This window comes from Acipenser ruthenus, chromosome 42, assembly GCF_902713425.1.
Source record: "Acipenser ruthenus chromosome 42, fAciRut3.2 maternal haplotype, whole genome shotgun sequence".
In the NCBI taxonomy this organism is placed as follows: domain Eukaryota; kingdom Metazoa; phylum Chordata; class Actinopteri; order Acipenseriformes; family Acipenseridae; genus Acipenser; species Acipenser ruthenus.
In genome coordinates this window covers 4,477,688-4,549,186 of record NC_081230.1, presented here as the reverse complement: position 1 = coordinate 4,549,186, position 71,499 = coordinate 4,477,688, and positions in this window count along the sequence as shown.

The window sequence follows — 71,499 nt, the reverse complement described above, 5'->3', positions numbered from 1 at the left end:
GCGACCCCGCGCAGGTTCCCAGCGTGTTGCCAAATGGTCCCTGGCACATCCCCCGGCAGGTGCATGGGCCCCAGCGACTTTGCGTTAGGTCCCAGTGGCTCGTTAAACAGTCACTGACACCTCCCCAGCACATGCATGGCCTCAGCGACTCTGTGCAGGGTCCCAGCGGCTCACCGGATGGTCCCTGGCACCTATCCAGCGCGAGCACGGACCCCAGTGACATCACGCGGGGTCCAAGCAGCTCGCCAAACTGTCCCTGGCACCTCCCCAGCACGCACACAGGGCTCAGAGACCCCGTGCAGGGTCCCTGGGGCTCGCCAAATGGTCCCTGGTACCTCCCCAGCGCGCGCCCAGTCCCTAGCGACCCCGTGTGGGGTCCCAGCGGCTCGCCAAAATGTCCCTGGCACCTTCCCAGCACGCGCAGTGTCCCCAGCGACATCGCGTGGAATCCCAGCGGCTCGCCAAATGGTCCCTGACTCCTACCCAGCACGCACACAGAGCCCAGCAACCACAGGCGGGGTCATAGCAGCTCGCAAATGGTCCCTGGCACCTCCCCAGCACGTGCACGGGCCCCAGCGACTTCTAGCGGTGTTCTAGCAGCTCGCAAATGGTCCCTGACACATCCCCAGCGCTCACACGGGCCCCTGTGACTTTGCGCGTGGTCCCAGCGGCATCCCAAATGGTCCATGGCACATCCCCAGCGCACGCACAGGGCCCAGCAACCACGCGTGGGGTCCCAGCGGATCACAAATGGTCCCTGTCACATCCCCAGCGCGCGCACGGACCCCAGTGACATCACGCGGGTTCCAAGCAAATCGCCAAACTGTCCCTGGCACCTCCCCAGCACACGGACAGGGCTCAGCGACCCCATGCAGGGTCCCTGGGGATTGCTAAATGGTCCCTGGCACATCCCCAGCGCGTGCACGGGCCATAGAGACCCCGCAAGGGATCCCAGGGGTTAGCCAAAGGGTCCCTGGCACCTCCCCAGCACATGCACAGGCCCCAGTGACCCCGTGTGGTGTCCCAGCGGCTCACCAAATGGTGACTAGCACCTCCCCAGCAAGCGCACTGGACCCTGCGACCTTGCGCAGGGTCCCAGAGGCTTGCCAAACTATCCCTGGTTGCTCCCCAACGCGCGCACGGGCCGCAGCAACCCCGCACGGCGTCCCAGCTGCTCGACAAATGGTCCCTGGCACCTCCCCAACACGCACACTGGTCCCTGCGACCCAATGCGGTGACCAAGAGGCTCGCCAAATGGTCCCTAGCACTTCCACAGCGTGCTCAAGGGGCCCAGCGACCCCGTGCGGGGTCCCAGCGCCTCGCAAAATGGTTCCTGGCACCTCAACAGCGCGCACACGTGTACCAGCGACCCCACACAGGGTTCCAAAGCTCGCTAAACAGTCTCTGGCACTTCACCGACACATGTACGCGCCCCAGCGACCCCGCGCAGGGCCCCAGCGGTACGCCAAACGGTCCCTGGCACCTCCCCAGCAAGCACACGGTCACCAGCGACTTCGCGCGGGGTCCCAGCATCTCGCCAAATGGTCCCTGGCACCTCCCCAGCGCGAGCACAGGCCCCAGAGACCCCGCAAGGGATCCCAGCGGCTCGCCAAATGGTCCATGGCACCTCCCCAGCACGTGCACTGGGCCCAGTGACCCCGCACCAGGTACAAGCTGCACTCCAAACTGTCCCTGGCACCTCCCCAGCAGCGTACGAGCACCAGCGACCACGCACTGGGTCCCAGCGGCTAGCCAAATGGTCCCTGGCACCTCACCAGCACACGCACAGGCCGCAGCGACACTGCGCGGGGTCCCAGCGGGTAGCAAAACGATCCCTGGTACCTCCCCAGCACAGGCACTGGGACCAGGGTCCCAGCGGCTCGCCAAAATGTCCCTGGCACCTTCCCAGCACGCGCAGTGTCCCCAGCGACATCGCGTGGAATCCCAGCGGCTCGCCAAATGGTCCCTGACTCCTACCCAGCACGCACACAGAGCCCAGGAACCACAGGCGGGGTCATAGCAGCTCGCAAATGGTCCCTGGCACCTCCCCAGCACATGCACGGGCCCCAGCAACTTCAAGCGGTGTTCTAGCAGCTTGCAAATGGTCCCTGACACATCCCCAGCGCTCACACGGGCCCCAGCGACTTTGCGCGGGGTCCCAGCGGCTTCCCATATGGTCCCAGGCCCCTCCCAAACGCATGAAAGGGGCCCAGCGACTTTGCCCGGGGTCCCAGCGGCTCGCCAAATGTTCCCTGGCACCTCCCCAGCACGCACACCGGCCCCAGAGACATCGCGCGGGATCCCAGCGGCTACCCAAATGGTCACTGGCCCCTCCCCAGCACGCGCACGGGCCCCAGCGACTTCGCGTGGAGTCCCATTGGCTCGCCAAAAGGTCCCTGGCAACTCCACAGCATGCGTACGGGGCCCAGCGACCAAGCGCGAGGTCCAAGCGTCACACCAAATGGTCCCTGGCACCTACCCAGGGCGTGCACAAACCCCAGCAACTTCGCCCGTGGTCCAAGCGGCTTGCCAAACTGTCCCTGGCACCTCAGCAGCACGCGCAAGCGCCCCAGCGACATCGCCTGGTGCCCCAGGAATATCGCCTGGTGCCCCAGCAGCTCGCCAAATGGTCACTGGCACCTCCCCAGGGCGCACACGTCTCACAGCTACCCCGCGCGTGGTCCCAGCGGCATCCCAAATGGTCCATGGCACATCCCCAGCGCACGCACAGGGCCCAGCAACCACGCGTGGGGTCCCAGCGGATCACAAATGGTCCCTGTCACATCCCCAGCGCGCGCACGGACCCCAGTGACATCACGCGGGGACCCTGGGGCTCACCAAATGGTCCCTGGTACCTCCCCAGCACGCGGACAGGGCTCAGCGACCCCATGCAGGGTCCCTGGGGCTCACCAAATAGTCCCTGGTACCTCCCCAGCACACACAGGCTCCAGCAACCCCGCTCGGGGTCACAGCGGCTTGCCAAATGGTCCCTGGCACATCCCCAACGCGCGCACGGGCCATAGAGACCCCGCAAGGGATCCCAGGGGTTAGCCAAAGGGTCCCTGGCACCTCCCCAGCACATGCACAGGCCCCAGTGACCCCGTGTGGTGTCCCAGTGGCTCGCCAAATGGTGACTAGCACCTCCCCAGCAAGCGCACTGAACCCTGCGACCTTGCGCAGGGTCCCAGAGGCTTGCCAAACTATCCCTGGTTGCTCCCCAACGCGCGCACGGGCCGCAGCAACCCCGCACGGCGTCCCAGCTGCTCGACAAATGGTCCCTGGCACCTCCCCAACACGCACACTGGTCCCTGCGACCCAATGCGGTGACCAAGAGGCTCGCCAAATGGTCCCTAGCACTTCCACAGCGTGCTCAAGGGGCCCAGCGACCCCGTGCGGGGTCCCAGCGCCTCGCAAAATGGTTCCTGGCACCTCAACAGCGCGCACACGTGTACCAGCGACCCCACACAGGGTTCCAAAGCTCGCTAAACAGTCTCTGGCACTTCACCGACACATGTACGCGCCCCAGCGACCCCGCGCAGGGCCCCAGCGGTACGCCAAACGGTCCCTGGCACCTCCCCAGCAAGCACACGGTCACCAGCGACTTCGCGCGGGGTCCCAGCATCTCGCCAAATGGTCCCTGGCACCTCCCCAGCGCGAGCACAGGCCCCAGAGACCCCGCAAGGGATCCCAGCGGCTCGCCAAATGGTCCATGGCACCTCCCCAGCACGTGCACTGGGCCCAGTGACCCCGCACCAGGTACAAGCTGCACTCCAAACTGTCCCTGGCACCTCCCCAGCAGCGTACGAGCACCAGCGACCACGCACTGGGTCCCAGCGGCTAGCCAAATGGTCCCTGGCACCTCACCAGCACACGCACAGGCCACAGCGACACCGCGCGGGGTCCCAGCGGGTAGCAAAACGATCCCTGGTACCTCCCCAGCACAGGCACTGGGACCAGGGTCCCAGCGGCTCGCCAAAATGTCCCTGGCACCTTCCCAGCACGCGCAGTGTCCCCAGCGACATCGCGTGGAATCCCAGCGGCTCGCCAAATGGTCCCTGACTCCTACCCAGCACGCACACAGAGCCCAGGAACCACAGGCGGGGTCATAGCAGCTCGCAAATGGTCCCTGGCACCTCCCCAGCACATGCACGGGCCCCAGCAACTTCAAGCGGTGTTCTAGCAGCTTGCAAATGGTCCCTGACACATCCCCAGCGCTCACACGGGCCCCAGCGACTTTGCGCGGGGTCCCAGCGGCTCGCCAAATGGTGACTAGCACCTCCCCAGCAAGCGCACTGAACCCTGCGACCTTGCGCAGGGTCCCAAAGGCTTGCCAAACTATCCCTGGTGGCTCCCCAACGCGTGCACGGGCCGCAGCAACCCCGCACGGCGTCCCAGCTGCTCGACAAATGGTCCCTGGCACCTCACCAGCACGCGCACTGGCCTCAGCGAACCCGTGTGGGGTCCCAGTGGCTCGACAGATTATCCCTGGCACCTCCCCACCACGTGCCCAGTCCCCAGCGACCCCACGTGGGGTCCCAGCCGCCAGGCAAATGGTCCCTGGCAGCAACCCAGCACGCACACAAGCCTTAGTGAGCCTGCGCTGGGCCCCAGCGGTCGCCAAACGGTCCCTGGCACCTCCCCAGCACGCGAAAGAGCCCCAGAAACTTGCGCGGGGGTCCGAGCGGATAGACAAATGGTCCCTGGCACCTCCAAATCACACGCACTGGGCCCAGCTAACCCGTGTGGGGTCCCAGCGGCACGCCAACGGTCCCTGGCACCGCCCCAGCAAGCGCACGGGCACCAGCGACTTCGCGCAGAGTCCGAGCGTCTCGCCAAATGGTCCCTGGCACCTCCCCAGCAGAGACCCCGCAATGGATCCCAGCGGCTCGCCAAATGGTCCCTGGCACTTTCCCAGTGTGCGCACAGGCCCGAGCAACCCCGCGTGGGGTCACAGTGGCTCGCCAAATGATTTCTGGCACCTCACAAGCGTGCACATGGGTCCCAGCGACTTCACCTGGGGTCCCAGTGGATCGCCAAATGGTCCCTGGCCCCTCCCCAGCGTGCGCGGTGGGCCCAGCGACCCCAGTCGGGGTCCTAGCGGCTCGCCAAATGGTCCCTGGAACCTCCCCAGCGCTTGCACAAACGCCAGCGACTCCGCGTGGGGTCCCAGCGGCTCGCCATATGGTCCATGGCCTTTTCCCCAGCACGCACACTGGGCCCAGCGACCCCAGGCGGTGTCCCAGAGGCTCGCCTAATTGTCCCTGGCACCTCCCCAGTGCAAGCACGTGCCCCAGAGACTGGCGCGGTGTCCGAGTGGCTAGACAAATGGTCCCTGGCACCTCCAAAGCACACACACTGGGCCCAGCTAACCCGTGTTGGGTCCCAGCGGAACGCCAAACGGTCCCTGGCACATCCCCAGCAAACACACGGGTAGCAGCGACTTCGCGCGGGGTCACAGCGTCTCGCCAAATGGTACCTGGCACCTCCCGAGCACAAGCACGGGCCCCAGAGACTACGCGTGGGGTCCCAGCTGCTCGCCAAAGTGTCCCTGGCACCTCACAAGCGCGCGCATGGGTCCCAGCGACTTCGCCCAGGGTCGCAGCGGCTCGCCAAATGGTCCCTGGGTCCTCCCCAGCGCGCGAAGGGGGCCCATCGACCTCAGGCGGGGTCCCAGTGGCTCGCCAAATGGTCCCGGGCACATCCCCAGCGCGAGCACGGGGCCCAAACACCCCGCGCGGTGTCCGAGCGGCTCGCGAAACGGTCCCTGGTGCCTCTGCAGCACGCGCACGGGCCGCAGCATACGCACGGGCCGCAGCGACTTCGCGTGGGGTCCCAGCGGCTCGCCAAATGGTTTCTAACACATCACAAGCGCACGCATGGGTCCCAGCGACTTCGCCCAGGGTCCGAGCGGCTCGCCAAATGGTCCCTGGCACCTCGCCAGTGCGAACACGGGCCCCTGAGACCCCGCGCGGGGTTCCAGCGGCTCGCTAAATGGTCAGTGGCCCCTCCCCAGCGCGCGCACGGGCCCCAGCGACTTCGCATGGAGTCCCAGTGGCTCGCCAAAAGGTCCCTGGCAACTCCACAGCATGCGTACGGGGCCCAGCGACCAAGCGCGAGGTCCAAGCGTCACACCAAATGGTCCCTGGCACCTACCCAGGGCGTGCACAAACCCCAGCAACTTCGCCCGTGGTCCAAGCAGCTTGCCAAACTGTCCCTGGCACCTCAGCAGCACGCGCAAGCGCCCCAGCGACATCGCCTGGTGCCCCAGGAATATCGCCTGGTGCCCCAGCAGCTCGCCAAATGGTCACTGGCACCTCCCCAGGGCGCACACGTCTCACAGCTACCCCGCGCGTGGTCCTAGCGGCATCCCAAATGGTCCATGGCACATCCCCAGCGCACGCACAGGGCCCAGCAACCACGCGTGGGGTCCCAGCGGATCACAAATGGTCCCTGTCACATCCCCAGCGCGCGCACGGACCCCAGTGACATCACGCGGGGACCCTGGGGCTCACCAAATGGTCCCTGGTACCTCCCCAGCACGCGGACAGGGCTCAGCGACCCCATGCAGGGTCCCTGGGGCTCACCAAATGGTCCCTGGTACCTCCCCAGCGCACACGGGCTCCAGCAACGCCGCTCGGGGTCACAGCGGCTTGCCAAATGGTCCCTGGCACATCCCCAGCGCGCGCACGGGCCATAGAGACCCCGCAAGGGATCCCAGGGGTTAGCCAAAGGGTCCCTGGCACGTCCCCAGCACATGCACAGGCCCCAGTGACCCCGTGTGGTGTCCCAGCGGCTCGCCAAATGGTGACTAGCACCTTGCGCAGGGTCCCAGAGGCTTGCCAAACTATCCCTGGTGGCTCCCCAACGCGCACACGTGTACCAGCGACCCCACACGGGGTTCCAAAGCTCGCTAAACAATCCCTGGCACTTCACAGACACGTGTACGTGCACCAGCGACTTCACGCGGGGTCCCAGCGGCTCGCCAAATGGTCCCTGGTCCCTCCCCAGCATGTGCACGGGGCACAGCGACAACATGTGGGGTCCCAGCCGCTCGGCAAACAGTCCCTGGCACCTCCCCAGCACGCGCACTGGGCCAAGCGACCCTGCTAGGGGTCCCATCAGGATGCCAAACGGTCCCTGGCACATCCCCAGAACGCGCATGGGGCGCAGCAACCCCACTCGGGGTCCCAGCGGCTCAACAAATGGTCCCTGGCCCCTCCCCAGCGCACGCACGGGGCCCAGCGACCCCGCACAGGGTCCCAGCGGCTCGCCAAATGATCCCTGGCACGTCCCCAGGGCGCAAAAAAGCATCAGCGAACCTCAACAGCGTGCACACGTGTACCAGCGACCCCACACGGGGTTCCAAAGCTCGCTAAACCATCCCTGGCACTTCACAGACACGTGTACGTGCACCAGCGACTTCACGCGGGGTCCCAGCGGCTCGCCAAATGGTCCCTGGTCCCTCCCCAGCATGTGCACGGGGCACAGCGACAACATGTGGTATCCCAGCAGCTCACCAAAATGTCCCAGGCACCTCCCCAGCACTCGCACTGGGCCCAGTGACCGCATGCGGGGTACGAGCGGCTCACCAAATACTCCCTGGCACCTCACCAGCGCGCGCATGTGCCCCAGAGAACCCGCACGGGGTCAGAGCGGCTAGCCAAATGGTCACTGGCCCCTCCACAGCGCGCACAGGGCCAGCTACCCGAGCGGGGTCCCAGCGGCTCGGTAAACGGTCCCTGGCACCTCCCAATCACACACACAGGCATCAGGAAGCCTGTGCGGGGCCCCAGCGGCTCGTCAAACCGTCCCTTGTGCCTCCCCAGCGCACGCACGTGCACCAGAGACCCAGCGTGGGGTCAGAGCAGCTCGCCAACTGATCCCTGGCACAACCCCAGTGCGAGCACAAGCCCCAGCGACACCACGTGGGATCCCAGCGGCTCGCCAAATGGTCCCTGGCACCTCGCCAGCGTGAGCACGGGCCCCTGAGACCCCGCGCGGGGTCCCAGCGGCTCGCCAAACGGTCCCTGGTGCCTCCACAGCACGCGAACGGGCCGCAGCGTCTTTGCCGGGGTCCCAACGTCTCGCCAAGTGGTCCCTGGCACCTCCCCAGCGCGCACATTCCCCAGCGACCCCGTGTGGGGTCCCAGCGGCTCGCCAAACGGTCCCTGGCACCTCCGCAGCACGCGAAAGAGCCGCAGCGACTACGCCTGTGGTCCCAGTGGCTCGCCAAAATGTCCCTGGCACCTCCCCTGCGCGTGCATGGGACCAGCGGCTTTGCCTGGGGTCCAAGCGGCTCGCCAAACGGTCTCTGGCCCCTCCCAAGCGGGCGCAGGGGGCCAAGCGACCCAAGGCGGGTTCCCAGTGGCTCACCAAGTTGTCCCTGGCACCTCCCCAGCACGTGCATGGGTCCCAGTGACCCCGTGCAGGGGCCAGGCGGCTCACCAAATGGTCCCTGGCACTTCCACAGCGTGCTCAAGGGGCCCAGCGACCCCGTGCAGGGGACAAGCGGCTCACCAAACGGTCCCTGGCACCTCCCCAGTGCGTGCACTGACACTAGCGACCCCACGTGGTGTCCCAGCGGCTCTCCAATCCGTCCCTGGCGCCTCCCCAGTGCGCACGGGCCCCAGCGACCCTGCGCGGGGTCACAGCGGCTCGCCAAATTGTCTCTGGCACCTCCCCAACACGCACACTGGTCCCTGTGACCCAATGCGGTGACCAAGAGGCTCGCCAAATGGTCCCTAGCACTTCCACAGCGTGCTCAAGGGGCCCAGCGACCCCGTGCGGGGTCCCAGCATCTCGCCAAATGGTCCCTGGCACCTCCCCAGCGCGCACACGTGTACCAGCGACCCCGCAAGGGATCCCAGCGGCTCGCCAAATGGTCCATGGCACCTCCCCAGCACGTGCACTGGGCCCAGTGACCCCGCACCGGGTACAAGCGGCACTCCAAACTGTCCCTGGCACCTCCCCAGTAGCGTACGAGCACCAGCAACCACGCACTTGGTCCCAGCGGCTAGCCAAATGGTCCCTGGCACCTCACCAGCACACACACGGGCCGCAGCGACACCGCGCGGGGTCCCAGCGGGTAGCAAAACGATCCCTGGTACCTCCCCAGCACAGGCACTGGGACCAGCTAACCAGCGCGGGGTCCCAGTGGCACGCCAAACGGTACCTGGCACCTCCCTAGCGCGAGCACGGGCCCCAGAGATCCCGCACGGGGTCCCAGCAGCTCGCCAAATGGTCCCTGGCACCTCCCCAGCATGCGTACAGGCTCCAGCAACTTCATGCGGGGACCAAGCGGCTCGCAAATGGTCCTTGGCAAATCAGCAGCGCACGCACGGGGCCCAGCAACTTCGCGCGGGGTCCCAGTGGCACGCCAAACGGTACCTGGCACCTCCCTAGCGCGAGCACGGGCCCCAGAGACCCCGCACGGGGTCCCAGCAGCTCGCCAAATGGTCCCTGGCACCTTCCCAGTGCGCGCACAGGACCCAGAGATCCCGCGTGGGGTCCCAGCGGCTCACCAAAGTGTCCCTGGCACCTCCCCAGCACGCGCATGGGTCCCAGCGACTTCGCCCGGGATCCCAGTGTCTCGCACAAATGGTCCCTGGCACCTCCACAGCACGGGCACTGGACCCAGCTAACGTGCGCGGGGTCCCAGCGGCACGCCAAATGGTCCCTGTCACCTCCCCAGCACGTGCACAAGACCCAGCGACCCCACGTGGGATCCCAGCTGCTCGCCAAAGTGTCCCTGGCACCCCACAAGCTCATGCATGGGTCCCAGCGACTTCGCCCAGGGTCCCAGCGGCTCGCCAAATGGTCCCTGGCCCCTACCCAGCGAGCGAAGGGGGCCCATCGACCCTGTGCGGGGTCCCTGGGGTTCGCCAAATGGTCCCTGGAACCTCCCAAGCGCACGCACAAACGCCAGCGACTCCGCGTGGTGTAACAGCGGCTCGCCAAAATGTCCTTGGCACCTCCCCAGCATGTGCACTGGGCCCAGCGACCACACGCGGGGTTCGAACGGCTCGCCAAATAGTCCCTGGCACATCCGCAGCGCGCACGGGCCCCAGCAACTTCGCACAGGGTCCCAGCGGCTCGCCATATCGTCAATGGCCACTCCCCAGCGTGCGCACTGGGCCCAGCGACCCCAGGCGGGGTCCAGCGGTTCGCCTAATGGTAACTGGCACCTCCCCAGCGCAAGAAAGAGCCCCAGAAACTTGCGCGGGGTCCGAGCGGCTGGACAAATGGTCCCTGGCACCTCCAAAGCACACGCACTGGGCCCAGCTAACCCGCGTGGGGTCCCAGCAGCACGCCAAACGGTCCCTGGCACCGCCCCAGCAAGCGCACGGGCACCAGCGACTTCGCGCAGAGTCCGAGCGTCTCGCCAAATGGTCCCTGGCACCTCCCCAGCACGAGCACGGGCCCCAGAGACCCCGTGTGGTGTCCCAGCGGCTCGCCAAATGGTGACTAGCCCCTCCCCAGCAAGTGCACTGAACCCTGCGACCTTGCGCAGGGACCCAGAGGCTTGCCAAACTATCCCTGGTGGCTCCCCAACGCGCGCACGGGCCGCAGCAACCTCGCACGGCGTCCCAGCTGCTCGACAAATGGTCCCTGGCACCTCACCAGCACGCGCACTGGCCACAGTGACCCCGTGTGGGGTCCCAGTGGCTCGACAAATTATCCCTGGCGCCTGACCAGCGTGCGCTCGGGCCCCAGCGACCCCACACGGGGTCCCATCTGCTCTCCAAATGGTCCCTGGCACCTCCCCACCACGTGCCCAGTCCCCAGCGACCCCACGTGGGGTCCCAGCCGCCAGGCAAATGGTCCCTGGCAGCAACCCAGCACGCGCACAAGCCTTAGTGAGCCTGCGCTGGGCCCCAGCGGATCGCCAAACGGTCCCTGGCACCTCCCCAGCACGCGCTCTGGGCCCAGCGACCCCACTCGAGATCCCAGCGGCATACCAAACAGTCCCTGGCATCTCCCCAGCTAGCGCACTGGGCCCAGCGACCCCGCGCGGGGTCCCAGCAGCTCGCAAATGGTCTCTGGCACATCCCCAGCGTGAGCCCGGGCCCCAGCAACTCCGCGCGGGGTCCAAGCGGCTCGCCAAATGGTCCCTGGCCCCTCCCCAGCGCGTGCACTGGGCCCAGAGACCCCGCACAGGGTCAGAGCGGCTCGGTAAACGGTCCCTGGCACCTCCCAATCACGCGCACAGGCATCAGCAAGCCTGCGTGGGGCCCCAGCGGCTCGTCAAACCCTCGTCCCTTGTGCCTCCCCAGCACTCGCATTTGGCCCAGTGACCCCGCTAAGTGTCCCAGTGGCTCGCCAAATGGTCCCTGGGACCTCCCCAGCGCACGCACATTCCCCAGAGACCCCGTGTGGGGTCCCAGCCGCTTGACAAAATGTCCCTGGCACCTCCCCAGCGCGCGCATGGGTCCCAGCGACTTTGCCCGGGGTCCAAGCGGCTCACAAAATGGTCCCTGGCACCTCACCAGCGCGAGCACGGGCCCCAGAGACCCCGCGTGTTGTCCGAGCAGCTCACGAAACGGTCCCCTGGCCCCTCCCCAGCACGCGCAGGGGGCCCAGCAACCCCAGGCGGGGTCCTAGTGGCTCGCCAAATGGTCCCTGGAAGCACTCCAGCGCACGCACAAATGCCAGCGACTTTGCGTGGGGTCCCAGCGGCTCGCCATATGGTCCATGGGCCCTCCCCAACGAGTGCAAGGGGCCCAGCGACCCCAGGCGGGGTACAAGCGTGTGGAAGCAACGTCGTATGAGAAGTACGAGTGGACAAGTACAACGCAGTTAGAAGCAGAAAGGAGGAATTACATCTTTAAATTTGGAGTTGCTTTAATCAGAAAACATTGCAGCTTAAAGCCTTGCAGCTGCGTGTATTTTTCTGATAAGCTGAAACTCGGAGCAGCTGATTCAAATCCTGCGGCGTTCTGGGACACAGGGGAGGAGCGGAGCACGCAGCACAAACACAAACAAAGGCAGACAGGCTTCCCAGCGACAGCGTGTGGAAGCGACATCGTGGGAGAAGTACAGTCGTGGACAAGTACAACGCAGTTAGAAGCAGTTTGAAAGCAGGTTGACAGCTTCTGCTAAAAGAAGCTACAATAAACTTAAAAAAAAATGGTCTTCAAGCCAGTAATCTGTGACAACTGCATGATGTGGGAAACCTGAGAAAACCCAACAGCGCTCAACCAAGTTTGTGTAAAGTGCCGCACGATCCAGGACTTGCTTCAGCAATTAAGCCTGCTAAAAAAGAAGCTGTAGGAAATGAGACAGGAACAGGAGCTTGAGGAGCTGACACACCCACAATTCATGGAAGTCTGCACACCTAGCAGACTGAAAGCCACCAGGGAGATGGAAGAGAGTCGAAACAGCTGGGTTCAAATAGGCAGAAGGAGGGAAAAAAAGAAACTTCATCAAACACAACCACCAGAATTCCAGACAGCCAACAAATTTGAGCCACTTCAACATTTAGATGACCAAAACCAACATCAAGAGAATGAAAGAAACAACACCCAGGACCCTATAAACAGTGCTGGCCAGGCAGCAAAAAGAAGGGAGGTCATGATTGTTGGGGACTCCATACTGAGAAACACAGCAAGTTCAGTTCACAGTTTGGACCCCCTTACTACAACAGTGTGCTGCCTTCCAGGTGCCTCAGTCAAGCACATCACTGAGAATGTGGACAGGCTCCTCGAACGAACAGGAGACGACCCGGTAGTAGTCGTCCACATCGGTACAAACAACATTGGAAGAGACAGCTCAAGATCCCTGCAAAACAAATTCAGAGAGCTAGGAAGGAAATTAACAAGACCAAAACGGTGGTATTTTCTGGGATACTGTCGGCGCCTTGCAAAGGACCATATGGACAGCTGGAAATACAAAATCCAAATGCATGGCTGAAATCGTGGTGCACAAAGGAAGGCTTCACCTTTCTTGAACATTGGAGCACTTTCTACAACAAGGACGATCTATACAGGTGGGACGGACTGCACTTAAACAGAAAGGGAACCGATCTACTCGAAGAAAGGATCCTTCAGGCAGTCCAGAAGCATTTAAACTAGAAAGGAAGGGGAGAAAACAAAAAAACAGAAGAGAGACCACATCAAAACAAGGGCAACAACTCAGGTAAGACCACTATTAAATGTACTTAATGCTAGAAGTCTCAGAAACAAAATGTTAGAACTTGAAGCTACTGCACTAACAAGTAACTACGATGTGATAGGTGTTACAGAAACTTGGTTGTCTGAGAGTGATGGAGACGAATATAGTATTAGTGGGTACACACTATATAGGAAAGACAGGCAAGACAGAAGAGGTGGAGGGGTAGCTCTATAATTAAGAAATAGTCTTGAAGCCCAGGTGTTAAATCAGGACAAAGAAAGCAATGCAGAATCAGTATGGGTCAGAATAATGGACACAAATTCAAAGGGCATAATAATAGGAGCATGCTATAGACCGCCAAATTCAGACGCTGAGCAAAATAATCTGTTGTACAATGACATTCGAAATGCATGTAGAAAAGGAGAAGCCATACTCCTACAGGGATTTCAACTTCCCCTGTATAAAATGGGAAAACCCAATGGGGGCACGACGGACGAAATTGAAATAGTGGAAATGACAAATGACTGCTTCCTAACGCAATTTGTCAAGGCACTGACTAGAGTGGAGGCATGCCTTGATTTAGTCTTTCAAATAATGAAGACAGAAATGTCTTTCTCTAGACAATGTGGGGAAGCTATAAAAAAGGCCAACAAGATGCTCGGATATATTGTGAGTAGTGTTGAATTTAAATCAAGGGAAGTAATGTTAAAACTTTACAATGCATTAGTAAGACCTCACCTAGAATATTGTGTTCAGTTCTGGTCACCTCGTTACAAAAAGGATATTGCACTCTAGAAAGAGTGCAAAGAAGAGCAACCAGAATTATCCCGGGTTTAAAAGGTATGTCGTATGCATACAGGCTAAACTAATTGAATCTATTCAGTCTTGAACAAAGAAGACTACGCGGCGATCTGATTCAAACATTCAAAATTCTAAAAGGTATAGACAATGTCGAGCCAGGGGACTTCTTTGACCTGAAAAAAGAAACAAGGACCAGGGGTCATAAATGGAGATTAGATAAAGGGGCATTCAGAACAGAAAATAGGAGGCACTTTTTTACACAGAGAATTGTGAGGGTCTGGAACCAACTCCCCAGTAATGTTATTGAGGCTGACACCCTGGGATCCTTCAAGAAGCTGATTGATGAGATTCTGGGATCAATAAGCTACTAACAACCAAACGAGCAAGATGGGCTGAATGGCCTCCTCTCGTTTGTAAACTTTCTTATGTTCTTATGTTCTTATGTTCTTATGTGTATGTGCACCAGTGACCCCACGCTGGGTCCCAATGGCTCGCCAAACTATCCCTGGCACCGCCAAAGCGCATGCACAGGCCCCAGCGACCTCGCGCAGGGTCCCCGCGGCTCGTTAAATGGTTCCTGGCATCTCCCCAGCTCGCGCACTGGGCCCAGCGACCACGCAGGTTCCAAGCGGTTCGTCAAATAATCCCTGGCAAATCCCCATCGCGCAAACAGGCCACAGCGACTCGCCAAAATGTCCCTGGCACCTCCCCAGTGACCACACGCGGGGTACAAGTGACTAGGCAAATCGTCCCTGGCACCTCTCCATCACGCGCACGGGGCCCAGCCACCCCCGCGGGGTCCCAGTGGCTCGCCAACTGGTCCCTGGCACCTCCCCAGCGTGAGCATAGGCCCCAGCCACCCCCGCGGGGTCCCAGCGGCTCGCCAATTGGTCCCTGGCACCTCACCAGCGAGCACAGGGCCCCGCGACCTCACACAAGGTCTCAGCGGCTCGCAAAAACGGTCCCTGGCAGCTCCTCAGTGCGTGCACGGACACTATCGACCCCACGCGGGGTCCAAGCAGCTTGTCAAATGTTCCCTGGCACCTCCCCAGCGAGCGCACGGGGCCCAGCGACCAAGTGCGGGGTTCGAGCGAGTCGCCAAATGGCACCAGGCACCTCCCAGGCGTGGTGCGAACGGCTCGCCAAATGGTCCCTGGCACCTCACCAGCGTGCGCAAGCCCCCAGCGACCCCGCTTCGTGTCCCAACGGCTCGCCAAATGGTACCTGGCTCCTCCCCAGCACGCGCACAGGGAACAGCGACCACACACGGGCTCCCAGCGACTCGCGAAATGGTCCCTGGCACATCCCCAGTGTGCGTATGGGCCCCAGCGACCTCACGCAGGTTCCCAGAGGCTCACCAAATGGTCCCAGGAATGTCCCCAGCACACGCACGGGCCCCAGCGAATTCGCGCAGGGTCCCAGCGGCTTGCCAAATGGTCCCTGGCACCTCCCCAGCGCGCACATGGGCCCCGGCGACTTCGCACGACGTCCCAGCAGCTAGCAAATAGTCCCTGGCACATCCCCAGTGCGCACACGTGTCCCAGCGACTTCACGCGGGGTCCCAACGGCTCGCATAATGGTCCCAGACACCCTCCCTAGCAGGCGCACAGGGCCTAGTGACTTCGCGTGCAGTCCCAGCGGCTCGCCAAATGGTCCCTGGCACATCCCCAGTGTGCGTACGGGCCCCAGCGACCTCACGCAGGTTCCCAGAGGCTCACCAAATGGTCCCAGGAATGTCCCCAGCACACGCACGGGCCCCAGCGAATTCGCGCAGGGTCCCAGCGGCTTGCCAAATGGTCCCTGGCACCTCCCCAGCGCGCACATGGGCCCCGGCGACTTCGCACGGCGTCCCAGCAGCTAGCAAATAGTCCCTGGCACATCCCCAGTGCGCACACGTGTCCCAGCGACTTCACACGGGGTCCCAACGGCTCGCATAATGGTCCCAGACACCCTCCCTAGCAGGCGCACAGGGCCTAGTGACTTCGCGTGCAGTCCCAGCGGCTCGCCAAATGGTCCCTGGCTCCTACCCAGTGCGCGCACAGGGCCCAGCAACTTCGCACGGGGCCCCAGCGGCTCACCAAATAGTCCCTGGCACCTCCCCAGCGCACGTACGGCCCCCAGCGACTTCGAGCGTGGTCCCAGTGTCTCGCCAAATGATCCCTGGCACATCCCCAGCGCGTGCACGGGCCCTAGCGACTTTGCACGGGGTCCCAGCAGCTCGTAAAATGTTACCTGGCTCCTCCCCAGCGCACGCAAGGGGCCCAATGACCCCGCGCCGGGTCCCAGCGGCTCGCCGAATGCTACCTGGCACCCCTGCAGCGCGCGCACAAGGCCCAACGACCCCGCGCGGGGTCCCAGCGGCTCGCCAAATGATCCCTGGCACCTCCCCAGCATGCGCAACGGGCCCAGCGACCTCACACAGGGTTCCAGAGGCTCGCCAAATCGTCCCTGGCACATTCTGAGCGCGAAAGCGGGCCCCAGCGACTTCGCGCGTGTGTCCCAGAGGCTCGCCAAATGGTAAATGGCTCCTCCCCAGTGTGCGCACAGGGCTTAGCAACCATACGGGGGGTCCCAGCGGGTCGCAAATGGTCCCTGGCCACTCCCCAGAGCGCGCATGGGGCACGGAGATCCCGTGCGGGTTCCCAGCGGCTTGCCAGATTGTCCCAGGCCCCTCTCTAGCGCGCCCACGGAGCCCAGCGGCTCGCAAATAATCCCTGGCCCATCCCCACAGCGTGCAGGGGCCCCAGTTGCTTCGCATGGGGTCACTGCGGCTTACCAAATGGTCCCTGGCCCATCCCCAGTGCGAGCAGGGGTCCCAGAGGCTTCACGCGGGGTCCCAGTAGATAGCAAATATTCCCTGGCACATCCCCAGTGCGCACAGGGGCCCCAGTGACTTCGCACGGGGACCCATCAGCTTGCCAAATGGTCCCTGGCCCCTCCCCAGTGTGCACACGGGGCCCAACGACCCCGCGCGGTGTCCCAGCGGCTCGCCAAATGGTACCTGGCTCCTCCCCAGCGGGTGCACGTGGCCCAGCGACCCCATGCGGGGTTCCAGCGGTCGCCGAATGCTCCCTGGCACCTCCCCAGCACGCGAATGGAGCCCATCGACCCACCTCGGGGTCTCAGCGGCTCACCAAATGGTCCCTGGCACTTCCCCAGCGTGCGCACGGGCCCCAGCGACTTTAAGCGGGGTCCCAGCGGCTCAGCAAATGCTCCCTGGCCCCTTCCCAGAGTGCGCAACAGGCCCAGTGACTTTGCGCGGGGTCCCAGCGGCTCACGAAATGGTCCCTGGCACCTCCCCAGGGCGTGCACAGGGCCCAGCGAACCCACGCGGGGTCCCAACAGCCCCCAAAATGGTCCCTGGTACCTCCGCAGCATGAACTATGGGCAGCGACTTCGTGCTGGGTCTCAGCGGCTCCCCAAATCATCCCTACTACCTCCCCAGCGCACGCACTGGGCCCAGCGACCCCACGTGGGGTCCCAGCAGCTCGGGAAATGGTCCCTGGCACCTCCCCAGTGCGTGCACGGGGCCCAACAACCTTGTGCAGGATCCCAGCGGCTCGCCAAATGGTCCCTGGTGCCTCCCCAGAGCGCGAACATAGCCCAGCGACCCCACATGGGGTCACAGCAGCTCACTAAATGGTCCCTGGGACCTCCCCAGCACGAGCATGGGCCACAGCTACCCCATGCAGGATCCCTGAGGCTCGCCAAGCATTCCCTGGCACCACCCCAGCACGCGCACGGGCACCAGCTACAGCACACGGGGTCCCAACGGCTCGCCAAATGGTCCCTGGCACCTCCCCAACACACACACTGGGCCCAGCGACCCCGCGCGGGGTTCCAGCGGCTCGCCAAATGATACCTGGCAACTTCCCAGCACGCGCACGGAGCTCAGTGACCCCGTACAGGGTCCCAGCGGCACTTCAAACGGTCCCTAGCACCTCCCCAGCACGAACACGGGTCCCAGCGACTTCGCGCGGGGTCCCAGCGGCACGCCAAACGATCCCTGGCACTTCCCCAGCACGCGCACGGGACCCAGCGACTTTGCGCGGGGTCCAAGCGTCTCGGAAAATGGTCCCTGGCACCTTCCCAGTGCGCCCAAAAGGCCCAGTGACTTCGTGCGGGGTCCCAGCGACTCACAAAATGGTCCCTGGCACCTCCACAACATGCTCACGGGCCCCAGCGACCCCATACGGGATCCCTGAGGCTGGCCAAGCATTCCCTGGCACCTCCCAAGCACACGCAAGGGCCCCAGCTACATCACACTGGGTCCTAACGGCTTGCCAAATGATCCCTGGCACATACCTAGCGCGCATACGGGCCCCAGCGACTTTGCACGTGGTCCCAGCTGCTTGTCAAATGGTCCCTGGCACCTCACCAGCATGCGCACTGGGCCTAGCGACCCCGTACGGCGTCCCAGCTGCTCGCCAAATGATCCCTGGCGCCTCTCGAGTACGCGTGGTTGCTGGGGCCCATGCACGTGCTTGGGAGGTGCCAGGGATCATTTGGCGAACAGCTGGGATGCCGTACGGGGTCGCTGGGTCCAGTACGGGGTCGCTCGGTCCCGTGAGCGTGCTGCGGAGGTGCCAGGGACCATTTGGCGAGCCACTGGGACCCCGCACAGGGTTGCTGGAATCCCTGCGCGCGCTGGGGAGGGGCCAGGTATCATTTGGCGAGACGCTGGGACCCCGTACGAAGTCGCTGGGGCCCGTCACGTGCACGGGACCCAGCAACCCCATACGGAGTCCCAGCTGTTCACCAAATGATCCCTGGTACCTCCCGAGTACGCGCATGGGCCCCCACGACCTTGTGCGGGGTCCAAGCGGCTCGCCAAATGGTCCCTGGCACCTACACAGCGCGCTCTCATGGCCCAGCAACCCTGTGCTGGGTCCCAGCAGCTCGCCAAATGGTCCCTGGCATCTCCCCAGAGCGCACACGTGCACCAGAGACCCCACGCGGAGCCCCAATGGCTCGCAAGACCATCCCTGGCACTTCCCCAGCGTACGGACGGGACCCCGTGACCCGGCACGGGGTCCCAGCAGCACGCCAAGCGGTCCCTGGCACCTCACCAGCACGGGCACCGTCCCCAACGACCCCGTGCAGGGTCCCAGAGGAACGCCAAGCGGTCTCTGGCACCACTACCAGCACGAACACTGGGCCCAGCGAACACGCGCTGGGTCCCAGCGGCATGCCAAACGGTCCCTTGCAAGTCCCCAGCACGCACACGGGCCATAGCGACCACGCATGGGGTCACAGCGGCTTACCAAATGGTCCCTGGCCCCTCCCCAGTTCGCGCAGGGGTCCGAGAGACTTCGCGCGGGGTCCCAGTGGATAGCAAATATTCCCTGGCACATCCCCAGCACGTGCAGGGGTCCCAGTGACTTCGCACGGGGACCCAGCGGCTTGCCAAATGGTCCTTGGCCCCTCCCCAGCATGCACACGGGGCCCAACGACCCCGCGCGGTGTCCCAGCGGCTCGCCAAATGGTACCTGGCTCCTCCCCAGCGCGCACGATGCCCAGCAACCTCGCGCCTGGTCCCAGAGACTCGCCAAATGGTCCCTGGTACCTCCCCAGCGCACGCACTGGGCCCAGTGACCCCACACGGAGTCCCAGCGGCTTGCAAAACGGTTCCTAGCACCTCCCCAGCGATCGCACGGACCCCAGTGACCTCGCGCAGGGTCCCAGAGGCTCGCCAAATGGTCCCTGGCACTTCTTCAGCGCGCACGGGCCCCAGCGACTTTAAGTGGGGTCCCCAAATGGTCCCTGGTACCCCCTGCAGCTTGCACACAGGCCCCAGCTACCAGACGTGGAGTCCCAGCGGCTCCCCAAAAGGTCCCTGGCATCTCCTCAGCGCGCGCTCTGGGCAGCGACTTCGCGCTGGGTCTCAGCGGCTCGCCAAATCATCCCTAGTACCTCCCCAGTGCACACACTGGGCCCAGCAACCCCACGTGGGGTCCAGCGGCTCAGGAAATGGTCCCTGGCATCTCCCCAGTGCGCACACGGGGCCCAACGACCTTGTGCGGGGTCCCAGCGGCTCGCCAAATGGTCCCTATCACCTCCCCAGCACGCACACTGGGCCCAGCGTACCCGCTCTGGGGCCACAGCAGCTCACTAGGTCCCTTGGACCTCCCCAGTACGAGCATGGGCCACAGCCACCCCACGCGGGGTCCCAATGGTTCGCCAAATGGTCCCTGGCACCTCCCCAGCACACGCACGGGACCCAGCGACCCCGCGCGGGATCCCAGAGGCTGGCCAAGCATTCCCTGGCACCTCCCAAGCATGCGCAAGGGCCCCAGCTACAGCACAAGGGGTCCTAACGGCTCGCTAAATGGTCCCTGGCACCTCCCCAGCACGCGCACAGGGCCCAGCGACCCTGCGGGGGTCCCAGCGTCTCGCCAAATGGTCCCTGGCACCTTCCCAGCACACGCACAGGGCCCAGGGACCCCTGGGCGGGGTCCCAGCGGCTCTCCAAATGGTCCCTGACACCTCCCAAGCAAGCGCAGGGGCACCAGCGACCTCGCGCAGGGTCCCATTGGCTCGCCAAATGGTCCCTGGCACCTCCTCAAGCAAACGCATGGTCTACAGAGACCTCACGCAATGTCCAATCAGCTCGCCAAATGTACCTTGGCACCTCCACAATGTGCGCACATGCCCCAGCGACCCCGCTTGGTGTCCCAGCAGCTCGCCAAAATATCAAAGGCACCTCTCCAGCACACGCATGTGCCTCAACGACTTCGTTGAGGCACTGGCACCTCCCCATCCCTGGCACCTCCCCAGCGCGCGCACGGGTCCCAGCGACTTTGCGTGTGGTCCAGCGGCTCGCTAAATGGTCTGTGGCCCCTCCCCAGCGTACCCACTGGCCCCAGAGATCCTGCGCGGGATTTGTGCGGTTCGCCAAACGGTCCCTGGCACCTTCTCAGCACATGCATGGGCCCCAGCGACTTCGTGTGGGGGTCCCAGCGAGCTCGCCAAATGATACCTGGCCCCTCCCCAGCGCGCACGGATTCCAGCGACCCCGTGCGGTGTCCCAGCAGTACGCCAAACGGTCCCTGGCACCCCCACAGCACGCACACGGGCCCAGCGACCCCGCGCAGGATCCCAGCGGCTCGCCAAATGGTCCCTGGCACCTCACCAGCATGCGCACTGGGCCTAGCGACCCCGCACGGGTTCCCAGCGGCACACCAAACGGTCCCTGGCAACTCCCCAGCACGCGGACGGGACCCAGCGACCCCGTACGGCGTCCCAGCTGCTCGCCAAATGATCCCTGGCGCCTCTCGAGTAGGCGTGGTCACTGGGGCCCGTGAGCGTGCTGCGGAGGATCCAGGGACCGTTTGGCGAGCCACAGGGACCCTGCACAGGGTTGCTTGAATCCCTGCGTGCGCTGGGGAGGGGCCAGGTATCATTTGACGAGACGTTGGGATCCCGTACGAAGTTGCTGGGGCCCGTCACGTGCACAGGACCCAGCGACCCCATACGGAGTCCCAGCTGTTCGCCAAATGATCCCTGGCACCTCCCGAGTACGCGCATGGGCCCCAGCGACCCCGTGCGGGGTCCAAGCAGCTCGCCAAATGGTCCCTAGCACCTCCCCAGCACGCACACTGGGCCCAGCGTACCCGCGCTGGGTCCCAGCGGCATGCCAAACGGTCCCTTGCAAGTCCCCAGCACGCGCACGGGCCACAGCGACCACGCATGGGGTCACGACGGCTTACCAAATGGTCCCTGGCCCATCCCCAGTGCGCGCAGGGGTCCCAGAGACTTTGCGCGGGGTCCCAGTGGATAGCAAATATTCCCTGGCACATCCCCAGCGCGCGCAGGGGCCCCAGTGAATTTGCACGGGGACCCAGCGGCTTGCCAAATGGTCCCTGGCCCCTCCCCAGCGTGCACACGGGGCCCAACGACCCCGCGCGGTGTCCCAATGGCTCGCCAAATGGTACCTGGCTCCTCCCTAGCGGGTGCACGTGGCCCAGCGACCCCATGCAGGGTTCCAGCGGTCGCCGAATGCTCCCTGGCACCTCCCCACCATGCGAATGGAGCCCATCGACCCACCTCGGGGTCTCAGCGGCTCACCAAATGGTCCCTGGCACCTCCCCAGCGCACACGATGCCCAGTGACCTCGCGCCTGGTCCCAGAGACTCGCCAAATGGTCCCTGGTACCTCCCCAGCGCACGCATTGGGCCCAGTGACCCCACACGGAGTCCCAGCGGCTTGCAAAACAGTTCCTGGCACCTCCCCAGCGATCGCACGGACCCCAGTGACCTCGCGCAGGGTCCCAGAGGCTCGCCAAATGGTCCCTGGCACTTCTTCAGCGTGCACGGGCCCCAGCGACTTTAAGCGGGGTCCCAGCGGCTCGGCAAATACTCCCTGGCCCCTTCCCAGAGCGCGCAAAAGTCCCAGCGACTTTGCGCGGGGTGCAAGCGTCTCGGCAAATGGTCCCTGGCACCTTCCCAGAGTGCGCAAAAGGCCCAGTGACTTCGTGCAGGGTCCCAGCGACTCGCGAAATGGTCCCTGGCACCTCCACAGCACGCTCACGGGCCCAGCGACCCCATGCGGGATCCCTGAGGCTCGCCAAGCATTCCCTGCAACTCCCAAGCACGCGCAAGGGCCCCAGCTACAGCACACTGGGTCCCAACGGCTTGCCAAATGGTCCCTGGCACCTTCCCAGCACGCGCACAGGGCAAAGGCAATCCGGGCGGGGTCCCAGCCGCTCACCAAACGGTCCCTGGCACCTCCCCAGCACGCGCACAGGTCCCAGCGAGATCGCGCAGGGTCCCAGCGGCTAGCCAAATGGTCCGTGGCCTCTGCCCAGCGCACGCACGGGCCCCAGATTCCCAAGGCGGGGTCCCAGCGACTTGCCAAACGGTCCCTGGCACCTCCCCAGAACGCGCACGGGACCCAGCGACCACTTGCGGCGTCCCAGCTGCTCGCCAAATCATCCCTGGCACCTCCCCAGCAGGCGCACGTACACCAGCTACCCCACGCGGGATACCAGCTGCACGCCAAATGGTCCATGGCACCTCCCCAGCACACGCACGGGTCCTAGCGACTTCGTGTTGGGTCCCAGCGGCTCACCAAATGTTCCCTGGTACCTCCCCAGTGCAAGCACGGGGCCCAGCGACCCCGCACGGGGTACCAGCTGCACTCCAAACGGTCCCTGGCACCTCCCCAGCACGCGAACGGGACCCAGCGACATCGCACGCGATCCCAATGGTTCGCCAAATGGTCCCTGGCACCTCCCCAACACACGCACGGGGCCCAGCGACCCCGCGCGGGTTACCAGCTGCACTCCAAACGGTCCCTGGCACCTCCCCAGCACGCAAACGGGACCCAGCGACATCGCACGGGATCCCAATGGTTCGCCAAATGGTCCCTGGCACCTCCCCAACACACGCACTGGGCTCAGCGACCCCACGCGGGGTCCCGGCGGCTCGCGAAACGGACCATGGCACCTCCCCAGCGATCGCACGGATTCCAGCGACCTCGCGCAGGGTCCCAGAGGCTCGCCAAATGATCCCTGGCACGTCACCAGCGCGCGCACGGGACCCAGCGACTTTGCGCGGGGTGCAAGCGTCTCGGCAAATGGTCCCTGGCACCTTCCCAGAGCGCGCAAAAGGCCCAGTGACTTCGTGCAGGGTCCCAGCGACTCGCGAAATGGTCCCTGGCACCTCCACAGCACGCTCACGGGCCCAGCGACCCCATGCGGGATCCCTGAGGCTCGCCAAGCATTCCCTGCAACTCCCAAGCACGCGCAAGGGCCCCAGCTACAGCACACGGGGTCCCAGCCGCTCACCAAACGGTCCCTGGCACCTCCCCAGCATGCGCACAGGTCCCAGCGAGATCGCGCAGGGTCCCAGCGGCTAGCCATATGGTCAGTGGCCTCTGCCCAGCGCACGCACCGGCCCCAGATTCCCAAGGCGGGGTCCCAGCGACTTGCCAAACGGTCCCTGGCACCTCCCCAGAACGCGCACGGGACCCAGCGACCACGTGCGGCGTCCCAGCTGCTCGCCAAATCATCCCTGGCACCTCCCCAGCAGGCGCACGTACACCAGCTACCCCACGCGGGGTACCAGCTGCACACCAAATGGTCCATGGCACCTCCCCCGCACACGCACGGGTCCTAGCGACTTCGTGTTGGGTCCCAGCGGCTCACCAAATGTTCCCTGGTATCTCACGAGTGCAAGCACTTCGCCCAGCGACCGCACGTAGGGTCCCAGCAGCTCGCCAAATGGTCCCTGGCGCATCCCCAGTGCGCGCTTGGGCCCCAGCGACCTTGCACGGTGTCCCAGCTGCTCGTCAAATGGAACCTTGCACCTCACCAGCATGCGCTCGGGCAGCAGTGACCCTGTGCTGCATCCCAGCAGCTGTCCAAATGGTCCCTGGCTCCTACCCAGCGCGCGCACAGGGCCCAGCAACCACGCGCGGGGTCCCAACGCAGTAGGGATTCAAGGAAATGCATGCACATGGATTAGGGAGTGGTTAACAGGTAGAAAACAGAAAGTGCTGATTAGAGGAGAAACCTCAAAATGGAGTGAGGTAACCAGTGGAGTACCACAGGGATCAGTATTAGGTCCTCTGCTATTCCTAATCTACATTAATGATTTAGATTCTGGTATAGTAAGCAAACTCGTTAAATCTGCAGACGACACAAAAATAGGAGGAGTGGCAAACACTGTTGAAGCAGCAAAGACTGATCTAGACAGCATTCAGAATTGGGCAGACACATGGCAAATTAAATTTAATAGAGAAAAGTGTAAAGTATTGCATGCGGGCAATAAAAATGTGCATTATAAATATCATATGGGAGATAGTGAAATTGAAGAAGGGAACTATGAAAAAGACCTAGGAGTTTATGTTGACTCAGAAATGTCTTCATCTAGACAATGTGGGGAAGCTATAAAAAAGGCTAACAAGATGCTCGGATATATTGTGAGAAGTGTTGAATTTAAATCAAGGGAAGTCATGTTAAAACTCTACAATGCATTAGTAAGACCTCACCTAGAATACTGTGTTCAGTTCTGGTCACCTTGTTACAAAAAGGATATTGCTGCTCTAGAAAGAGTGCAAAGAAGAGCAACCAGAATTATCCCAGGTTTAAAAGGCATGTTGTATGCAGACAGGCTAAAAGAATTGAATCTATTCAGTCTTGAACAAAGAAGACTACGCAGCGACCTGATTCAAACATTCAAAATCCTAAAAGGTATAGACAATGTCAACCCGGGGGACTTCTTTGACTTGAAAAAAGAAAAAAGGACCGGAGGTCATAAATGGAGATTAGATAAAGGGGCATTCAGAACAGAAAATAGGAGACACTTTTTCACAGAGAATTGTGAGGGTCTGGAACCAACTCCCCAGTAATGTTGTTGAAGCTGACACCCTGGGATACTTCAAGAAGCTGCTTGATGAGATTCTGGGATCAATAAGCTACTAACAACCAAACGAGCAAGATGGGCTGAATGGGCCTCTCGTTTGTAAACTTTCTTATGTTCTTATGTTCTTATGTTCAAATGGTCCCTGGCACATCCCCATCGCACGCACATGCACCAGCTACTTTGTGCGGGGTCCCAGCGGCTCGCCAAATGGTACCTGGCTCCTCCCCAGCGTGCGCAAGGGGTCCAACGACCCCGTGCTGGGTACCAGCGGCTCGCCGAATGCTCCCTTGCACCTCTGCAGCACGCGCACAGGGCCCTGCGACCTCACGCAGGGTCCCAGAGACTCGCCAAATCGTCCCTGGCACATCCCCAGCACGAAAACGGGACCCAGCAACTTTGCACGTGTGTCCCAGTGGCTCCCCAAATGGTACCTGGCTCCTCCCCAGCGCACGCACAGGGCCCAGCGACCACACACGGGCTCCCAGCGACTCGCGAAACGGACCATGGCACCTCCCCAGCGATCGCACGGATTCCAGCGACCTCGCGCAGGGTCCCAGAGGCTCGCCAAATGATCCCTGGCACTTCACCAGCGCGCGCACGGGACCCAGCGACTTTGCGCGGGGTGCAAGCGACTCGGCAAATGGTCCCTGGCACCTTCCCAGAGCGCGCAAAAGGCCCAGTGACTTCGTGCAGGGTCCCAGCGACTCGCGAAATGGTCCCTGGCACCTCCACAGCACGCTCACGGGCCCAGCGACCCCATGCGGGATCCCTGAGGCTCGCCAAGCATTCCCTGCAACTCCCAAGCACGCGCAAGGGCCCCAGCTACAGCACACGGGGTCCCAGCCGCTCACCAAACGGTCCCTGGCACCTCCCCAGCACGCGCGCAGGTCCCAGCGAGATCGCGCAGGGTCCCAGCGGCTAGCCATATGGTCAGTGGCCTCTGCCCAGCGCACGCACGGGCCCCAGATTCCCAAGGCGGGGTCCCAGCGACTTGCCAAACGGTCCCTGGCACCTCCCCAGAACGCGCACGGGACCCAGCGACCACGTGCGGCGTCCCAGCTGCTCGCCAAATCATCCCTGGCACCTCCCCAGCAGGCGCACGTACACCAGCTACCCCACGCGGGGTACCAGCTGCACGCCAAATGGTCCATGGCACCTCCCCCGCACACGCACGGGTCCTAGCGACTTCGTGTTGGGTCCCAGCGGCTCACCAAATGTTCCCTGGTACCTCCCGAGTGCAAGCACTTCGCCCAGCGACCGCACGTAGGGTCCCAGCAGCTCGCCAAATGGTCCCTGGCGCATCCCCAGTGCGCGCTTGGGCCCCAGCGACCTTCCACGGTGTCCCAGCTGCTCGTCAAATGGAACCTTGCACCTCACCAGCATGCGCTCGGGCAGCTGTCCAAATGGTCCCTGGCTCCTACTCAGAGCGCGCACAGGGCCCAGCAACCACGCGCGGGGTCCCAACGCAGTAGGGATTCAAGGAAATGCATGCACATGGATTAGGGAGTGGTTAACAGGTAGAAAACAGAAAGTGCTAATTAGAGGAGAAACCTCAAAATGGAGTGAGGTAACCAGTGGAGTACCACAGGGATCAGTATTAGGTCCTCTGCTATTCCTAATCTACATTAATGATTTAGATTCTGGTATAGTAAGCAAACTCATTAAATCTGCAGACGACACAAAAATAGGAGGAGTGGCAAACACTGTTGAAGCAGCAAAGACTGATCTAGACAGCATTCAGAATTGGGCAGACACATGGCAAATTAAATTTAATAGAGAAAAGTGTAAAGTATTGCATGCGGGCAATAAAAATGTGCATTATAAATATCATATGGGAGATGGTGAAATTGAAGAAGGGAACTATGAAAAAGACCTAGGAGTTTATGTTGACTCAGAAATGTCTTCATCTAGACAATGTGGGGAAGCTATAAAAAAGGCTAACAAGATGCTCGGATATATTGTGAGAAGTGTTGAATTTAAATCAAGGGAAGTCATGTTAAAACTCTACAATGCATTAGTAAGACCTCACCTAGAATACTGTGTTCAGTTCTGGTCACCTTGTTACAAAAAGGATATTGCTGCTCTAGAAAGAGTGCAAAGAAGAGCAACCAGAATTATCCCAGGTTTAAAAGGCATGTTGTATGCAGACAGGCTAAAAGAATTGAATCTATTCAGTCTTGAACAAAGAAGACTACGCAGCGATCTGATTCAAACATTCAAAATCCTAAAAGGTATAGACAATGTCAACCCGGGGGACTTCTTTGACTTGAAAAAAGAAAAAAGGACCAGGGGTCATAAATGGAGATTAGATAAAGGGGCATTCAGAACAGAAAATAGGAGGCACTTTTTTACACAGATAATTGTGAGGGTCTGGAACCAACTCCCCAGTAATGTTGTTGAAGCTGACACCCTGGGATACTTCAAGAAGCTGCTTGATGAGATTCTGGGATCAATAAGCTACTAACAACCAAACGAGCAAGATGGGCTGAATGGGCCTCTCGTTTGTAAACTTTCTTATGTTCTTATGTTCTTATGAATTAACGACCGCCCAGTTAATCAACTTCCCAGTAATCAACTTCCCTGGCTCCTCCCCAGCGCACGCAAGGGGCCCAACGACCCCGCGCCGGGTCCCAGCGGCTCTCCGAATGCTACCTGGCACCCCTGCAGCGCACTCACAAGGCCCAACGACCCCGCGCGGGGTCCCAGCAGCTCGCCAAATGATCCCTGGCACCTCCCCAGCGTGCGCAAGGGGCACAGCGACCTCACACAGGGTCCCAGAGGCTCGCAAAATGGTCCCTGGCACCTCCCCAGGGCGCGCACAGGCACCAGCTACCAGACGTGGATTCCCAGTTGCTCCCCAAAAGGTCCCTGGCATCTCCTCACAGCGCGCTCTGGGCAGCGACTTCGCGCTGGGCAGCGACTTCGCGCTGGGTCTCAGCAGCTCGCCAAATCATCCCTGGCACCTCCCCAGCACGCGCACGTACACCAGCTACCCCACGTGGGGTCCCAACAGCTCGTCAAATGGTCCCTGGCACCTCCCCAGCACAGGCACGGGCCCCAGCGACCCCGCGCCAGGTCCCAGCAGCTCGCCAAATGGTCCCTGGCACCTCCCCAGCACTCGCACTGGGACCAGCGACCCAGCGCGGGGTCCCAGCTGCACGCCAAACTGTCCTTAGCTCCTCCCCAGCACGCGCACGGACCCCAGCGACCCCATGCAGGGTCCCAGCGGCTCGCCAAATGATCCCTGGCACCTCCCCAGCATGCGTACAGGCCCCAGCAACTTCATGCGGGGACCAAGCGTCTCGCAAATGGTCCCTGGCACCTCCCCAGCGCGCACATGGGCCCCGGCGACATCGCATGGCGTCCCAGCAGCTAGCAAATGGTCCCTGGCACATCCCCAGTGCGCGCACGTGTCCCAGCGACTTCACGCGGGGTCCCAACGGCTCGCCAAATGGTCCCTGGCTCCTACCCAGTGCGCGCACAGGGCCCAGCAACCACGCGCGGGGTCCCAGCGGCTCACCAAATAGTCCCTGGCACCTCCCCAGCGCGCGTACGGCCCCCAGCGACTTCGAGCGTGGTCCCAGAGTCTCGCCAAATGATCCCTGGCACATCCCCAGCGCGTGCACGGGCCCAGCAACCACGCGCGGGGTCCCAGCGGCTCACCAAATAGTCCCTGGCACCTCCCCAGCGCGCGTACGGCCCCCAGCGACTTCGAGCGTGGTCCCAGAGTCTCGCCAAATGATCCCTGGCACATCCCCAGCGCGTGCACGGGCCCTAGCGACTTTGCACGGGGTCCCAGCATCTCGTAAAATGTTACCTGGCTCCTCCCCAGTGTGTGCACTGGGCTCAGCAACCATACGGGGGGTCCCAGCGGGTCGCAAATGGTCCCTGGCCACTCCCCAGAGCGCGCATGGGGCACGGAGATCCCGTGCGGGTTCCCAGCGGCTTGCCAGATTGTCCCTGGCCCCTCCCTAGCGCGCCCACGGAGCCCAGCGGCTCGCAAATAATCCCTGGCCCATCCCCACAGCGTGCAGGGGCCCCAGTGGCTTCGCATGGGGTCACGGCGGCTTACCAAATGGTCCCTGGCCCATCCCCAGTGCGAGTAGGGGTCCCAGAGGCTTCACGCGGGGTCCCAGTAGATAGCAAATATTCCCTGGCACATCCCCAGTGTTCGCAGGGGCCCCAGTGACTTCGCACGGGGACCCAGCGGCTTGCCAAATGGTCCCTGGCCCCTCCCCAGTGTGCACACGGGGCCCAAGGACCCCGCGCGGTGTCCCAGCGGCTCGACAAATGGTACCTGGCTCCTCCCCAGCGGGTGCACGTGGCCCAGCGACCCCATGCGGGGTTCCAGCGGTCGCCAAATGCTCCCTGGCACCTCCCCAGCACGCGAATGGAGCCCATCGACCGACCTCGGGGTCTCAGCGGCTCACCAAATGGTCCCTGGCACTTCCCCAGCGCGCGCACGGGCCCCAGCGACTTTAAGCGGGGTCCCAGCGGCTCGGCAAATGCTCCCTGGCCCCTTCCCAGAGTGCGCAACAGGCCCAGTGACTTTGCGCGGGGTCCCAGCGGCTCGCGAAATGGTCCCTGGCACCTCCCCAGGGCGCGCACAGGGCCCAGCGAACCCACACGGGGTCCCAACAGCCCCCGAAATGGTCCTTGGCACCTTCCCAGCACGCGCACAGGGCCCAGGGACCCCTGGGCAGGGTCCCAGCCGCTCACCAAACAGTCCCTGGCACCTCCCCAGCGCGTGCACGGGCCCTAGCGACTTTGCGCGGGGTCCCAGCGGCTCGCCAAATGGTACCTGGCACCTCCCCAGTGCGCGCTCAAGCCCCAGCGACCTCGCACGGGGTCCCAGCAGCTCGCAAAATGTTACCTGGCTCCTCCCCAGCGCACGCAAGGGGCCCAACGACCCCACGCCGGGTCCCAGCGGCTCGCCGAATGTTACCTGGCACCCCTGCAGCGCACTCACAAGGCCCAACGACCCAATGACATAACAGAGGCAGAAGTGTTAAAGGGACTAGGAGCTCTTAAAATAAACAAATCCCCTGGGCCGGATGAGATCCTCCCAATAGTACTCAAAGAAATGAAAGAAGTTATTTACAAACCGCTAACCAAGATCAAGGCAACAGTCTCTTGACACAGGGGTTGTACCGACAGACTGGAAAATAGCAAATATAATACCGATCCACAAAAAGGGAGACAAAGCCAAACCAGGTAACTACAGACCAATAAGCCTGACTTCTTTTATATGTAAAATTATGGAAACTATAATAAGATCCAAAATGGAAAATTACCTATATGGTAACAATATCCTGGGAGAGTGTCAGCATGGTTTTAGGAAAGGGAGATCGTGTCTAACTAACCTACTTGACTTTTTTGAGGATGCAACATTGAAAATGGATAATTGCAAAGCATACAACATGGTTTATTTAGATTTCCAGAAAGCTTTTGACAAAGTCCCGCATAAAAGATTAATTCACAAACTGAACGCAGTAGGGATTCAAGGAAATACATACACATGGATTAGAGAGTAGTTAACAGGTAAAAAACAGAAAGTACTGATTAGAGGAGAAACCTCAAAATGGAGTGAGGTAACCAGTGGTGTACCACAGGGATCAGTATTAGGTCCTCTGCTATTCCTAATCTACATTAATGAATTAGATTCTGGTATAGTAAGCAAACTTGTTAAATTTGCAGGCAACACAAAAATAGCAGGAGTGGCAAACCCTGATGTAGCAGCAAAGGTCATTCAAAATGATCTAGACAGCATTCAGAACTGGGCAGACACATGGCAAATGACATTTAATAGAGAAAAGTCTAAGGTACTGCATGCAGGAAATAAAAATGTGCATTACAAATACAATATGGGAGATACTGAAATTGAAGAAGGAATCAATGAAAAAAGACCTAGGAGTTCATGTTGACTCAGAAATGTCTTCATCTAGACAATGTGGGGAAGCTATAAAAAAAGGCTAACAAGATGCTCGGATATATTGTGAGAAGTGTTGAATTTAAATCAAGGGAAGTAATGTTAAAACTCTACAATGCATTAGTAAGACCTCACCTAGAATACTGTGTTCAGTTCTGGTCACCTCGTTACAAAAAGGATATTGCTGCTCTAGAAAGAGTGCAAAGAAGAGCAACCAGAATTATCCCAGGTTTAAAAGGCATGTCGTATGCAGACAGGCTAAAAGAATTGAATCTATTCAGTCTTGAACAAAGAAGACTACGCGGCGACCTGATTCAAACATTCAAAATCCTAAAAGGTATAGACAATGTCAACCCGGGGGACTTCTTTGACTTGAAAAAAGAAAAAAGGACCAGAGGTCATAAATGGAGATTAGATAAAGGGGCATTCAGAACAGAAAATAGGAGACACTTTTTCACAGAGAATTGTGAGGGTCTGGAACCAACTCCCCAGTAATGTTGTTGAAGCTGACACCCTGGGATACTTCAAGAAGCTGCTTGATGAGATTCTGGGATCAATAAGCTACTAACAACCAAACGAGCAAGATGGGCTGAATGGGCCTCTCGTTTGTAAACTTTCTTATGTTCTTATGTTCTTATGTTCAAATGGTCCCTGGCACATCCCCATCGCACGCACGTGCACCAGCTACTTTGTGCGGGGTCCCAGCGGCTCGCCAAATGGTACCTGGCTCCTCCCCAGCGTGCGCAAGGGGTCCAACGACCCAGTGGTGGGTACCAGCGGCTCGCCGAATGCTCCCTTGCACCTCTGCAGCACGCGCACAGGGCCCTGCGACCTCACGCAGGGTCCCAGAGACTCGCCAAATCGTCCCTGGCACATCCCCAGCACGAAAACGGGACCCAGCAACTTTGCGCGTGTGTCCCAGCGGCTCGCCAAATGGTACCTGGCTCCTCCCCAGCGCACGCACAGGGCCCAGCGACCACAGACGGGCTCCCAGCGACTCGCGAAATGGTCTCTGGCACATCCCCAGCGTACGTACGGGCCCCAGCAACCTCGCGCAGGTTCCCAGAGGCTCGCCAAATGGTCCCAGGAACGTCCCCAGCACGCGCACGGGCCCCTGCGAATTCGCGCGGGGTCCCAGCGGCTCGCCAAATGGTCCCTGGCACCTCATCAGCACGCGCACGGGCCCCAGCAACCCCATGCGGGGTCCCAGTGGCTCGCCAAATGATCCCTGGCACATCCCCAGCGTGTACACGGGGTACGGCGACCCTGCGCAGGGTCCCAGTGGCTCACCAAATGGTCCCTGGCACATCCCCACAGCGTGCAGTTGCCCCAGTGGCTTCGCATGGGGTCACGGCGGCTTACCAAATGGTCCCTGGCTCCTCCCCAGCGTGCACATGGGGCCCAACGACCCCACGCGGTGTCCCAGCGGCACGCCAAATGGTACCTGGCTCCTCCCCAGCGGGTGCACGTGGCCCAGCGACACCATGCAGGGTTCCAGCGGTCGCCGAATGCTCCCTGGCACCTCCCCAGCATTCGAATGGAGCCCATCGACCCACCTCGGGGTCTCAGCGGCTCACCAAATGGTCCCTGGCACCTCCCCAGCGCGCACGGGGCCCAGCGACCTCGCGCCTGGTCCCAGAGACTCGCCAAATGGTCCCTGGTACCTCCCCAAAGCACGCACTGGGCCCATTGACCCCACACGGGGTCCCAGAGGCTCGCAAAACGGTTCCTGGCACCTCCCCAGCGTGCTCACAGGGCCCAGCTAATCCGCGCGGGATCCCAGCGTCTCACCAAATGATCCCTGGCACCTCCCCAGCACGCACACAGCCCCCAGAGACGCCGCACAAGGTCCGATTGGCTGGCCAGATGGTCCCTGGCACGTGTGCAGGCCCCAGCGACTTCACGCGGGGTCCTAGCGGCTCGCAAATGGACCCTGGAAAATCCCCAGCATGCACACGTGCCCCAGCGACTTCGAGCGGGGTCCCAGCAGCATCCCAAATGGTCCCTGACACCTCCCCAGCGCACGCACGGGCCCCAGCAACTTAGCGCAGGGTCCCAGCGGCTCGCCAAATGGTCCCTGGCACCTCCCCAGCGCGCGAAGGGGGCCCATCAACATCAGACGGGGTCCCAGCGGCTCGCCAAATGGTGCCTGGCACCTCCCCACCGATGGCACGGACCCCAGCGATATCGCGTGGGGTCCCAGTGGCTTGCCAATTGATCCCTGGCACATCACCAGCTCGCACACGGGCCCCAGAGACCCAACGCTGGGTCCGAGCGGCTCGCCAAATGGTCCCTGGCACATCCCCAGCACGCGCATGGGTCCCAGCGACTTCGCCCGGGATCCCAGTGGCTCGCCAAACGGTCCCTGTCACCTCCCCAGCACGCGCACAGGCCCCAGCGACCCCATGCGGGGTCCCTGCGGCTCGCCAAAGTGCCCCTGGCACCTCACAAGCTCATGCATGGGTCCCAGCGACTTCGCCCAGGTCCCAGCGACTTGCCAAATGGTCCCTGGCCCCTACCCAGCAAGCGAAGGGGGCCCATCGACCCCGTGCGGGGTCCCAGCGCCTCGCCAAAATGTCCTTGGCACCTCCCCAGCATGCGCATTGGGCCCAGCGACCACACGCGGGGTAAAAGCAGCTCGCCAAATACTCCCTGGCACATCCGCAGCGCGCACGGGCCACAGCAACTTCGCACTGGGTCCCAGCGGCTCGCCATATGGTCAATGGCCACTCCCCAGCATGCGCACGGGGCCCAGCGACCCCAGGCGGGGTCCCAGCGGCTCGCCTAATGGTCCCTGGCACCTCCCCAGCGCATAGCACGGGCCCCAGAAACTTGCGCCGTGTCAGAGCGGCTAGACAAATGGTCCCTGGCACCTCCAAAGCACACGCACTGGGCCCAGCAAACCCACGTGGGGCCCCAGCGTCTCGCCAAATGGTCCCTGGCACCTCCCGAGCACAAGCATGGGCCCCAGAGACTCTGCGTGGGGTCCCAGCTGCTCGCCAAAGTGTCCCTGGCACCTCCCCAGTGCGCGCTCAAGCCCCAGCGACCTCGCACGGGGTCCCAGCAGCTCGCAAAATGTTACCTGGCTCCTCCCCAGCGCACGCAAGGGGCCCAACGACCCCACGCCGGGTCCCAGCGGCTCGCCGAATGTTACCTGGCACCCCTGCAGCGCACTCACAAGGCCCAACGACCCAATGACATAACAGAGGCAGAAGTGTTAAAGGGACTAGGAGCTCTTAAAATAAACAAATCCCCTGGGCCGGATGAGATCCTCCCAATAGTACTCAAAGAAATGAAAGAAGTTATTTACAAACCGCTAACCAAGATCAAGGCAACAGTCTCTTGACACAGGGGTTGTACCGACAGACTGGAAAATAGCAAATATAATACCGATCCACAAAAAGGGAGACAAAGCCAAACCAGGTAACTACAGACCAATAAGCCTGACTTCTTTTATATGTAAAATTATGGAAACTATAATAAGATCCAAAATGGAAAATTACCTATATGGTAACAATATCCTGGGAGAGTGTCAGCATGGTTTTAGGAAAGGGAGATCGTGTCTAACTAACCTACTTGACTTTTTTGAGGATGCAACATTGAAAATGGATAATTGCAAAGCATACAACATGGTTTATTTAGATTTCCAGAAAGCTTTTGACAAAGTCCCGCATAAAAGATTAATTCACAAACTGAACGCAGTAGGGATTCAAGGAAATACATACACATGGATTAGAGAGTAGTTAACAGGTAAAAAACAGAAAGTACTGATTAGAGGAGAAACCTCAAAATGGAGTGAGGTAACCAGTGGTGTACCACAGGGATCAGTATTAGGTCCTCTGCTATTCCTAATCTACATTAATGAATTAGATTCTGGTATAGTAAGCAAACTTGTTAAATTTGCAGGCAACACAAAAATAGCAGGAGTGGCAAACCCTGATGTAGCAGCAAAGGTCATTCAAAATGATCTAGACAGCATTCAGAACTGGGCAGACACATGGCAAATGACATTTAATAGAGAAAAGTCTAAGGTACTGCATGCAGGAAATAAAAATGTGCATTACAAATACAATATGGGAGATACTGAAATTGAAGAAGGAATCAATGAAAAAAGACCTAGGAGTTCATGTTGACTCAGAAATGTCTTCATCTAGACAATGTGGGGAAGCTATAAAAAAAGGCTAACAAGATGCTCGGATATATTGTGAGAAGTGTTGAATTTAAATCAAGGGAAGTAATGTTAAAACTCTACAATGCATTAGTAAGACCTCACCTAGAATACTGTGTTCAGTTCTGGTCACCTCGTTACAAAAAGGATATTGCTGCTCTAGAAAGAGTGCAAAGAAGAGCAACCAGAATTATCCCAGGTTTAAAAGGCATGTCGTATGCAGACAGGCTAAAAGAATTGAATCTATTCAGTCTTGAACAAAGAAGACTACGCGGCGACCTGATTCAAACATTCAAAATCCTAAAAGGTATAGACAATGTCAACCCGGGGGACTTCTTTGACTTGAAAAAAGAAAAAAGGACCAGAGGTCATAAATGGAGATTAGATAAAGGGGCATTCAGAACAGAAAATAGGAGACACTTTTTCACAGAGAATTGTGAGGGTCTGGAACCAACTCCCCAGTAATGTTGTTGAAGCTGACACCCTGGGATACTTCAAGAAGCTGCTTGATGAGATTCTGGGATCAATAAGCTACTAACAACCAAACGAGCAAGATGGGCTGAATGGGCCTCTCGTTTGTAAACTTTCTTATGTTCTTATGTTCTTATGTTCAAATGGTCCCTGGCACATCCCCATCGCACGCACGTGCACCAGCTACTTTGTGCGGGGTCCCAGCGGCTCGCCAAATGGTACCTGGCTCCTCCCCAGCGTGCGCAAGGGGTCCAACGACCCAGTGGTGGGTACCAGCGGCTCGCCGAATGCTCCCTTGCACCTCTGCAGCACGCGCACAGCGCCCTGCGACCTCACGCAGGGTCCCAGAGACTCGCCAAATCGTCCCTGGCACATCCCCAGCACGAAAACGGGACCCAGCAACTTTGCGCGTGTGTCCCAGCGGCTCGCCAAATGGTACCTGGCTCCTCCCCAGCGCACGCACAGGGCCCAGCGACCACAGACGGGCTCCCAGCGACTCGCGAAATGGTCTCTGGCACATCCCCAGCGTACGTACGGGCCCCAGCAACCTCGCGCAGGTTCCCAGAGGCTCGCCAAATGGTCCCAGGAACGTCCCCAGCACGCGCACGGGCCCCTGCGAATTCGCGCGGGGTCCCAGCGGCTCGCCAAATGGTCTCTGGCACCTCATCAGCACGCGCACGGGCCCCAGCAACCCCATGCGGGGTCCCAGTGGCTCGCCAAATGATCCCTGGCACATCCCCAGCGTGTACACGGGGTACGGCGACCCTGCGCAGGGTCCCAGTGGCTCACCAAATGGTCCCTGGCACATCCCCACAGCGTGCAGTTGCCCCAGTGGCTTCGCATGGGGTCACGGCGGCTTACCAAATGGTCCCTGGCTCCTCCCCAGCGTGCACATGGGGCCCAACGACCCCACGCGGTGTCCCAGCGGCACGCCAAATGGTACCTGGCTCCTCCCCAGCGGGTGCACGTGGCCCAGCGACCCCATGCAGGGTTCCAGCGGTCGCCGAATGCTCCCTGGCACCTCCCCAGCATTCGAATGGAGCCCATCGACCCACCTCGGGGTCTCAGCGGCTCACCAAATGGTCCCTGGCACCTCCCCAGCGCGCACGGGGCCCAGCGACCTCGCGCCTGGTCCCAGAGACTCGCCAAATGGTCCCTGGTACCTCCCCAGCGTGCTCACAGGGCCCAGCTAATCCGCGCGGGATCCCAGCGTCTCACCAAATGATCCCTGGCACCTCCCCAGCACGCACACAGCCCCCAGAGACGCCGCACAAGGTCCGATTGGCTGGCCAGATGGTCCCTGGCACGTGTGCAGGCCCCAGCGACTTCACGCGGGGTCCTAGCGGCTCGCAAATGGACCCTGGAAAATCCCCAGCATGCACACGTGCCCCAGCGACTTCGAGCGGGGTCCCAGCAGCATCCCAAATGGTCCCTGACACCTCCCCAGCGCACGCACGGGCCCCAGCAACTTAGCGCAGGGTCCCAGCGGCTCGCCAAATGGTCCCTGGCACCTCCCCAGCGCGCGAAGGGGGCCCATCAACATCAGACGGGGTCCCAGCGGCTCGCCAAATGGTGCCTGGCACCTCCCCACCGATGGCACGGACCCCAGCGATATCGCGTGGGGTCCCAGTGGCTTGCCAATTGATCCCTGGCACATCCCCAGCTCGCACACGGGCCCCAGAGACCCAACGCTGGGTCCGAGCGGCTCGCCAAATGGTCCCTGGCACATCCCCAGCACGCGCATGGGTCCCAGCGACTTCGCCCGGGATCCCAGTGGCTCGCCAAACGGTCCCTGTCACCTCCCCAGCACGCGCACAGGCCCCAGCGACCCCATGCGGGGTCCCTGCGGCTCGCCAAAGTGCCCCTGGCACCTCACAAGCTCATGCATGGGTCCCAGCGACTTCGCCCAGGTCCCAACGACTTGCCAAATGGTCCCTGGCCCCTACCCAGCAAGCGAAGGGGGCCCATCGACCCCGTGCGGGGTCCCAGCGCCTCGCCAAAATGTCCTTGGCACCTCCCCAGCATGCGCATTGGGCCCAGCGACCACACGCGGGGTAAAAGCAGCTCGCCAAATACTCCCTGGCACATCCGCAGCGCGCACGGGCCACAGCAACTTCGCACTGGGTCCCAGCGGCTCGCCATATGGTCAATGGCCACTCCCCAGCATGCGCACGGGGCCCAGCGACCCCAGGCGGGGTCCCAGCGGCTCGCCTAATGGTCCCTGGCACCTCCCCAGCGCATAGCACGGGCCCCAGAAACTTGCGCCGTGTCAGAGCGGCTAGACAAATGGTCCCTGGCACCTCCAAAGCACACGCACTGGGCCCAGCAAACCCACGTGGGGCCCCAGCGTCTCGCCAAATGGTCCCTGGCACCTCCCGAGCACAAGCATGGGCCCCAGAGACTCTGCGTGGGGTCCCAGCTGCTCGCCAAAGTGTCCCTGGCACCTCACAAGAGCGCGCATGGGTCCCGGCGACTTCGCCCAGGGTCCCAGCAGCTCGCCAAATGGTCCCTGGCCCCTCCCCAGCGCGCGAAGGGGGCCCATCGACCTCAGGCGGGGTGCCAGCGGCTCGCCAAATGGTCCCTGGTACATCCCCAGCGCGAGCACGGGGCCCAAAGACCCCGCGCGGTGTCCGAGCGGCTCGCGAAACGGTCCCTGGTGCCTCCGCAGCAGGCGCACGGGACACAGCATATGCACGGGCCGCAGCGACTTCGACCGGGGTCACAGCGGCTCGCCAAATGGTCCCCGGGACCTCCCCAGCACGTGCACGGGCCCCAGAGACCCTGCACAGGGTCCGAGCGGCTCGCGAAACGCTCCCTGGTGCCTCCACAGCACGCGCACAGGCTGTAGCAGATGCACGGATGCCAGCGACTTCACCTAGGGTCCCAGCGGCTAGCCAAATGCTCCCTGGCACATCCCCAGCACAAGCACGGGCCCCAGAGACCCCGTGCGGTGTCCGAGCGGCTTGCGAAACGGTCACTGGCCCCTCCCCAGCATGCAAAGGGGGCCCAGCGCCCCAAGCGGGGTCCTAGCGGCTGACCAAATGGTCCCTGGAATCTCACTAGCGCATGCACAAACGCCAGCGACTCCGCGTGGGGTACGAGCGGCTTGCCAAATAGTCCATGGCACATCCCCAGCGCACGCACGGGCCACAGCAACTTCGCACGGGGTCCCAGCGGCTCGCCATATGGTCCATGGGCCATCCCCAGCGAGTGCACGGGGCCCAGCGACCCCAGGCGGGGTACAAGCAGCTCGCCTAATGGTCCCTGGCACCTCCCCAGCGCAAGCACGGGCCCCAGAGACCCCTTGCAGGGTCCAAGCGGCTAACCAAATGGTCCCTGGCACCTCCAAAGCACACGCACGGGCTACAGCGACATCGCGCGGGGTCCCAGCGGCTTGCAAAATGGTCCCTGGCCCCTCCTCAGCGCGTGCACGGGGCCCAAGACCCAGCGCGGGGTCCCAGCGTCTTGCAACTGGTCCCAGGCACCTCCCCAGCTCGCGCACGGGGATCAGCGACTTCGCGCAGGGTCCCAGCGGCTTGCCAAATGGTACCTGGCACCTCCCCAGCGCGAGCACGGGGATCAGCGACTTCGCGCGGGGACCCAGAGGCTCACAAATGGTCCATGGCACATAACCAGCGCACGCACGGGCCACAGTGACCCCACGCAGGGTCCCAGCGGCTTGCCAGATGGTCCCTGGCACACCCCCAGCACGCGCACGGACACCAGCGACTTCGTGTGGGGTTCCAGCGGTTCGTCAAATGGTCCCTGGCACCTCCCAACTGATCGCAAGGGCACCAGTGACCTCGCACAGGGTCCCAGCGGCTTGCCAAATGATCCATGGCACATCCCCAGCTCACGCATGTGGCCCAGCGACCCTGCGCGGGGTCACAGCGGCTCGCCGAATTGTCTCTGGCACCTCCCAAACACGCGCACAGGGCCCAGCAACCACACGCGGGGTCCCTGCGGCTCGCAAATGGTCCCTGGCACATCCACAGAGTGCGCACGGGCCACAATGACTTCGCGCGGGGTCCTAGCAGCTCGCAAAATGGTCCCTGGCCCCTCCCCAGCGCATGCAAGGGGCCCTAGATCCAGCGCGGGGTCCCAGCGTCCTGCCATATGATCCCTGACACATCCACAGCATGCACACTTGCCCCAGAGACACCGCGCGGGGTCCGAGCGGCATGCCAAATGGTCCCTGGCCTCTCCCCACCAAGCGCACGTGGCCCAGTGACCCCGCATGGGGTCCCAGTGGCTCACCAAATAGTCCCTGGCACCTCCCCAGCGTGCTCACAGGGCCCAGCTAATCCGCGCGGGATCCCAGTGTCTCACCAAATGATCCCTGGCACCTCCCCAGCACGCACACAGGCCCCAGAGACGCCGCACAAGGTCCGATTGGCTGGCCAGATGGTCCCTGGCACGTGTGCAGGCCCCAGCGACTTCACGCGGGGTCCTAGCGGCTCGCAAATGGACCCTGGAAAATCCCCAGCATGCACACGTGCCCCAGCGACTTCGAGCGGGGTCCCAGCGGCATCCCAAATGGTCCCTGACACCTCCCCAGCGCGTGCACGGGCCCCAGCAACTTAGCGCAGGGTCCCAGTGGCTCGCCAAATGGTCCCTGGCACCTCCCCAGCGCGCGAAGGGGGCCCATCAACCTCAGGCGGGGTCCCAGCGGCTCGCCAAATGGTGCCTGGCACCTCCCCACCGATGGCACGAACCCCAGCGATATCGCGTGGGGTCCCAGTGGCTTGCCAATTGATCCCTGGCACATCCCCAGCTCGCACACGGGCCCCAGAGACCCAACGCTGGGTCCGAGCGGCTCGCCAAATGGTCCCTGGCACATCCCCAGCACGCGCACGGGCCCCAGCGACTTCGCGAGGGGTCCCAGCGGCATGCAAAATGGTCCCTGGCCCCTCCCCAGTGTGTGGAAGAGGCCCAAGACCCAGCGCGGGGTCCCAGCGGCTCGACAAATGGTCCCTGGAACCTCCCCAGCACATGCAAGGGGCTCAAGACCCAGTGCGGGGCCCAGCGGCTCGACAAATGGTCTGTGGCCCCTCCCTAGCGTGTGCACAGTGCCCAGCGACCCCGCGTGGGGTCCCAGCGTCCTGCCATATTATCCCTGACACATCCCCAGCATGCACACTTGCCCCAGAGACACCGCGTGGGGTCCAAGCGTCTCGCCAAATGATCCCTGGCACCTCCCCAGCACGCACACGGGCCCAAGAGACGCCGCACAAGGTCTGATTGGCTGGCCAGATGGTCCCTGGCACGTGTACAGGCCCCAGCGACTTCACGCAGGGTCCCTGCAGCTCGCAAATGGTTCCTGGCACATCCACAGAGTGCGCACGGGCCACAATGACTTCGCGCGGGGTCCTAGCAGCTCGCAAAATGGTCCCTGGCCCCTCCCCAACGCATGCAAGGGGCCCTAGACCCCGCGTGGGTTCCCAGCGTCCTGCCATATTATCCCTGACACATCCCCAGCATGCACACTTGCCCCAGAGACACCGCGTGGGGTCCAAGCGTCTCGCCAAATGGTCCCTGGCACCTCCCCACCGATGGCACGGACCCCAGCGATATCGCGTGGGGTCCCAGTGGCTTGCCAATTGATCCCTGGCACCTCCTTAGCAAGAAAACGGGCCCCAGTGACACCGTGTGGGGTCCCAGCATCACACCAAATGGTCCCTGGCACCTCCCCATCGCACGCACGAACAACAGCGACCTTGCGCATGGTCCAAGCGGCTTGCCAAACTGTCCCTGGCAAATCACCAGCATGCGCAGGTGCCCTAGCGACATCGTGTGGTGTCCCAGCGGCTCGTCAAATGGTCCCTGGCACATCCCCAGCATGCACACTTGTCCCAGAGACACCGCGCGTGGTCCGAGCGGCATGCCAAATGGTCCCTGGCCTCTCCCCAGCACGCGCACGTGGCCCAGCGACCCCGCATGGGGTCCCAGTGGCTCACCAAATAGTCCCTGGCACCTCCCCAGCGTGCTCACAGGGCCCAGCTACTCCGCGCGGGATCCCAGTGTCTCACCAAATGATCCCTGGCACCTCCCCAGCACGCACACAGGCCCCAGAGACGCCGCACAAGGTCCCATTGGCTGGCCAGATGGTCCCTGGCACGTGTGCAGGCCCCAGCGACTTCACGCGGGGTCCTAGCGGCTCGCAAATGGAAGCTGGAAAATCCCCAGCATGCACACGTGCCCCAGCGACTTCGAGCGGGGTCCAAGCGGCATCCCAAATGGTTCCTGACACCTCCCCAGCGCGCACACGGGCCCCAGCAACTTAGCGCAGGGTCCCAGCGGCTCGCCAAATGGTCCCTGGCACCTCCCCAGCGCGCGAAGGGGGCCCATCAACCTCAGGCGGGGTCCCAGCGGCTCGCCAAATGGTGCCTGGCACCTCCCCACCGATGGCACGAACCCCAGCGATATCGCGTGGGGTCCCAGTGGCTTGCCAATTGATCCCTGGCACATCCCCAGCTCGCACACGGGCCCCAGAGACCCAACGCTGGGTCCGAGCGGCTCGCCAAATGGTCCCTGGCACATCCCCAGCACGCGCACGGGCCCCAGCGACTTCGCGAGGGGTCCCAGCGGCTTGCAAAATGGTCCCTGGCCCATCCCCAGTGTGTGCAAGGGGCCCAAGACCCAGCGCGGGGTCCCAGCGGCTCGACAAATGGTCCCTGGAACCTCCCCAGCACATGCAAGGGGCTCAAGACCCAGCGCGGGGCCCAGCGGCTCGACAAATGGTCTGTGGCCCCTCCCTAGCGTGTGCACAGTGCCCAGCAACCCCGCGTGGGGTCCCAGCGTCCTGCCATATTATCCCTGACACATCCCCAGCATGCACACTTGCCCCAGAGACACCGCGTGGGGTCCAAGCGTCTCGCCAAATGATCCCTGGCACCTCCCCAGCACGCACACGGGCCCCAGAGACGCCGCACAAGGTCCGATTGGCTGGCCAGATGGTCCCTGGCACGTGTACAGGCCCCAGCGACTTCACGCAGGGTCCCTGCAGCTCGCAAATGGTTCCTGGCACATCCACAGAGTGCGCACGGGCCACAATGACTTCGCGCGGGGTCCTAGCAGCTCTCAAAATGGTCCCTGGCCCCTCCCCAACGCATGCAAGGGGCCCTAGACCCAGCGCGGGGTCCCAGCGGCTCGACAAAGGGTCTGTGGCCCCTCCCTAGCGTGTGCACAGTGCCCAGCGACCCCGCGTGGGGTCCCAGCGTCCTGCCATATTATCCCTGACACATCCCCAGCATGCACACTTGCCCCAGAGACACCGCGTGGGGTCCAAGCGTCTCGCCAAATGGTCCCTGGCCTCTCCCCAGCACGCGCACGTGGCCCAGTGACCCCGCATGGGGTCCCAGTGGCTCGCCAAATGGTCCCTGGCACCTCCCCAGCGTGCTAACAGGGCCCAACTAATCCGCGCGGGATCCCAGCGTCTCACCAAATGATCCCTGGCACCTCCCCAGCACGCACACGGGCCCCAGAGACGCCGCACAAGGTCCGATTGGCTGGCCAGATGGTCCCTGGCACGTGTGCAGGCCCCAGCGACTTCACGCGGGGTCCTAGCGGCTCGCAAATGGACCCTGGAAAATCCCCAGCATGCACACGTGCCCCAGCGACTTCGAGCGGGGTCCCAGCGGCATCCCAAATGGTCCCTGACACCTCCCCAGCGCGCGCACGGGCCACAGCAACTTAGCGCAGAGTCCCAGCGGCTCGCCAAATGGTCCCTGGCACCTCCCCAGCGCGCGAAGGGGGCCCATCAACCTCAGGTGGGGTCCCAGCGGCTCGCCAAATGGTGCCTGGCACCTCCCCACCGATGGCACGGACCCCAGCGATATCGCGTGGGGTCCCAGTGGCTTGCCAATTGATCCCTGGCACCTCCTTAGCAAGAAAACGGGCCCCAGTGACTCCGTGTGGGGTCCCAGCATCACACCAAATGGTCCCTGGCACCTCCCCATCGCACGCACGAACAACAGCGACCTTGCGCATGGTCCAAGCGGCTTGCCAAACTGTCCCTGGCAAATCACCAGCATGCGCAGGTGCCCCAGCGACATCGTGTGGTGTCCCAGCGGCTCGTCAAATGGTCCCTGGCACATCCCCAGCATGCACACGTGCCCCAGCGACTTCGAGCGGGGTCCCAGCGGCATCCCAAATGGTCCCTGACACCTCCCCAGCGCGCGCACGGGCCCCAGCAACTTAGCGCAGGGTCCCAGCGGCTCGCCAAATGGTCCCTGGCACCTCCCCAGCGCGCGAAGGGGGCCCATCAACCTCAGGCGGGGTCCCAGCGGCTCGCCAAATGGTGCCTGGCACCTCCCCACCGATGGCACGGACCCCAGCGATATCGCGTGGGGTCCCAGTGGCTTGCCAATTGGGTCCCAGCGGCTCGCCAAATGGTCCCTGGCACCTCCCCAGCGCAAGCACGGGCCCCAGAGACCCCTTGCAGGGTCCAAGCGGCTAACCAAATGGTCCCTGGCACCTCCAAAGCACACGCACGGGCTACAGCGACATCGCGCGGGGTCCCAGCGGCTTGCAAAATGGTCCCTGGCCCCTCCTCAGCGCGTGCACAGGGCCCAAGACCCAGCGCGGGGTCCCAGCGTATTGCAACTGGTCCCTGGCACCTCCCCAGCTCGCGCACGGGGATCAGCGACTTCGCGCAGGGTCCCAGCGGCTTGCCAAATGGTACCTGGCACCTCCCCAGCGCGAGCACGGGGATCAGCGACTTCGCGCGGGGACCCAGAGGCTCACAAATGGTCCATGGCACATAACCAGCGCACGCACGGGCCACAGTGACCCCACGCAGGGTCCCAGCGGCTTGCCAGATGGTCCCTGGCACACCCCCAGCACGCACACGGACACCAGCGACTTCGTGTGGGGTTCCAGCGGTTCGTCAAATGGTCCCTGGCACCTCCCAACTGATCGCAAGGGCACCAGTGACCTCGCACAGGGTCCCAGCGGCTTGCCAAATGATACATGGCACATCCCCAGCTCACGCATGTGGCCCAGCGACCCTGCGCGGGGTCACAACGGCTCGCCGAATTGTCTCTGGCACCTCCCCAGCACGCGCACAGGGCCCAGCAACCACACGCGGGGTCCCTGCGGCTCGCAAATGGTCCCTGGCACATCCACAGAGTGCGCACGGGCCACAATGACTTCGCGCGGGGTCCTAGCAGCTCGCAAAATGGTCCCTGGCCCCTCCCCAACGCATGCAAGGGGCCCTAGACCCAGCGCGGGGTCCCAGCGGCTCGACAAAGGGTCTGTGGCCCCTCCCTAGCGTGTGCACAGTGCCCAGCGACCCCGCGTGGGGTCCCAGCGTCCTGCCATATGATCCCTGACACATCCCCAGCATGCACACTTGCCCCAGAGACACCGCGTGGGGTCCCAGTGGCTCGCCAAATGGTCCCTGGCACCTCCCCAGCGTGCTCACAGGGCCCAACTAATCCGCGCGGGATCCCAGCGTCTCACCAAATGATCCCTGGCACCTCCCCAGCACGCACACAGGCCCCAGAGACGCCGCACAAGGTCCGATTGGCTGGCCAGATGGTCCCTGGCACGTGTGCAGGCCCCAGCGACTTCACGCGGGGTCCTAGCGGCTCGCAAATGGACCCTGGAAAATCCCCAGCATGCACACGTGCCCCAGCGACTTCGAGCGGGGTCCCAGCGGCATCCCAAATGGTCCCTGACACCTCCCCAGCGCGCGCACGGGCCACAGCAACTTAGCGCAGGGTCCCAGCGGCTCGCCAAATGGTCCCTGGCACCTCCCCAGCGCGCGAAGGGGGCCCATCAACCTCAGGCGGGGTCCCAGCGGCTCGCCAAATGGTGCCTGGCACCTCCCCACCGATGGCACGGACCCCAGCGATATCGCGTGGGGTCCCAGTGGCTTGCCAATTGATCCCTGGCACCTCCTTAGCAAGAAAACGGGCCCCAGTGACTCCGTGTGGGGTCCCAGCATCACACCAAATGGTCCCTGGCACCTCCCCATCGCACGCACGAACAACAGCGACCTTGCGCATGGTCCAAGCGGCTTGCCAAACTGTCCCTGGCAAATCACCAGCATGCGCAGGTGCCCCAGCGACATCGTGTGGTGTCCCAGCGGCTCGTCAAATGGTCCCTGGCACATCCCCAGCATGCACACGTGCCCCAGCGACTTCGAGCGGGGTCCCAGCGGCATCCCAAATGGTCCCTGACACCTCCCCAGCGCGCGCACGGGCCCCAGCAACTTAGCGCAGGGTCCCAGCGGCTCGCCAAATGGTGCCTGGCACCTCCCCACCGATGGCACGGACCCCAACGATATCGCGTGGGGTCCCAGTGGCTTGCCAATTGGGTCCCAGCGGCTCGCCAAATGGTCCCTGGCACCTCCCCAGCGCAAGCACGGGCCCCAGAGACCCCTTGCAGGGTCCAAGCGGCTAACCAAATGGTCCCTGGCACCTCCAAAGCACACGCACGGGCTACAGCGACATCGTGCGGGGTCCCAGCGGCTTGCAAAATGGTCCCTGGCCCCTCCTCAGCGCGTGCACGGGGCCCAAGACCCAGCGCGGGGTCCCAGCGTATTGCAACTGGTCCCTGGCACCTCCCCAGCTCGCGCACGGGGATCAGCGACTTCGCGCAGGGTCCCAGCGGCTTGCCAAATGGTACCTGGCACCTCCCCAGCGCGAGCACGGGGATCAGCGACTTCGCGCGGGGACCCAGAGGCTCACAAATGGTCCATGGCACATAACCAGCGCACGCACGGGCCACAGTGACCCCACGCAGGGTCCCAGCGGCTTGCCAGATGGTCCCTGGCACACCCCCAGCACGCGCACGGACACCAGCGACTTCGTGTGGGGTTCCAGCGGTTCGTCAAATGGTCCCTGGCACCTCCCAACTGATCGCAAGGGCACCAGTGACCTTGCACAGGGTCCCAGCGGCTTGCCAAATGATCCATGGCACATCCCCAGCTCACGCATGTGGCCCAGCAACCCTGCGCGGGGTCACAGCGGCTCGCCGAATTGTCTCTGGCACCTCCCCAGCACGCGCACAGGGCCCAGCAACCACACGCGGGGTCCCTGCGGCTCGCAAATGGTCCCTGCCACATCCACAGAGTGCGCACGGGCCACAATGACTTCGCGCGGGGTCCTAGCAGCTCGCAAAATGGTCCCTGGCCCCTCCCCAGCGCATGCAAGGGGCCCTAGACCCAGCGCGGAGTCCCAGCGTCCTGCCATATGATCCCTGACACATCCCCAGCATGCACACTTGCCCCAGAGACACCGCGCGGGGACCGAGCGGCATGCCAAATGGTCCCTGGCCTCTCCCCACCACGCGCACGTGGCCCAGCGACCCCGCATGGGGTCCCAGTGGCTCACCAAATAGTCCCTGGCACCTCCCCAGCGTGCTCACAGGGCCCAGCTAATCCGCGCGGGATCCCAGTGTCTCACCAAATGATCCCTGGCACCTCCCCAGCACGCACACAGGCCCCAGAGACGCCGCACAAGGTCCGATTGGCTGGCCAGATGGTCCCTGGAACGTGTGCAGGCCCCAGCGACTTCACGCGGGGTCCTAGCGGCTCGCAAATGGACCCTGGAAAATCCCCAGCATGCAAACGTGCCCCAGCGACATCGAGCGGGGTCCCAGCGGCATCCCAAATGGTCCCTGACACCTCCCCAGCGCGCGCACGGGCCCCAGCAACTTAGCGCAGGGTCCCAGCGGCTCGCCAAATGGTCCCTGGCACCTCCCCAGCGCGCGAAGGGGGCCCATCAACCTCAGGCGGGGTCCCAGCGGCTCGCCAAATGGTGCCTGGCACCTCCCCACCGATGGCACGAACCCCAGCGATATCGCGTGGGGTCCCAGTGGCTTGCCAATTGATCCCTGGCACATCCCCAGCTCGCACACGGGCCCCAGAGACCCAACGCTGGGTCCGAGCGGCTCGCCAAATGGTCCCTGGCACATCCCCAGCACGCGCACGGGCCCCAGCGACTTCGCGAGGGGTCCCAGCGGCATGCAAAATGGTCCCTGGCCCCTCCCCAGTGTGTGCAAGGGGCCCAAGACCCAGCGCAGGGTCCCAGAGGCTCGACAAATGGTCCCTGGAACCTCCCCAGCACATGCAAGGGGCTCAAGACCCAGCGCGGGGCCCAGCGGCTCGACAAATGGTCTGTGGCCCCTCCCTAGCGTGTGCACAGTGCCCAGCGACCCCGCGTGGGGTCCCAGCGTCCTGCCATATTATCCCTGACACATCCCCAGCATGCACACTTGCCCCAGAGACACCGCGTGGGGTCCAAGCGTCTCGCCAAATGATCCCTGGCACCTCCCCAGCACGCACACGGGCCCCAGAGACGCCGCACAAGGTCCGATTGGCTGGCCAGATGGTCCCTGGCACGTGTACAGGCCCCAGCGACTTCACGCAGGGTCCCTGCGGCTCACAAATGGTTCCTGGCACATCCACAGAGTGCGCACGGGCCACAATGACTTCGCGCGGGGTCCTAGCAGCTCGCAAAATGGTCCCTGGCCCCTCCCCAACGCATGCAAGGGGCCCTAGACCCAGCGCGGGGTCCCAGCGGCTCGACAAAGGGTCTGTGGCCCCTCCCTAGCGTGTGCACAGTGCCCAGCGACCCCGCGTGGGGTCCCAGCGTCCTGCCATATTATCCCTGACACATCCCCAGCATGCACACTTGCCCCAGAGACACCGCGTGGGGTCCAAGCGTCTCGCCAAATGATCCCTGGCACCTCCCCAGCACGCACACGGGCCCCAGAGACGCCGCACAAGGTCCGATTGGCTGGCCAGATGTTCCCTGGCACGTGTACAGGCCCCAGCGACTTCACGCAGGGTCCCTGCGGCTCGCAAATGGTTCCTGGCACATCCACAGAGTGCGCACAGGCCACAATGACTTCGCGCGGGGTCCTAGCAGCTCGACAAATGGTCTGTGGCCCCTCCCTAGCGTGTGCACAGTGCCCAGCGACCCCGCGTGGGGTCCCAGCGTCCTGCCATATTATCCCTGACACATCCCCAGCATGCACACTTGCCCCAGAGACACCGCGTGGGGTCCAAGCGTCTCGCCAAATGATCCCTGGCACCTCCCCAGCACGCACACGGGCCCCAGAGACGCCGCACAAGGTCCGATTGGCTGGCCAGATGGTCCCTGGCACGTGTACAGGCCCCAGCGACTTCACGCAGGGTCCCTGCGGCTCGCAAATGGTTCCTGGCACATCCACAGAGTGCGCACGGGCCACAATGACTTCGCGCGGGGTCCTAGCAGCTCTCAAAATGGTCCCTGGCCCCTCCCCAACGCATGCAAGGGGCCCTAGACCCAGCGCGGGGTCCCAGCGGCTCGACAAAGGGTCTGTGGCCCCTCCCTAGCGTGTGCACAGTGCCCAGCGACCCCGCGTGGGGTCCCAGCGTCCTGCCATATTATCCCTGACACATCCCCAGCATGCACACTTGCCCCAGAGACACCGCGTGGGGTCCAAGCGTTTCGCCAAATGATCCCTGGCACCTCCCCAGCACGCACACGGGCCCCAGAGACGCCGCACAAGGTCCGATTGGCTGGCCAGATGTTCCCTGGCACGTGTACAGGCCCCAGCGACTTCACGCAGGGTCCCTGCGGCTCGCAAATGGTTCCTGGCACATCCACAGAGTGCGCACAGGCCACAATGACTTCGCGCGGGGTCCTAGCAGCTCGCAAAATGGTCCCTGGCCCCTCCCCAATGCATGCAAGGGGCCCTAGACCCAGCGCGGGGTCCCAGCGGCTCGACAAATGGTCTGTGGCCCCTCCCCAGCGTGTGCACGGTGCCCAGCGACCCCGCGTGGGGTCCCAGCGTCCTGCCATATGATCCCTGACACATCCCCAGCATGCACACTTGCCCCAGAGACACCGCGCGGAGTCCGAGCGGCATGCCAAATGGTCCCTGGCCTCTCCCCAGCACGCGCACGTGGCCCAGTGACCCCGCATGGGGTCCCAGTGGCTCGCCAAATGGTCCCTGGCACCTCCCCAGCGTGCTCACAGGGCCCAACTAATCCGCGCGGGATCCCAGCGTCTCACCAAATGATCCCTGGCACCTCCCCAGCACGCACACAGGCCCCAGAGACGCCGCACAAGGTCCGATTGGCTGGCCAGATGGTCCCTGGCACGTGTGCAGGCCCCAGCGACTTCACGCGGGGTCCTAGCGGCTCGCAAATGGACCCTGGAAAATCCCCAGCATGCACACATGCCCCAGCGACTTCGAGCGGGGTCCCAGCGGCATCCCAAATGGTCCCTGACACCTCCCCAGCGCGCGCACGGGCCCCAGCAACTTAGCGCAGGGTCCCAGCGGCTCGCCAAATGGTCCCTGGCACCTCCCCAGCGCGCGAAGGGGGCCCATCAACCTCAGGCGGGGTCCCAGCGGCTCGCCAAATGGTGCCTGGCACCTCCCCACCGATGGCACGGACCCCAGCGATATCGCGTGGGGTCCCAGTGGCTTGCCAATTGATCCCTGGCACCTCCTTAGCAAGAAAACGGGCCCCAGTGACTCCGTTTGGGGTCCCAGCATCACACCAAATGGTCCCTGGCACCTCCCCATCGCACGCACGAACAACAGCGACCTTGCGCATGGTCCAAGCGGCTTGCCAAACTGTCCCTGGCAAATCACCAGCACGCGCACGTGGCCCAGCGACCCCGCATGGGGTCCCAGTGGCTCACCAAATGGTCCCTGGCACCTCCCCAGCGTGCTCACAGGGCCCAGCTAATCCGCGCGGGATCCCAGCGTCTCACCAAATGATCCCTGGCACCTCCCCAGCATGCACACAGGCCCCAGAGACGCCGCACAAGGTCCAATTGGCTGGCCAGATGGTCCCTGGCACGTGTGCAGGCCCCAGCGACTTCACGCGGGGTCCTAGCGGCTCGCAAATGGACCCTGGAAAATCCCCAGCATGCACACGTGCCCCAGCGACTTCGAGCGGGGTCCCAGCGGCATCCCAAATGGTCCCTGACACCTCCCCAGCGCGCGCACGGGCCCCAGCAACTTAGCGCAGGGTCCCAGCGGCTCGCCAAATGGTCCCTGGCACTTCCCCAGCGAGCGAAGGGGGCCCATCAACCTCAGGCGGGGTCCCAGCGGCTCGCCAAATGGTGCCTGGCACCTCCCCACCGATGGCACGGACCCCAGCGATATCGCGTGGGGTCCCAGTGGCTTGCCAATTGATCCCTGGCACATCCCCAGCTCGCACACGGGCCCCAGAGACCCAACGCTGGGTCCGAGCGGCTCGCCAAATGGTCCCTGGCACATCCCCAGCACGCGCATGGGTCCCAGCGACTTCGCCCGGGATCCCAGTGGCTCGCCAAACGGCCCCTGTCACCTCCCCAGCACGCGCACAGGCCCCAGCGACCCCATGCGGGGTCCCTGCGGCTCGCCAAATGGTCCCTGGCCCCTCCCCAGCACGCAAAGGGGGCCCATCGACCTCAGGCGGGGTGCCAGCGGCTCGCCAAATGGTCCCTGGCACATCCCCAAAGACCCCGCGCGGTGTCCGAGCGGCTCGCGAAACGGTCCCTGGTGCCTCCGCAGCAGGCGCACGGGACACAGCATACGCACGGGCCGCAGCGACTTCGACCGGGGTCCCAGCGGCTCGCGAAATGGTCCCCGGGACCTCCCCAGCACGTGCACGGGCCCCAGAGACCCCGCACAGGGTCCGAGCAGCTCGCGAAACGCTCCCTGGTGCCTCCACAGCACGCGCACAGGCTGTAGCAGATGCACGGATGCCAGCGACTTCACCTAGGGTCCCAGCGGCTAGCCAAATGCTCCCTGGCACATCCCCAGCACAAGCACGGGCCCCAGAGACCCCGTGCGGTGTCCGAGCGGCTTGCGAAACGGTCCCTGGCCCCTCCCCAGCGTGCACAGGGGGCCCAGCGACCCCAGGCGGGGTCCTAGCGGCTGACCAAATGGTCCCTGGAATCTCACTAGCGCATGCACAAACGCCAGCGACTCCGCGTGGGGTACGAGCGGCTTGCCAAATAGTCCATGGCACATCCCCAGCGCACGCACGGGCCACAGCAACTTCGCACGGGGTCCCAGCGGCTCGCCATATGGTCCATGGGCCATCCCCAGCGAGTGCACGGGGCCCAGCGACCCCAGGCAGGGTACAAGCAGCTCGCCTAATGGTCCCTGGCACCTCCCCAGCGCAAGCACGGGCCCCAGAGACCCCTTGCAGGGTCCAAGCGGCTAACCAAATGGTCCCTGGCACCTCAAAGCACACGCACGGGCTACAGCGACATCGCGCGGGGTCCCAGCGGCTTGCAAAATGGTCCCTGGCCCCTCCTCAGCGCGTGCACGGGGCCCAAGACCCAGCGCGGGGTCCCAGCGTCTTGCAACTGGTCCCTGGCACCTCCCCAGCTCGCGCACGGGGATCAGCGACTTCGCGCAGGGTCCCAGCGGCTTGCCAAATGGTACCTGGCACCTCCCCAGCGCGAGCACGGGGATCAGCGACTTCGCGCGGGGTCCCTGCGGCTCGCCAAATGTTTCCTCGTACCTGCCCAGCGCACGCACGGGCTCCAGTGACCCCATGCTGGGTCCCAGTATCTCGCACAAATGGTCCCTGGCACCTCCCCAGCACGTGCACAGGCCCCAGCGACCCCGCGTGGGGTCCCAGCTGCTCGCCAAAGTGCCCCTGGCACCTCACAAGCTCGTGCATGGGTCCCAGCGACTTCGCCCAGGTCCCAGCGACTTGCCAAATGGTCCCTGGCCCCTACCCAGCGAGCGAAGGGGGCCCATCGACCCCGTGCGGGGTCCCAGCGCCTCGCCAAAATGTCCTTGGCACCTCCCCAGCATGCGCACTGGGCCCAGCGACCACACGCGGGGTAAAAGCAGCTCGCCAAATACTCCCTGGCACATCCGCAGCGCGCACGGGCCACAGCAACTTCGCACTGGGTCCCAGCGGCTCGCCATATGGTCAATGGCCACTCCCCAGCATGCGCACGGGGCCCAGCGACCCCAGGCGGGGTCCCAGCGGCTCGCCTAATGGTCCCTGGCACCTCCCCAGCGCATAGCACGGGCCCCAGAAACTTGCGCCGTGTCAGAGCGGCTAGACAAATGGTCCCTGGCACCTCCAAAGCACACGCACTGGGCCCAGCAAACCCACGTGGGGTCCCAGCGGCACGCAAAACGGTGCCTGGCACCTCCCCAGCAAGCGCACGGGCACCAGTGACTTCGCGCGGAGTCCCAGCGGCACTCCAAACGGTCCCTAACACCTCCCCAGCAAGCTCACGGGTAGCAGCGACTTCGCACGTGGTCCCAGCATCTCGCCAAATGGTCCCTGGCACCTCCCGAGCACAAGCATGGGCCCCAGAGACTCTGCGCGGGGTCCCAGCTGCTCGCCAAAGTGTCCCTGACACCTCACAAGAGCGCGCATGGGTCCCGGCGACTTCGCCCAGGGTCCCAGCGGCTCGCCAAATGATCCCTGGCCCCTCCCCAGCGTGCGAAGGGGGCCCAAAGACCCTGCGCGGTGTCCGAGCGGCTCGCGAAACGGTCCCTGGTGCCTCCGCAGCAGGCGCACGGGACACAGCATACGCACGGGCCGCAGCGACTTCGACCGGGGTCCCAGCGGCTCGCCAAATGGTCCCCGGGACCTCCCCAGCACGTGCACGGGCCCCAGAGACCCTGCACAGGGTCCGAGCGGCTCGCAAAACGCTCCCTGGTGCCTCCACAGCACGCGCACAGGCTGTAGCAGATGCACGGATACCAGCGACTTCACCTAGGGTCCTAGCGGCTAGCCAAATGCTCCCTGGCACATCCCCAGCACAAGCACGGGCCCCAGAGACCCCGTGCGGTGTCCGAGCGGCTTGCGAAACGGTCCCTGGCCCCTCCCCAGCGTGCACAGGGGGCCCAGCACCCCAAGCGGGGTCCTAGCGGCTGACCAAATGGTCCCTGGAATCTCACTAGCGCATGCACAAACGCCAGCGACTCCGCGTGGGGTACGAGCGGCTTGCCAAATAGTCCATGGCACATCCCCAGCGCACGCACGGGCCACAGCAACTTCGCACGGGGTCCCAGCGGCTCGCCATATGGTCCATGGGCCATCCCCAGCGAGTGCACGGGGCCCAGCGACCCCAGGCGGGGTACAAGCAGCTCGCCTAATGGTCCCTGGCACCTCCCCAGCGCAAGCACGGGCCCCAGAGACCCCTTGCAGGGTCCAAGCGGCTAACCAAATGGTCCCTGGCACCTCCAAAGCACACGCACGGGCTACAGCGACATCGCGCGGGGTCCCAGCGGCTTGCAAAATGGTCCCTGGCCCCTCCTCAGCGCGTGCACGGGGCCCAAGACCCAGCGCAGGGTCCGAGCGGCATGCCAAATGGTCCCTGGCCTCTCCCCAGCATGCACACGTGGCCCAGCGACCCCGCATGGGGTCCCAGTGGCTCACCAAATAGTCCCTGGCACCTCCCCAGCGTGCTCACAGGGCCCAGCTAATCCGCGCGGGATCCCAGCGTCTCACCAAATGATCCCTGGCACCTCCCCAGCACGCACACAGGCCCCAGAGACGCCGCACAAGGTCCAATTGGCTGGCCAGATGGTCCCTGGCACGTGTGCAGACCCCAGCGACTTCACGCGGGGTCCTAGCGGCTCGCAAATGGACTCTGGAAAATCCCCAGCATGCACACGTTCCCCAGTGACTTCGAGCGGGGTCCCAGCGGCATCCCAAATGGTCCCTGACACCTCCCCAGCGCGCGCACGGGCCCCAGCAACTTAGCGCAGGGTCCCAGCGGCTCGCCAAATGGTCCCTGGCACTTCCCCAGCGAGCGAAGGGGGCCCATCAACCTCAGGCGGGGTCCCAGCGGCTCTCCAAATGGTGCCTGGCACCTCCCCACCGATGGCACGGACCCCAGCGATATCGCGTGGGGTCCCAGTGGCTTGCCAATTGATCCCTGGCACATCCCCAGCTCGCACACGGGCCCCAGAGACCCAACGCTGGGTCCGAGCGGCTCGCCAAATGGTCCCTGGCACATCCCCAGCACGCGCACGGGCCCCAGCGACTTCGCGAGGGGTCCCAGCGGCTTGCAAAATGGTCCCTGGCCCATCCCCAGTGTGTGCAAGGGGCCCAAGACCCAGCGCGGGGTCCCAGCGGCTCGACAAATGGTCCCTGGCACCTCCCCAGCACATGCAAGGGGCTCAAGACCCAGCGCGGGGCCCAGCGGCTCGACAAATGGTCTGTGGCCCCTCCCTAGCGTGTGCACAGTGCCCAGCGACCCCGCGTGGGGTCCCAGCGTCCTGCCATATTATCCCTGACACATCCCCAGCATGCACACTTGCCCCAGAGACACCGCGTGGGGTCCAAGCGTCTCGCCAAATGATCCCTGGCACCTCCCCAGCACGCACACGGGCCCCAGAGACGCCGCACAAGGTCCGATTGGCTGGCCAGATGGTCCCTGGCACGTGTACAGGCCCCAGCGACTTCACGCAGGGTCCCTGCGGCTCGCAAATGGTTCCTGGCACATCCACAGAGTGCGCACGGGCCACAATGACTTCGCGCGGGGTCCTAGCAGCTCGCAAAATGGTCCCTGGCCCCTCCCCAACGCATGCAAGGGGCCCTAGACCCAGCGCGGGGTCCCAGCGGCTCGACAAAGGGTCTGTGGCCCCTCCCCAGCGTGTGCACGGTGCCCAGCAACCCCGCGTGGGGTCCCAGCGTCCTGCCATATGATCCCTGACACATCCCCAGCATGCACACTTGCCCCAGAGACACCGCGCGGAGTCCGAGCGGCATGCCAAATGGTCCCTGGCCTCTCCCCAGCACGCGCACGTGGCCCAGTGACCCCGCATTGGGTCCCAGTGGCTCGCCAAATGGTCCCTGGCACATCCCCAGCTCGCACACGGGCCCCAGAGACCCAACGCTGGGTCCGAGCGGCTCGCCAAATGGTCCCTGGCACATCCCCAGCACGCGCACGGGCCCCAGCGACTTCGCGCGGGGTCCCAGCGGCTTGCAAAATGGTCCCTGGCCCCTCCCCAGTGTGTGCAAGGGGCCCAAGACCCAGCGCGGGGTCCCAGCGGCTCGACAAATGGTCCCTGGCACATCCCCAGCGCATGCAAGGGGCTCAAGACCCAGCGCGGGGCCCAGCGGCACGACAAATGGTCTGTGGCCCCTCCCTAGCGTGTGCACAGTGCCCAGCGACCCCGCGTGGGGTCCCAGCGTCCTGCCATATTATCCCTGACACATCCCCAGCATGCACACTTGCCCCAGAGACACCGCGTGGGGTCCAAGCGTCTCGCCAAATGATCCCTGGCACCTCCCCAGCACGCACACGGGCCCCAGAGACGCCGCACAAGGTCCGATTGGCTGGCCAGATGTTCCCTGGCACGTGTACAGGCCCCAGCGACTTCACGCAGGGTCCCTGCGGCTCGCAAATGGTTCCTGGCACATCCACAGAGTGCGCACGGGCCACAATGACTTCGCGCGGGGTCCTAGCAGCTCGCAAAATGGTCCCTGGCCCCTCCCCAACGCATGCAAGGGGCCCTAGACCCAGCGCGGGGTCCCAGCGGCTCGACAAAGGGTCTGTGGCCCCTCCCTAGCGTGTGCACAGTGCCCAGCGACCCCGCGTGGGGTCCCAGCGTCCTGCCATATTATCCCTGACACATCCCCAGCATGCACACTTGCCCCAGAGACACCGCGTGGGGTCCCAGCGTCCTGCCAAATGATCCCTGGCACCTCCCCCAGCACGCACACGGGCCCCAGAGACGCCGCACAAGGTCCGATTGGCTGGCAAGATGGTCCCTGGCACGTGTACAGGCCCCAGCGACTTCACGCAGGGTCCCTGCAGCTCGCAAATGGTTCCTGGCACATCCACAGAGTGCGCACGGGCCACAATGACTTCGCGCGGGGTCCTAGCAGCTCGCAAAATGGTCCCTGGCCCCTCCCCAACGCATGCAAGGGGCCCTAGACCCAGCGCGGGGTCCCAGCGGCTCGACAAAGGGTCTGTGGCCCCTCCCTAGCGTGTGCACAGTGCCCAGCGACCCCGCGTGGGGTCCCAGCGTCCTGCCATATGATCCCTGACACATCCCCAGCATGCACACTTGCCCCAGAGACACCGCGCGGAGTCCGAGCGGCATGCCAATGGTCCCTGGCCTCTCCCCAACACGCGCACGTGGCCCAGTGACCCCGCATGGGGTCCCAGTGGCTCGCCAAATGGTCCCTGGCACCTCCCCAGCGTGCTCACAGGGCCCAGCTAATCCGCGCGGGATCCCAGCGTCTCACCAAATGATCCCTGGCACCTCCCCAGCACGCACACAGGCCCCAGAGACGCCGCACAAGGTCCGATTGGCTGGCCAGATGGTCCCTGGCACGTGTGCAGGCCCCAGCGACTTCACGCGGGGTCCTAGCAGCTCGCAAATGGACCCTGGAAAATCCCCAGCGCGCGCACGGGCCCCAGCAACTTAGCGCAGGGTCCCAGCGGCTCGCCAAATGGTCCCTGGCACCTCCCCAGCGTGCGAAGGGGGCCCATCAACCTCAGGCGGGGTCCCAGCAGCTCGCCAAATGGTGCCTGGAACCTCCCCACCGATGGCACGACCCCAGCGATATCGCGTGGGGTCCCAGTGGCTTGCCAATTGATCCCTGGCACCTCCTTAGCAAGAAAACGGGCCCCAGTGACTCCGTGTGGGGTCCCAGCATCACACCAAATGGTCCCTGGCACCTCCCCATCGCACGCACGAACCCCAGCGACCTTGCGCGTGGTCCAAGCGGCTTGCCAAACTGTCCCTGGCAAATCACCAGCATGCGCAGGTGCCCCAGCGACATCGTGTGGTGTCCCAGCGGCTCGTCAAATGGTCCCTGGCACATCCCCAGCTCGCACACGGGCCCCAGAGACCCAACGCTGGGTCCGAGCGGCTCGCCAAATGGTCCCTGGCAAATCCCCAGCATGCGCACGAATCCCAGCGACTTTGCGCGTGGTCCAAGCGGCTTACCAAACTGTCCCTGCAAATCACCAGCATGCGCAGGTGCCCCAGCGACATCGCGTGAAGTCCCATCGGCTCGTTAAATGGTCCCTGGCACATCCCGAGCACGCGCACGGGCCCCAGCGACTTCGCACGGGGTCCCAGCGGCTTGCAAAATGGTCCCTGGCCCCTCCCCAGTGTGTGCAAGGGGCCCAAGACCCAGCGCGGGGTCCCAGCCGCTCGCCAAATGGTCCCTGGCACCTCCCCATCGATCGCATGGGCCCCAGCGACCTTGCGCAGGGTCCCAAAGCCTCGCCAAATGGTGCCTGGCACCTCCCCACCGATGGCACGGACCCCAGCGACCACGCTCGGGGACCCAGCGGCTCGCCAATTGATCCCTGGCACCTCCTTAGAACAAAAACGGGCCCCAGTGACTCCGCGCGGGGAATGAGCGTCTCGCCAGATGGTCCCTGGCACCTCATCAGCACGCAAACGGGCCCCAGCGACTTCGTGTGTGGTTCCAGCTGGTCCCCAAACGGTCCCTGGCACCTCCCAAGCAATCGCACGGACCCCATTGACATCGTGCAAGGTCCCAGAGCATCGCCAAATGGTCCCTGGCACATATCCAGCGCGTACACAGGCCCCAGAGACCCCGTGCGGGGTCCGAGCGGCTCGCCAGATGGTCCCTGGCACCTCCCCAGCACGCACAAAGGCCCAGCGACTCCGTGTGGGGTTCCAGCTGGTCCCCAAACGGTCCCTGGCACCTCCCAAGCGATCGCACAGGCCCCAGTGACCTCATGCAGGGTCCCAGCAGCTTGTCGAATGGTCCCTGGCACCTCCTCAGCATGCACACGGGCCCCAGCGACCCTGTGATGGGTTGTAGCGGCTCGCAAATGGTCCATGGCACATCCCCAAAGATCGCACAGGCCCCAGTGACATCGCGCAGGGTCACAGAGCCTCACCAAATGGTCCATGGCACATCCCCAGCGCTCGCACGCACCCCAGCGACATTGCGCAGGGTCACATCAGCTCGCAAATGGTCCCTGACACCTCCCCAGCACGCGCACGGGCCCAAGCAACTTTGTGTGGGTTTCCACCGGCTCACCAAATGATCCCTGGAACCTCCCCAGCACGCACACGGGCACCAGCGACGCCGCACAAGGTCCGATTGGCTGGCCAGATGGTCCCTGGCACGTGTACAGGCCCCAGCGACTTCACGCAGGGTCCCTGCGGCTCGCAAATGTTTCCTGGCACATCCACAGAGTGCGCACAGTCCACAATGACTTCGCGCGGGGTCCTAGCAGCTCGCTAAATGGTCCCTGGCCCCTCCCCAACGCATTCAAGGGGCCCTAGACCCAGCGTGGGGTCCCAGCGGCTCGACAAATGGTCTGTGGCCCCTCCCCAGCGTGTGCACGGTGCCCAGCGACCCCGCGTGGGGTCCCAGCGTCCTGCCATATGATCCCTGACACATCCCCAGCATGCACACTTGCCCCAGAGACACAGCGCGGAGTCCGAGCGGCATGCCAAATGGTCCCTGGCCTCTCCCCAGAACGCGCACGTGGCCCAGTGACCCCGCATGGGGTCCCAGCGTCTCACCAAATGATCCCTGGCACCTCCCCAGCACGCACACAGGCCCCAGAGACGCAGCACAAGGTCCGATTGGCTGGCCAGATGGTCCCTGGCACGTGTGCAGGCCCCAGCGACTTCACGCGGGGTCCTAGCAGCTCGCAAATGGACCCTGGAAAATCCCCAGCATGCACACGTGCCCCAGCGACTTCGATTGGGGTCCCAGCGGCATCCCAAATGGTCCCTGACACCTCCCCAGCGCGCGCACGGGCCCCAGCAACTTAGCGCAGGGTCCCAGCGGCTCGCCAAATGGTCCCTGGCACCTCCCCAGCGCGCGAAGGGGGCCCATCAACCTCAGGCGGGGTCCCAGCGGCTCGCCAAATAGTGCCTGGCACCTCCCCACCGATGGCACGGACCCCAGCGATATCGCGTGGGGTCCCAGTGGCTTGCCAATTGATCCCTGGCACCTCCTTAGCAAGAAAACGGGCCCCAGTGACTCCGTGTGGGGTCCCAGCATCACACCAAATGGTCCCTGGCACCTCCCCATCGCACGCACGAACCCCAGCGACCTTGCGCGTGGACCAAGCGGCTTGCCAAACTGTCCCTGGCAAATCACCAGCATGCGCAGGTGCCCCAGCGACATCGTGTGGTGTCCCAGCGGCTCGTCAAACGGTCCCTGGCACATCCCCAGCTCGCACACGGGCCCCAGAGACCCAACGCTGGGTCCGAGCGGCTCGCCAAATGGTCCCTGGCAAATCCCCAGCATGCGCACGAATCCCGGCGACTTTGCGCGTGGTCCAAGCGGCTTACCAAACTGTCCCTGCAAATCACCAGCATGCGCAGGTGCCCCAGCGACATCGCGTGAAGTCCCATCGGCTCGTCAAATGAAGCCTGGCAAATCCCCAGCGCTCGCACGCACCCCAGCGACATTGCGCAGGGTCACATCAGCTCGCAAATGGTCCCTGACACCTCCCCAGCACGCGCACGGGCCCAAGCAACTTTGTGTGGGTTTCCACCGGCTCACCAAATGATCCCTGGAACCTCCCCAGCACGCACACGGGCACCAGCGACTTCGCGTGGGGTCCCAGCAGCTCGACAAATCATCCCTGGCACCTCTCCAGCATGGACACGGGCCCCAGCGACTTCACACGGTGTCCTAGCGGCATGCCAAATGGTCCCTGGCCTCTCCCCAGCACGCGCACATGGCCCAGCGACCCCGCATGGGGTCCCAGCGGCTCGCCAAATGGTCCCTGGCCCCTCCCCAGCACATGCAAGGGGCCCAAGACCCAGCGCGGGGTCCCAGCGGCTCGACAAATGGTCTGTGGCCCATTCCCCAGCGTGTGCACGGTGCCCAGCGACCCCGCGTGGGGTCCCAGCGTCCTGCCATATGATCCCTGGCACCCCTCCAGCATGCACACGGGCCCCAGAGACTTCGCACGGTGTCCTAGCGGCGCGCAAATGATCCATGGCACATCCCCAGTGATCGCACAGGCCCCAGCGACATCGTGCAGGGTCACAGAGCCTCGCCAAATGGTCCCTGGCACATCCCCAGCGCTCGGACGCACCCCAACGACATTGCGCAGGGTCCCAGCAGCTCACAAATGGTCCCTGACACCTCCCCAGCACGCGCACGGGCCCAAGCAACTTCGTGTGGGTTTCCACCGTCTCGACAAAAGATCCCTGGAACCTCCCCAGCATGCACGCGGGCACCAGCGACTTTACATGGGGTCCCAGCAGCTCAACAAATCATCCCTGGCACCTCTCCAGCAGGCACACAGGCCCCAGCGACTTCACACGATGTCCTAGCGGCGCGCAAATGGTCCATGGCACAACCCCAGTGCGCTCACTGGCCCCAGCGACTTCTCGCGGGATCCCACCGGTTCGCCAAATGATCCCTGGAACCTCCCCAGGATGCACACGGGCACCAGAGACTTCGCGTGGGGTCCCAGCAGCTCAACAAATCATCCCTGGCACCTCTCCAGCAAGCACACAGGCCCCAGAGACTTCGCACGGTGTCCTAGCGGCTCGCAAATGGTCCATGGCACATCCCCAGTGATCGCACAGGCCCCAGCGACATCGCGCAGGGTCCAGAGCCTCACCAAATGGTCCCTGGCACATCCCCAGCGCTCGCACGCGCCCCAGTGACATTGCGCAGGGTCCCAGCAGCTCGCAAATGGTCCCTGGCACCTCTCTAGCACGCACAGGTGCCCCAGCGACATCGCGCAGGGTCCCAGAGCCTCGCCAAATGGTCCCTGGCACATCCCCAGCGCTCGCACGCGCCCCAGCGACATTGCGCAGGGTCCGAGCGGCTCACCAGATGGTCCCTGGCACCTCCCCAGCACGAGCACAGGCCCCAGTGACTTTAAGCGGGGTTCCAGCAGGTTCCCAAATGGTCCCTGGCCCTTCAATAGCGTGCGCACCGTGCCCAGCGACTTCGCGCGGGGTCCCACCGGCTCGCCAAATGTTCCGTGGCACCTCCCCAGCGGGCGCACAGGGCCCAGCGACTTCGCACGGTGTCCGATTGGCTGACCAGATGGTCCCTGCCAACTCCCCAGCACGCGCACGGGCCCCAGCGACTTCGTGCAGGGTACCAGCGGCTACCCAAATGATCCCTGGCACCTCCCCAGCATGCACACGGGCCCCAGAGACCCCGCGCAGGGTCCGATCGGCTGGCCAGATGCTCCCTTGCACCTCCCCAGCGCGTGCACAGGGCCCAGCGACCCCGCGTGGAGTCCCAGCAGCTCGCCAAAAGGTCCCTGGCACCTCCGCAGCGTGCGTACGGGGCCCAGTGACTCCGCGCGTGGTCCGATTGGCTGGCCAGATGGTCCCTGGCACCTCCAGGCGACCAGGCGTGGAGTACCAGCGGCCTGCCTGAAGGTCCCTGACACCTCACCATCGTGCGCACGGGGCCTAGCGACCCTGCGCGTGGTCCAGGCGGCTTGCCAAACTGTCCCTGGCACCCCCCCAGCAAGGCAGGGGCTCCAGCGACCTTGCGCGTCGTCCAGGCGAATTGCCAAACTGTCCCTGGCACCTCACCAGCACGCGCAGGGGCCCCAGCGACATCGCGTGGTATTCCAGCGGCTCGGCAAATGGTCCTTGGCACCTCCCCAGCGAGCGTAGGTGATCAAGCGACCTTGCGCAACGTCCCAGAGGATCGTCGAATAGTCCCTGCCACCTCACCAGTACCCGCACAGGCCCCAGTGACTTCACGCGGAGTCCCAGCAGCTCGTAATTGGTCCCTGGCACATCCCCAGCGCGCGCACGGATCTCAGCGACCAGGTGTTGAGTCCCAGCGGATCGCCAAAAGGTCGGTGGCACCTCCCAAGCGTGCGCACGGGGCCCAGCGACTTCAAGTGGTGTCCTAGAGGCTCGCAAATGGTCCCTAGCACATCCCCAGCACTCACAAGGGCCCCAGCGACTTTCCGCTGGCTCCCAGCGGCTTCCCAAATGGTCCCTGGCTCCTACACAGCACGCGCACAGAGCCCAGCAACCATGCGCGGGGTACTAGTAGGTCGCAAATGGTCCCTGGCACCTCCGCAGCACGTGCACGGTCCCCAGCGACATCGTGTTGGGTTCCAGCGGCTCGCCAAACTGTCCCTGGCACCTCCCAAGCGTGCGAACGGGCCCCAGTGACTTCGATCGGGTTCCCAGCGGCTTGCCAAATGGTCCCTGCCACCTCACCAGCACCCGCACGGGCCCCAGTGACTTCACGAGGAGTCCCAGCAGCTCGTAAATGGTCCCTGGCACATCCCCAGCGCGCGCACGGATCTCAGCGACCAGGTGTTGAGTCCCAGCGGATCGCCAAATGGTCCCTGGCACGGCACCAACACCGGCATGCACCCCAGCGAACCCGCGTGGAGTCCCATTGACTCGCCAAAAGGTCACTGGCACCTCCCCAGCGTGCACATGGGGCCCAGCGACCCCGCGCGGTGTTCGAGCGTCACACCAAATGATCCCTGGCACTTCCCCAGCACACGCACGAACCCCAGCGCGTGCTCCAAGCGGCTAACCAAATTGTACGTGGCACCTCACCAGCGTGCGCACGTGGCCCAGCAACCCTGTACGAGGTCCCAGCATCACACCAAATGGTCCCTGGAACCTCCCCAGCGCGCGCATGAACCCCAGCGACTTCGCGCTTGGGCCAAGCGGCTTGCCAAACGATCCCTCGCACCTCTCCAGCACACGCAGGGGCCCCAGCGACAGCACGTGGTGTCCCAGCGGCTCGCCAAATGGTCCCTGGCACCTCCCCAGTGAGCGCAGGGGCTCCAGCGACCTTGCGCTGGGTCCCAGCGGCTCGACAAATGGTCCCTGGCACCTCCCCAGTGTGCGCACAGAGCCCAGCTAATCCGCGCGGGATCCCAGCGGCTCACAAAATGATCCCTGGCACCTCCCCAGCACGCACACAGGCCCAGAGACGCAGCACAAGGTCCGATTGGCTGGCCAGATGGTCCCTGGCAGGCGTACAGGCCCCAGCGACTTCATGAGGGGTCCTAGCGGCTCGCAAATGGTTCCTGGAAAATCCCCAGCACGCACACGTGCCCCAGCGACTTTGAGCAGGGTCCCAGCGGCATACCAATGGTCCCTGACACCTCCCCAGCGCGCGCACGGGCCCCAGCAACATAGCTCAGGGTCCCAGCCGCTCGACAAATGGTCCCTGGCACCTCCCCACCGATCGCATGGGCCCCAGCGACTTCGCGCAGGGTCCCAAAGCCTCGCCAAATGGTCCCTGGCACCTCCTTAGCACAAAAACAGGCCCCAGTGACTCCGCGCGGGGAACGAGCGTCTCGCCAGATGGTCCCTGGCACCTCATCAGCACGCAAACGGGCCCCAGCGACTTCGTGTGTGGTTCCAGCTGATCCCCAAACGGTCCCTGGCACCTCCCAAGCGATCGCACGGGCCCCAGTGACATCGCGCAGGGTCCCAGAGCCTCGCCAAATGGTCCCTGGCACATATCCAGCGCGTACACTGGCCCCAGAGACCCCGTGCGGGGTCCGAGCGGCTCGCCAGATGGTCCCTGGCACCTCCCCAGCACGCACAAAGGCCCAGCGACTCCGTGTGGGGTTCCAGCTGGTCCCCAAACGGTCCCTGGCACCTCCCAAGCGATCGCACAGGCCCCAGTGACCTCATGCAGGGTCCCAGCAGCTTGTCGAATGGTCCCTGGCACCTCCTCAGCATGCGCACGGGCCCCAGCGACCCTGTGCTGGGTTGTAGCGGCTCGCAAATGGTCCATGGCACATCCCCAGAGATCGCACAGGCCCCAGCGACATCGCGCAGGGTCACAGAGCCTCACCAAATGGTCCCTGGCACATCCCCAGCGCTCGCACGCACCCCAGCGACATTGTGCAGGGTCACATCAGCTCGCAAACGGTCCCTGGCACCTCTCTAGCACGCACAGGTGCCCCAGCGACATCGCGCAGGGTCCCAGAGCCTCGCCAAATGGTCCCTGGCACATCCCCAGCGCTCGCACGCGCCCCAGCGACATTGCGCAGGGTCCGAGCGGCTCGCCAGATGGTCCCTGGCACCTCCCCAGCACGAGCACAGGCCCCAGCGACTTTAAGCGGGGTCCCAGCGGGTTCCCAAATGGTCCCTGGCCCTTCCCTAGCGTGCGCACGGTGCCCAGCGACTTCGCGCGGGGTCCCACCGGCTCGCCAAATGTTCCGTGGCACCTCCCCAGCGGGCGCACAGGGCCCAGCGACTTCGCACGGGGTCCGATTGGCTGACCAGATGGTCCCTGCCAACTCCCCAGCACGCGCACGGGCCCCAGCGACTTCGTGCGGGGTCCCAGCGGCTTCCCAAATGATCCCTGGCACCTCCCCAGCATGCACACGGGCCCCAGAGACCCCGCGCGGGGTCCGATCGGCTGGCCAGATGGTCCCTTGCACCTCCCCAGAACGCGCACCTGCCCCAGCGACTTCGTGCGGGGTCCCAGCGGCTTCCCAAATGATCCCTGGCACCTCCCCAGCATGCACACGGGCCCCAGCGGCCCCGTGCGGGCTCCAAACGGCTCGCCAAATTTATCCCAGCTCCGACCCAGCACGCGCACGCAGCCCAGCAATCACGCCACAGCGACCCCACGCAGGGTCCCAGCGGCTCGCCAGATGGTCCCTGGCACATCCCCAGCACGCGCACGGACACCAGCGACTTCGTGTGGGGTTCCAGCGGTTCGTCAAATGGTCCCTGGCACCTCCCAACTGATCGCAAGGGCACCAGTGACCCCACGTGGGGTGCCAGCGTCCTGCCATATGATCCCTGACACATCCCCAGCATGCACACTTGCCCAGAGACACCGCGTGGGGTCCAAGCGTCTCGCCAAATGGTCCCTGGCACCTCCCCAGCACGCACACGGGCCCCAGAGAAGCCGCACAAGGTCCGATTGGCTGGCCAGATGGTCCCTGGCACGTGTACAGGCCCCAGCGACTTCACGCGGGGTCATAGCGGCTCGCAAATGGACCCTGGAACCTCCCCAGCGCGCGTATGAACCCCATGCACACGTGCCCCGGCGACTTAGCGCAGGGTCCCAGCGGCTCGCCAAATGGTCCCTGGCACCTCCCCAGCGCGCGAAGGGGGCCCATCAACCTCAGGTGGGGTCCCAGCGGCTCGCCAAATGGTGCCTGGCACCTTCCCACCGATGGCACGGACCCCAGCGATATCGTGCGGGGTCCCAGTGGCTCGCCAATTGATCCCTGGCACCTCCTTAGCACGAAAACGGGCCCCAGTGACTCCGCGTGGGGACCGAGCGTCTCGCCAGATGGTCCCTGGCACATCCCCAGCTCGCACACGGGCCCCAGAGACTCAACGCTGGGTCCGAGTGGCTCACCAAATGGTCCATGGCACATCCCCAGAGATCGCACAGGCCCCAGCGACATCGCGCAGGGTTACAGAGCCTCACCAAATGGTCCCTGGCAAATCCCCAGCGCTCGCACGCACCCCAGCGACATTGTGCAGGGTCACATCAGCTCGCAAACGGTCCCTGGCACCTCTCTAGCACGCAAAGGTGCCCCAGCGACATCGCGCAGGGTCCCAGAGCCTCGCCAAATGGTCCCTGGCACATCCCCAGCGCTCGCACGCGCCCCAGCGACATTGCGCAGGGTCCGAGCGGCTCGCCAGATGGTCCCTGGCACCTCCCCAGCACGAGCACAGGCCCCAGCGACTTTAAGCGGGGTCCCAGCGGGTTCCCAAATGGTCCCTGGCCCTTCCCTAGCGTGCGCATGGTGCCCAGCGACTTCGCGCGGGGTCCCACCGGCTCGCCAAATGTTCCGTGGCACCTCCCCAGCGGGCGCACAGGGCCCAGCGACTTCGCACTGGGTCCGATTGGCTGACCAGATGGTCCCTGCCAACTCCCCAGCACGCGCACGGGCCCCAGCGACTTCGTGCGGGGTCCCAGCGGCTTCCCAAATGATCCCTGGCACCTCCCCAGCATGCACACGGGCCCCAGAGACCCCGCGCGTGGTCTGATCGGCTGGCCAGATGGTCCCTTGCACCTCCCCAGAACGCGCACCTGCCCCAGCGACTTCGTGCGGGGTCCCAGCGGCTTCCCAAATGATCCCTGGCACCTCCCCAGCATGCACACGGGCCCCAGCGGCCCCGTGCGGGCTCCCAACGGCTCGCCAAATTTATCCCAGCTCCGACCCAGCACGCGCACGCAGCCCAGCAATCACGCCACAGCGACCCCACGCAGGGTCCCAGCGGCTCGCCAGATGGTCCCTGGCACATCCCCAGCACGCGCACGGACACCAGCGACTTCGTGTGGGGTTCCAGCGGTTCGTCAAATGGTCCCTGGCACCTCACAACTGATCGCAAGGGCACCAGTGACCCCGCGTGGGGTCCCAGCGTCCTGCCATATGATCCCTGACACATCCCCAGCATGCACACTTGCCCAGAGACACCGCGTGGGGTCCAAGCGTCTCGCCAAATGGTCCCTGGCACCTCCCCAGCACGCACACGGGCCCCAGAGAAGCCGCACAAGGTCCGATTGGCTGGCCAGATGGTCCCTGGCACGTGTACAGGCCCCAGCGACTTCACGCGGGGTCATAGCGGCTCGCAAATGGACCCTGGAACCTCCCCAGCGCGCGTATGAACCCCATGCACACGTGCCCCGGCGACTTAGCGCAGGGTCCCAGCGGCTCGCCAAATGGTCCCTGGCACCTCCCCAGCTCGCACACGGGCCCCAGAGACTCAACGCTGGGTCCGAGTGGCTCACCAAATGGTCCCTGGCACATCCCCAGCACGCGCACGGGCCCCAGCGACTTCGCGCAGGGTCCCAGCGGCTTGCAAAATGGTCCCTGGCCCCTCCCCAGTGTGTGCAAGGGGCCCAAGACCCAGGGCGGGGTCCCAGCGGCTCGACAAATACTCCCTGGCACCTCCCCAGCGTGCGCACACGGCCCAGCTAATCCGCGCGGGATCCCAGCGGCTCGCAAAATGATCCGTGGCACCTCCCCAGCACGCACACAGGCCCCAGAGACGCAGCACAAGGTCCGATTGGCTGGCCAGATGGTCCCTGGCAGGCGTACAGGCCCCAGCGACTTCATGCGGGGTCCTAGCGGCTCGCAAATGGTCCCTGGAAAATCCCCAGCATGCACACGTACCCCAGCGACTTTGAGCAGGGTCCCAGTGGCATACCAATGGTCCCTGACACCTCCCCAGCGCGCGCACGGGCCCCAGCAACTTAGCGCAGGATCCCAGCCACTCGCCAAATGGTCCCTGGCACCTCCCCATCGATCGCATGGGCCCCAGCGACCTCGCGCAGGGTCCCAAAGCCTCGCCAAATGGTGCCTGGCACCTCCCCACCGATGGCACGGAACCCAGCGACCCCGCTCGGGGACCCAGCGGCTCGCCAATTGATCCCTGGCACCTCCTTAGAACAAAAACGGGCCCCAGTGACTCCGCGCGGGGAATGAGCGTCTCGCCAGATGGTCCCTGGCACCTCATCAGCACGCAAACGGGCCCCAGCGACTTCGTGTGTGGTTCCAGCTGGTCCCCAAACGGTCCCTGGCACCTCCCAAGCAATCGCACGGGCCCCATTGACATCGCGCAAGGTCCCAGAGCATCGCCAAATGGTCCCTGGCACATATCCAGCGCGTACACTGGCCCCAGAGACCCCATGCGGGGTCCGAGCGGCTCGCCAGATGGTCCCTGGCACCTCCCCAGCACGCACAAAGGCCCAGCGACTCCGTGTGGGGTTCCAGCTGGTCCCCAAACGGTCCCTGGCACCTCCCAAGCGATCGCACAGGCCCCAGTGACCTCATGCAGGGTCCCAGCAGCTTGTCGAATGGTCCCTGGCACCTCCTCAGCATGCGCACGGGCCCCAGCGACCCTGTGCTGGGTTGTAGCGGCTCGCAAATGGTCCATGGCACATCCCCAAAGATCGCACAGGCCCCAGCGACATCGCGCAGGGTCACAGAGCCTCACCAAATGGTCCCTGGCACATCCCCAGCGCTCGCACGCACCCCAGCGACATTGCGCAGGGTCACATCAGCTCGCAAATGGTCCCTGACACCTCCCCAGCACGCGCACGGGCCCAAGCAACTTTGTGTGGGTTTCCACCGGCTCACCAAATGATCCCTGGAACCTCCCCAGCACGCACACGGGCACCAGCGACTTCGCGTGGGGTCCCAGCAGCTCGACAAATCATCCCTGGCACCTCTCCAGCATGGACACGGGCCCCAGCGACTTCACACGGTGTCCTAGCGGCATGCCAAATGGTCCCTGGCCTCTCCCCAGCACGCGCACATGGCCCAGCGACCCCGCATGGGGTCCCAGCGGCTCGCCAAATGGTCCCTGGCCCCTCCCCAGCACATGCAAGGGGCCCAAGACCCAGCGCGGGGTCCCAGCGACTCGACAAATGGTCTGTGGCCCATTCCCCAGCGTGTGCACGGTGCCCAGCGACCCCGCGTGGGGTCCCAGCGTCCTGCCATATGATCCCTGGCACCCCTCCAGCATGCACACGGGCCCCAGAGACTTCGCACGGTGTCCTAGCGGCGCGCAAATGATCCATGGCACATCCCCAGTGATCGCACAGGCCCCAACGACATCGTGCAGGGTCACAGAGCCTCGCCAAATGGTCCCTGGCACATCCCCAGCGCTCGGACGCACCCCAACGACATTGCGCAGGGTCCCAGCAGCTCACAAATGGTCCCTGACACCTCCCCAGCACGCGCACGGGCCCAAGCAACTTCGTGTGGGTTTCCAACGTCTCGCCAAAAGATCCCTGGAACCTCCCCAGCATGCACGCGGGCACCAGCGACTTTACATGGGGTCCCAGCAGCTCAACAAATCATCCCTGGCACCTCTCCAGCAGGCACACAGGCCCCAGCGACTTCACACGATGTCCTAGCGGCGCGCAAATGGTCCATGGCACAACCCCAGTGCGCTCACGGGCCCCAGCGACTTCTCGCGGGATCCCACCGGTTCACCAAATGATCCCTGGAACCTCCCCAGGATGCACACGGGCACCAGAGACTTCGCGTGGGGTCCCAGCAGCTCAACAAATCATCCCTGGCACCTCTCCAGCAAGCACACAGGCCCCAGAGACTTCGCACGGTGTCCTAGCGGCTCGCAAATGGTCCATGGCACATCCCCAGTGATCGCACAGGCCCCAGCAACATCGCGCAGGGTCCCAGAGCCTCACCAAATGGTCCCTGGCACATCCCCAGCGCTCGCACGCGCCCCAGTGACATTGCGCAGGGTCCCAGCAGCTCGCAAATGGTCCCTGGCACCTCTCTAGCACGCACAGGTGCCCCAGCGACATCGCGCAGGGTCCCAGAGCCTCGCCAAATGGTCCCTGGCACATCCCCAGCGCTCGCACGCGCCCCAGCGACATTGCGCAGGGTCCGAGCGGCTCACCAGATGGTCCCTGGCACCTCCCCAGCACGAGCACAGGCCCCAGTGACTTTAAGCGGGGTTCCAGCAGGTTCCCAAATGGTCCCTGGCCCTTCATTAGCGTGCGCACCGTGCCCAGCGACTTCGCGCGGGGTCCCACCGGCTCGCCAAATGTTCCGTGGCACCTCCCCAGCGGGCGCACAGGGCCCAGCGACTTCGCACGGGGTCCGATTGGCTGACCAGATGGTCCCTGCCAACTCCCCAGCACGCGCACGGGCCCCAGCGACTTCGTGCAGGGTCCCAGCGGCTTCCCAAATGATCCCTGGCACCTCCCCAGCATGCACACGGGCCCCAGAGACCCCGCGCAGGGTCCGATCGACTGGCCAGATGCTCCCTTGCACCTCCCCAGCGCGTGCACAGGGCCCAGCGACCCCGCGTGGAGTCCCAGCAGCTCGCCAAAAGGTCCCTGGCACCTCCGCAGCGTGCGTACGGGGCCCAGTGACTCCGCGCGTGGTCCGATTGGCTGGCCAGATGGTCCCTGGCACCTCCAGGCGACCAGGCGTGGAGTACCAGCGGCCTGCCTGAAGGTCCCTGACACCTCACCATCGTGCGCACGGGGCCTAGCGACCCTGCGCGTGGTCCAGGCGGCTTGCCAAACTGTCCCTGGCACCCCCCCAGCAAGGCAGGGGCTCCAGCGACCTTGCGCGTCGTCCAGGCGAATTGCCAAACTGTCCCTGGCACCTCACCAGCACGCGCAGGGGCCCCAGCGACATCGCGTGGTATTCCAGCGGCTCGGCAAATGGTCCTTGGCACCTCCCCAGCGAGCGTAGGTGATCAAGCGACCTCGCGCAACGTCCCAGAGGATCGTCGAATAGTCCCTGCCACCTCACCAGTACCCGCACAGGCCCCAGTGACTTCACGCGGAGTCCCAGCAGCTCGTAATTGGTCCCTGGCACATCCCCAGCGCGCGCACGGATCTCAGCGACCAGGTGTTGAGTCCCAGCGGATCGCCAAATGGTCCCTGGCACGGCACCAACACGGGCATGCGCCCCAGCGAACCCGCGTGGAGTCCCAGTGGCTCGCCAAAAGGTCGGTGGCACCTCCCAAGCGTGCGCACGGGGCCCAGCGACTTCAAGTGGTGTCCTAGAGGCTCGCAAATGGTCCCTAGCACATCCCCAGCACTCACAAGGGCCCCAGAGACTTTCCGCTGGCTCCCAGCGGCTTCCCAAATGGTCCCTGGCTCCTACACAGCACGCGCACAGAGCCCAGCAACCATGCGCGGGGTACTAGTAGGTCGCAAATGGTCCCTGGCACCTCCGCAGCACGCGCACGGTCCCCAGCGACATCGTGTTGGGTTCCAGCGGCTCGCCAAACTGTCCCTGGCACCTCCCAAGCGTGCGAACGGGCCCCAGTGACTT